At 36.9% G+C, this 72,089-nt stretch overlaps 2 protein-coding genes and 1 pseudogene across 2 annotated transcripts; 2 read left to right on the top strand and 1 right to left on the bottom strand.

Annotated features, from left to right (window-relative positions):
• The first annotated feature begins 12,904 nt into the window (after positions 1-12,904).
• Positions 12,905-28,902, top strand: LOC117017011 (olfactory receptor 2G2-like). Its single transcript, XM_033096908.1, is given in 5 exon segments — positions 12,905-12,949; positions 19,019-19,077; positions 27,923-28,631; positions 28,634-28,811; positions 28,814-28,902. Coding segments are annotated over 5 exon segments (1,080 nt in total).
• Positions 28,903-30,168: 1,266 nt separating this feature from the next.
• LOC117017153 (uncharacterized) lies at positions 30,169-30,269 on the bottom strand (annotated as a pseudogene).
• A 17,358-nt stretch (positions 30,270-47,627) lies between these two features.
• Positions 47,628-48,604, top strand: LOC117016503 (olfactory receptor 2G3). Its single transcript, XM_033095830.1, has one exon. It carries the CDS (start codon positions 47,655-47,657, stop codon positions 48,597-48,599), a length of 945 nt encoding a protein of 314 aa, XP_032951721.1. The 5' UTR covers positions 47,628-47,654; the 3' UTR covers positions 48,600-48,604.
• Positions 48,605-72,089: the final 23,485 nt, after the last annotated feature.

The raw sequence follows: 72,089 nt of genomic DNA, 5'->3' as shown, positions 1-72,089 counted from the left end.
TTTTTTTAAGGAAAAATAGAATCTTTCAGTTTTCTTTCTTTTATTTTTCTTTTTTAATTTATTTGGGTGACAATTGTTAGTAAAATTACAGAGGTTTCAGGTGTACAGTTCTGTATTACATCATCTATAAATCCCATTGTGTGTTCACCACCCAGAGTCAGTTCTCCTTCCATCACCATATATTTGATCCCCCTTACCCTCATCTCCCGCCCCCCTCCACAGTGTAGGAACCTCCACACTACACTGTCTTCCATAGCGGCTGCACCAGTCTGCATTCCCACCAACAGTGTATGAGGGTTCCTTTTTCTCCATAGCCTCTCCAACACTTGTTACTATTTGTCTTGTTGATGATAGCCATTCTGACTGGGGTGAGGTAGTATCTCATTCTGGTTTTTATTTGCATTTCTCTGATGATTTGTGATGTTGAACATTTTTTCATTTGTCTATTTGCCATTTGTATGTCCTCTTTGGAGAAATGTCTCTTCAGGTCCTCTGCCCATTTTTCAATAGGGTTGTTTGCTCTTTTGTTGTTGAGTTGCATGAGTTCCTTGTATAATTTGGATATTAGTCCATTATCGGAGGCACTGTTTGCAAAAATCTTCTCCCATTCAGTTGCTTGTCTCTTTATTTTGTCAATGGTTTCTTTTGCTGTGCAGAAGCTTTTAAGTTTCATATAGTCCCATTCGTTTATTTTAGCTTTTACTTCCATTGCTTTTGGAGTCAAATTCATAAAATGCTCTTTGAACCCAAGGTCCATATGTTTAATACCTATGTTTTCTTCTGTGCAGTTTATTGTGTCAGGTCTTATGCTTAAGTCTTTGATCCTTTTTGAATTAATTTTGGTACATGGTAGCAGATAGCAGTCCAATTTCATTCTTTTGCACGTGGCTATCCAATTCTCCCAGCACCATTTATTGAAGAGGCTGTCTTTCCTCCATTGTATGTTTTTAGCTTCTTTGTCAAAAATTGTATCTTTCAGTCTTAAAGTATCGACCATCAGCCTCCTCCTGAGCCGTACAGGTGTCCTCATCTTAACGAAATGTGAAGTCAAGAGACATTGACTCCGTCGAGAAATTGGCCTGCTGTTGTCTGGGATGTCAGCAAGGGAAGGGAGAAAGTCCTGAATGCATCATTATGGCAGGTCCAGGAGGGAAGCCAGAGAGCAGATCAAGCCGTTCTTGTCTTGCTTGTTATTAAAAATGAGAGGGGCTGGTGTTTCTCTCTTCCTTTGCTGCTTCAAGCAGAACGGGGGCGTCCAGAGGTGGGGGGCATTATGAGATGGGCTTGTAATGTTGTAGGTGAAGCATTTCATGGACAGCTCCATTTGTGAACACCAGTTCCATTTGTGAACACCGGGAGTCGTCTCTGGAGGAATTGGGAGAAAAGGCAGAGGAGGTGGGGACCAAATCCGCTAATTTTGGAACAATAATTCAGGCCAGTGATTTAGGAAATTCTTACAGGCAAACAATCAAATTTCCAGGAGGTATCCTTGACTTTCTTCTTCTGTCTTTCTCTTTTAAGTGTGTTGTCGGAGAGTGGGTAGACATTCCAGGATGTAGGAACAAAGCCTCGTGAACAAAGCCAAGCAGGCCAAGGATTTATTCAAAGAAAATATAGTCCCAAAATGCAGTACATAAGTCCAGGAAGAAAGTGACTGCCAGTTTAATAGTTTTTTGGTGGAAATTTTTGGGTTCTCTATATATAGTATCATGGTATCTGCAAATAATGACAGTTTTACTTGTTCTTTTTCAATTTGGGTGACTTTTGTTTCTTTTTCTTGTGTGATTGCAATGGCTAGGACTTCTAATATTACGCTGAATAAAAGTGGTAAAAGTGGACATCCTTGCCTTGTTCCTGATCTTAAGGAGAATGCTTTTAGCTTTTTCCTGTTGAGTGTGATGTTAGGTGTGGGTTTGTCATATATGACCTTTATTATGTTGAGGGATGTTCCCTCTACTCTTGGTATTTGTTTTTAATTCAACTTAAAAAATTTAAATCTGCTTCCAACAAATAAACAAATAAACTTTGCTGATCAAGTTGATTTATATGGATGTAGTGAGATGGGAAGAATTTTTCTTTTAAATGTCTTTTGCCCAAAGCCAACCTAATTTTCATATGGGGAGGTTATTTTCCGGTTAATTTCTGCAAGCATTTCTCTCCATGTAGAAAGGAAAATGGTCACGACCATATTGACGGGCAATAGGCTTCCACATCTACTGAGAATAGCAGTATGTATTATGAATTGCATTCCTGCTCCACTAGAGTGGTACCGTCAGGACTATTCATAGCTCAGAAGACTACCTATGCTACTGAGGGCCTTACATTGTTTTCTCACCCAGTATTGTCTCCTCACCATGGACATAATTATAACATGTCCTTATAAAGTGGGCAATAAAACAAGAAAAATATAAACAATATAGATGCTGGTGTTTCCTCTATCTGCTTGGTTGTGTCAACCAGAATGTATGAAGCAAACTTGAAACTTCTCCTCTCTCAAAATATCAAATTGGTTATTGCATCCTATGGACGTTCTTTCTTAATACTTTTCAAATTATTTTACCATCATTTCCAGTCTAACATAAAAGAGAGTGGTGCCATTTGCTTACAATAGGCTGTATAAATACTTGTTAAATAATTGAGTAAATCAAATTAATAATGAGTAGACATCAGTAAACTGTTTAGGTAGAAATGCCATATTAGATATTTGTATGACAATGACACATTAAACAGACTGCTTATATACATTAAGGCTATCACTTATTCAGTTAATTATTTCATGATTTAAAATTTTTCATAGCCATTTTTTTCTTTATCTTATAATATTGACTTGGGCCATTGAAAGAATCTTTAGCACAATTATGGCATGTAACTTTTTCTTTTTTTAGTGTTAAAATGAATGTGTTCAAGATTTTTTCCCACTAAATATGATATTAGAGGTAGGTATTGGTATAAAATTCTTTTTTTTTTTAGGTATTTTTTTCTCTTTGCTTTTAATTTACACATAAAATATGGAGCACTCCAAAAAGGAACAGTGAAGGAACCATGTTCACTCCAAAAAGGAACCAAAAAGGAACCATGTTGCTACTAAGTTTAATATTAAAGTATGAGAAATTGACATAGCTGAAATAGGAATCAGCATGGTTTAATTTTCGATTGCAAATAATTTTTTTTTTAATTTATTGGAGTGAAAATTGTTAGTAAAATTATAGAGATTTCAGGTGTACAATTCTGTATTACATCATCTATAAATCCCATTCTGTGCTCACCACCCAGAGTCAGTTCTCCTTCCATCACCATATATTTGATCCCCCTTTACCCTCATCTCCCATCCCCCCACCCCATTTACCCTCTGGTAACCACTAAACTATTGTCTCTGTCTATGAGTTTTTGTTTCTCATTTGTTTGTCTTGTTCTTTCGTTGTGTTGGTTTATATACCACATATCAGTGAAATCATATGGTTCTCTACTTTTTCTGTCTTATTTCGCTTACCATTATAATCTCAAGATCCATCCATGTTGTCACAAATGTTCCTATATCATCTTTTCTTACCGCCGAATAGTATTCCATTGTGTATATATATCACAACTTCTTTATCCATTCATCTATCGAAGGACATTTTGGTTGTTTCCATGTCTTGGCCACTGTAAACAAAGCTGCAATGAACATTGGAGCACACGTGTCTTTATGGACAAATGTTTTCAGATTTTTTTGGTAGATACCCAGGAGAGGGATTGCTGGGTCATATGGTAATTCTATTCGTAATTTTTTGAGGAATCTCCACACTGCCTTCCATAACGGCTGCATCAGTTTACATTCCCACCAACAGTGTGTGAGGGTTCCTTTTTTTCCCACAGCCTCTCCAACACTTGTTACTATTTGTCTTGTTGATGATAGCCATTCTGACTGGGGTGAGGTAATATCTCATTCTTGTTTTTATTTGCATTTCTCTGATGATTTGTGATGTGGAGCATTGTTTCATATGTCTATTTGCCATTTGTATGTCCAGGTCCTCTGCCCATTTTCCAATTGGGTTGTTTGTTTTTTTGTTGTTGAGTTTCATGTGTCCCTGGTATATTTTGGAGATTAGCCCCTTATCGGAGGCACTGTTTGCTAAAATCTTCTCCCATTCAGTTGCTTGTCTCTTTATTTTGTCAATGGTTTCTTTTGCTGTGCAGAAGCTTTTAAGTTTCATATAGTCTCATTCGTTTATTTTAGCTTTTACTTCCCTTGCCTTTGGAGTCAAATTCATAAAATGCTCTTTGAACCCAAGGTCCATAAGTTTAGTACCTATGTTTTCTTCTATGCAGTTTATTGTGTCAGGTCTTATGCTTAAGTCTTTGATCCATTTTGAATTAATTTTGCTACATGGTGACAGACAGCAGTCCAGTTTCATTCTTCTGCATGTGGCTATCCAGTTCTCCCAGCACCATTTATTGAAGAGACTGTCTTTCCTCCATTGTATGTTTTTAGCTTCTTTGTCAAAAATTATCTGTCCATATTTATGTGGTTTTATTTCTGGGTTCTCAATTCTATTCCATTGGTCTATGTGTCTGTTTTTCTGCCAATACCATGCTGTTTTGATTATTGTAACCCTGTAGTACAAGCTAAAGTCAGGGAGTGTGATACCTCCAGTATTGTTCTTTTTTCTTAAAATTGCTTTGGCTGTTCGGGGTCTTTTGTGGTTCCAAACAAATCTGATGATTTTTTGTTTTATTTCTTTAAAAAATGCCATTGGGATTTTGATGAGGATTGCATTAAATCTGCATATTGCTTTGGGTAATATGGCCATTTTAACTATGTTGATTCTTCCAATTCATGAGCACGGAATCTCTTTCCATTTCTTTGTGTCGTCTTCAATTTCTTTCAAAAATGTCTTATAATTTTCAGCATATAGGTCCTTCACGTCCTTGGTTAAGTTTATTGCTAGGTATTTTATTCTTTTTGCTGCAATTGCAAAAAGAATTGTGTTTTGTATTTCTTTTCTGAGATTTCATTGTTAGCATATAGGAATGCAATGGACTTTTGTACGTTGATTTTGTAGCCAGCAACTTTACTGTATTCATTGATTGTTTCTAATAGCTTTTTGGTGGAGTCTTTAGGGTTTTCTCTATATAGCATCATGTCATCTGCAAAGAGTGACAGTTTAACTTCTTCATTCCCAATGTGGATGCCTTTTATTTCTTTCTCTTGCCTGATTGCTCTGGCGAGGACTTCCAACACTATGTTGAAAAGCAGACGTGATAGGGGACAGCCCTGTCATGTTCCTGAACGAAGAGCAAAGGGCTTCAGTTTTTCACCATTATAGGAGATTAGCTGAGGGTTTGTCATATATGGCCTTTATTATGTTAAGGTATTTTCCTTCTATACGTATTTTATTAAGTGTTTTAATCATAAATGGATGTTGTATCTTGTCAAATGCTTTTTCTGCATTAAACGATATAATCATATGATTTTTGTCCTTTATTTTGTTTATGTGATGTATCACATTGATGGATTTGTGGATGTTGAACCATCCTTTTGCCCCTGGGATAAACCCCACTTGGTCCTGATGAATAATCTTTTTAATGCATTGTTGTATTCAATTTGCTAGAATTTTGTTTAGGATTTTTGCATCTGTATTCATCAGAGATATTGGTCTGTAGTTTTCTTTTTTTGTGTTGTCCTTACCAGGTTTTGGGATCAGGGTAATGTTGGCCTCATAAAATGAGTTAAGGAGTACTGTTTCTTCTTCAATTTTTTGGAAGAGATTGAGTAGGATTGGTATTAAATCATCTTTGAAGGTTTGGTAGAATTTACTAGTGAAGCCATCTGGTCCAGGACTTTTGCTTTTGGGAAGGTTTTGGATGACTGATTCAATTTCGTTACTGGTGATCGGTCTGTTTAGATTTTCCAGTTCTTCATGGTTCAGCGTAGGAAGACTATATGTTTCTAAGAACTTGTCCATTTCTTCTAGGTTTTGAATTTGGTGGCATATAGTCCTTCATAGTATTCTTGGATGATCCTTTGTATTTCTGTGGCATCCGTGATAACTTCCCCTTTTTCATTTCTGAGTTTGTTAATTAGTGTCTTCTCTCTTTTTATCTTAGTGAGTCTAGCCAAGGGTTTGTCAATTTTATTAGTCTTTTCAAAGAACTAGCTCTTTGTCAGATTAATTTTTTCTATTGTCTTTTTGTTCTCTGTTTCATTTAGTTCTGCTCTGATTTTTGTTATTTCCTTTCTTCTTCTGACCTTGGGTTTCACTTGTTCTTCTTTTTCTAGTTCTTTAAGGTGTTACATGAGGTTATTTATTTGGGATTTTTCTTGTTTCTTGAGATAGGCCTGTAATGATATAAATTTCTCTCTTAAAACTGCTTTCGCTGCATCCCAAAAATTTTAGTAGGATGTATTTTCATTGTCATTTGTTTGTATGTGTCTTTTGATCTCCCCTCTAATTTCTTCTTTGACCCAGTCGTTCTTTAAAGGTATGTTGTTTAATAACCATGTATTTGTGTTTTTTTCTGTTTTCTTTTTGCAGTTGATATCCAATTTCAAAGCCTTCTGATCAGAGAATATGCTTGGTATGATGTCAATCTTCTTAAATTTGCTGAGGCTGGTTTTATGTCCCAATATATGATCTATCCTTGAGAATGTTCTATGTACACTAGAAAAGAATGTATAGTCTGATGTTTTAGGATGAAGTGCTCTATATATGTCAATTATGTCCATTTCATCTAACGTGTCATTTATGGTTGCTATTTCGTTATTTATTTTCTGTTTGGAGGACCTATCCATAGCTGTCAGTTTAGGTCCCCTAGTTTAGGTCCCCGAGTATTTATGTCCCCTAGTATAATGGTGTTTTGGTCAATTTCTCCCTTTAGTTCTGTTAGTAGTTGCTTGGTATATTTCGGTGCTCCCTGATTGGGGGCATAAAATTGATGACTGTTATGTCTTCTTGTTGTATAGTCCCCTTTACCATTATGAAATGTCCATCTTTGTCTCTTGTTATCTTTTTCACCCTGAAGTCTGTTTCATCTGATATCATTATGGCTACACCTGATTTTCTCTGGGTACCATTTGCTTGGAGTGTCAATTTCCACCCTTTCACTTTGAGTCTATGCTTGTCCTCGTAGCTGAAATGTGTCTCCTGGAGACAGCATATGGTTGTGTTTAGTTTTTTGATCTTATCTGCTACTCTGTGCCTTTTTACTGGTGAGTTCAGTCCATTTACATTTAGGGTGATTATTGATATGTGAGGATTTCCTGTCATTCTATCTTTAGTTTTCTGGTAAGGCTGTGTCTCCATTGTTTCTTTGCCTTTTTGTTGTTTTCTATTATTTCTGTGTGGTGATATTCTATGATGTTTCCCTCTGTTTCTTGTTTTATTACAGTATATATTTCAGTTCTGGATTTTTTTTTTTTGAGTGGTTACCCTTAAGTTTATGTAAACGAAAGTTTGATATGTAGAATATTCCATTTTCTTCAGCATGCTTACTTTGTCCATTCCCATATTCTAGTTCAGGCTTTTACTCTCCCCCTTTTTATGTTTCGGTTGCCACAAATTGTCCCTGCTTATGGTGGTCGAATAGTCTCCTTTAGTATTTCTTGTAGTTCACGTCATGTATTAGAAAATCCCTGCAGCTTCTGTATGTCTGGAAAGGTCTTTATTCCTCCTTCATATCTAAAGGATATCTTTGCTGGATATATTATTCTTGGCTCATAAGTTCTCTCTTTCAATGGTTTGAATATTTGGTTCCACTCCCTCCTGGCTTGTAGAGTCTCTGCTGAAAAATCTGATGATAATTTAATGGGCTTTCCTTTGTAGGTTACCGTCTTCTTTTCCCTGGCTTCCTTGAGGATTCTTTCTTTGTCGTTGATTTTAGACAGCTTCAATACAATGTGCCTTGGAGAAGGCCTATTGGGATTGAGGTAATTAGGTGTTCTATTTGCTTCTTGGATTCGAGGATTCAGTTCTTTCCACAAGTTTGGGAAGTTTTCATCAACAATTTGTTTGAATATATTCTCTGTTCCCTTCTCTCTTTCTTCTCCTTTTGGTATGCCCGTTATTCTTATATTGCTCTTTCTGATGGAGTCAGAAAGTTCTTGTAGAGTTCTTTCATTTCTTTTAAGTCTCAAGTCTCTTTCTTTTTCCATCTGCATAATTTCCAGGTTTCTATCTTCGATGTCACTGATTCTGTCCTCCATCTGGTCAACCCTGCTACCTAAACTGGTTTTTTCATTCTCAATTTCTTCTATTGAGTTCTTAATCTCCAGAAATTCTATTTGGTTCTTTTTTAAAATTTCAATCTCTTTCGTAAAATGCTCATGTTGTTCTTTGATTGTGTTTCTGAGTTCATTAAACTTCCTTTCTGTGTTTTCTTGCATCTCGTTGAGTTTTTTCAGAACTACAATCTTGAATTCTCTGTCATTTAAGTCACATATTTCGTATCTTTAAGTTCCTTTTCTGGAGACTTTTCACTTTCTTTCTGAGCTATCTTGTTCCCTTGGTTATTCATGGCAATTACTGATTTATTATTTCTCTTCCTAGACATCTACAGGAGTGGCTTCTGCAACAGGTTGATAGGAAGAGGTGTTTCTTTTGTTTTCCATTATTTGTTGGTAGAAAGTTTTATTTTCTCTCCGACTGCAGCCTTTTTTTTCTCTCTCACACGGTAGTGCTATGTTTTCTCTGCACTATTCCAGCTTTTCACAGAATGGGGGGATTCCCTGGAAGGTGGGCTTCTCCTCTGTTAATAGTTCACCTGGGTCACATGGTGCAATATCCGTTTGGGTATGCGGAAAGTTTTTGAAGTTTCAAAGCTCTTCCTGTACCAGATTCAGAGCCCGTATGTTTCAGCAGTTCTGTTTACTCCTGCAGGGATCCACCCAGATAGGTGGGGTCAGGGGCAGGGTGAGTTGTGAGAGGTGGCCCAGAGCAATGGCGGTGACCACCACCACAGCAATCCTGCTTCCACAGCTCCCTCTCCTTTGCTGGAACTAGTTGGGCTGTGAATCTGTGTCTGCGGTCCACAGTTCTCAGAATAGCAAATATTCTGTTTTTTTGATCTCACCGTGCTACTGTTCCACTTCTAGCACTGGGCAGGTGGGGGCGGGGCCAGTTCTGGGAGGGTAGGGAGCGGGCTGCTAATCTCAGTACCTAAGTCTTCCATTCTCTGCTCAGCAGTGAGGGCTTAAACCACTGTTTTCAGCCTTCTTCCCTCAGTCTTTTCTCTGAGGTCTCTGCCGTGAGCGTTGGGTTCAGCCATGTTATATGCTGCCCCCTCAGCTCTGTGGGCCATAAGTGGAGCCCTAGCAGTACCAGTTTTTCCCTCTTCCGCAGCTGCGGTAATTCCTGGATGCAGCGAGCTCGGAGCACTAAGCTAGGTCTGCGTCCTGTGTCCCCATGGCTCCGTCTCTGCACTTCTCCCTTCCCATCTCCCCCGCTCACGCAATTCGCCCACCTTTAGGTGAATTCAGTAGTGGGCCTGTTCGTCTTGACTGTCTGCTGTGCACGGAGTCCTTTGTGAAGTTATTGTTGTTCGATTAGTTGTAAATTCCAGGGGAGCTTTACAGAGGCTCACCTCATGCCGCCATTTTGATGATTCCAAATAAAAAAAAATATATAATTCTTAATAGATATAATAATTTCCATTTAATTCCTGGTTTTATGAGATTAAAAAAGCAATGCCCCCCACAAATTGTTATTAAATTCCATTAATTTTTTTGTGCATTTACTTTGAAATACTTGTATATGTAAAATTTTTCTGTTAGGCCATTATTCTGATGAATTGTAGTCTTATATTTACTGCTGTTGACTCATATTTGCAAAGCTGTGATAAGCCTGATTGGATAATGGGTTTTTTTAGAATGTTCATTTGTATTTAATGAATGTTTCATTTATGAATTTTAAGTCCATGTTAATAAGTGCTCCTAATTTTTCTGAACTGGTACCTTTCTAGAAATACAATCCTGATGATCAATGAAGAACATCACATAAGAAAACTACAGTTCACTTTTGATGACAATTAAAAAACAATTATAAAACAGTAGAGAGAGAGAAAAAGAGAGAGAGAGAGAAAAAGAGAGAGAGAGAGATGGATATTATAATGGGGGTGTTACAGGCAATGTAAAAACTGACAGTTTTGTGAAGGGACTTATTCCCAGAGGAAGTTCATATAAAGGATGATGGGGTGATATTTGGTGCAAAGAAGAGAAAATCTTTGCAGCTGTGGTTATTATAGATTAGCTCTGATTCTTGGGCAACAAGCAGTCTGGCACTGTGGTGCTCAGTGATACCATTAGGCATCATTTGGGTATCAGAGAGGGTCCTGACAGGTAAGAGAAATCTTCCTGGATGGTTTAGATGAAGGTATACATGCCATTTTGAGTAGGAGCATGGGGAAACAGAAGGAATAGGGAGGCACCCAGAGACTAGCCACAGGGGAAGCATATTCCCTTTTGATCTGGAAGAACAAGGGAAGGAAAAGTGTCATCCAGAGATTGGGAACTGTGGACAGGAGTGACTTGTGTGTGCTGTAGGTATGCAGCTGCTCCCAGAGATGCACTGAAGCAAAGGGAAGAAAGGGAAAATATCCTGCAAGCTTTCACTTCATTTTCTCATCTTCTGGTGCCTTGATAGGTGTGGGGACCCCGATGGGAATTCAACAAGCAGATGCTGCTGGGAGATGGCAGTCCACAAGGATCAGCTTCCGAAGGCAAAGAGCAGATCAGAAGATAGATCTGAGGCCAAGCAGAATAAGAGTCCTCAGGCTCCTTCTCTCTTTCTGCTTCACCATCGTTAGCATGAGTCTTCATTCTCATACTTTTTGCCTTATGGTTGCATAAAGATATTTACACCTGTATGACTCATGTTCTGAGCAGAAAGAAAGAGTTGAGTAAAGAAGCTAAAAGATATATTCTCTGAATATTTTGTCTTTTTAACTGAGAAGGTACATTTTCCTATATTTCATTGACCAGAACTGTATCAGTTCTGGCATTGAGTTAGTTTGGGAAATTGACTATTTCATCTAGTCACATTGCTTTCTCTCCAAAATTGGGGCTCAACAAATTAAGGGAAAAAATGGGGGATGGATCTTGGGTAGGCAACTAGTAGGGTGAGCCAAACTGAGTATGATTAATTGGTAGAGTGGGGAGGTGTCAAGCAGAGGTAAAATGTGATTAAAGTTGGAAGTTTAGAAATAGTGTGTTCAGTTTCTGACTAGAATTAATTTAATACTAGTGGGGTCATTAAGGAGAGGCTCATGGGAACCAGATATTTAGTGACTGTTAATTTCTGGGAAAAAGAGGTGAAGAAATAAAGATGTTGAATAGGCATGTCATAGTCAAAGATGTCAATGGCTTAGGACATTGGACTCCCACTGTTTGTGGATGCAACATTTCTAGAGAAGATATTAAAAATATTTTTGAAAAGTGTCCAGCCATTTTGCAAAATGGTCTGTGTTAAGACTTCATGAAGTACTATATAATGAGAAAATGGAAACATTAGTGTCCAACAATAGGAGATTTCTTTGACAAATTATGGTGCATACCATGTTTTATAATTTATCACTATTCAAGTATTCATAAAACACATACATGTTGCAAGAGGAAAGCATTGATAGTATATTATTAAGTGAAGACACAGATGATAAAATATGATATATAGTAGGAGCCTAATTCATTATACATCTTATGTATGTATAAGTGCATGTAATTCTAGTGAAACCACTGCAGACATTTTAGTGCAAAATTTTCCTAAACTTTTTACGTGTTATTATTTTTATATTTATTAAATGTATTGGGGTGACATTTGTTGGTAAAATTATATAGGTTTTAAGTGTACATTTCTATAGTGCATCACCTATATATTGCATTGTGTGTAAAATGTGTGCGTGGGCAAGAAGATATGCAAATGTGGTGAAATTTTTGGTGTTTTCAATGTTTTATTTTCTTAATGTTTGTTAATCTGTCTTTTCCCTACAAAATTAGAATGACTAATAACATTTTTAATCCAGAAAAAAAATACAGACATAAAGAAATGGGAGGAGCACTGAGTCTGGGCGGTGAACACACAATGTGATGTATAAATGATGTAGTACAGAATTGTATACCTGAGACCTAAGTAACTTTAATAACCATTGTCACCCCAATAAGCTTTAATTAAAAAAAAAAAAAGTGTTTATTACTGGGCCTGGGAGGCCCATGGCATTCATGTTTCATGTCTATGGGTCTTAGCTTTCTTCTTTCCTTTAGTCCCCACAGGATGTCTTATCCTGGCCTCTGAGTGAGAATAAAATACGATTTTTACTGTAATATTATAACCATGGGCTATAAATTCCTGTGGTTTTATCATATCTAAAATACTCCAGACTTCAAACCAAGAAATTAACATAAAAATGTAGCCTGGAATTGGTGATGCTCTTGGTGTCCCTGTTTCTCCAGGTAGATTAAGAAGGAGCTCCTTTAGCTCAAGCCCTTCCTAAAACAAGCTCACAATGTGAACTTAGGGAAGGAATGAGCACAGCGTCCGTCACTAGTAAGATTCCACAGGCATAAAAGGTGGCAGGATTAGATCTCCAAGGACCTCAAATAAGTGAGCTAGCAGAGGCAATGAAGTACGATGCTTTTAAAATGATTAGGCCACAATGAGGTGTCACCTGACACCTGTCAGAATGGCTCACATCAATAAATTAACTAACAACAAATGTTGGCAAAAATGTGGAGAAAAGGGGTCTAGGTTGTGCAGGATACTGAGACCATTGCAAGGATCTGGGCTTTTCTTCTGAATGAGATGGAGGGCCATTGGATAATTCTGAAAACTTTTCTAACTTGTTTTTAAAAGATATCTTTGGTTATTTTGTTAGGAATAGATTCTAGGGCACAAAGTTGAAAGCAGAGAAACAAATTAGGAGTCTGACGTAAGAAGCAATGGGAAATGATGCTGCTCAGGAAAGGGATGGTAGCATGCAGGTGGTAAGACCATAAAATGTCATACGGGCTTTTGAAAACTTATAAGACTTTTCAGAAAACAAGTCCTTTTATGATATAGTGGCATTTCCCACACTGAAACACACTAAATAAATGTACCGTTTAAAATAAGTGGAAGTTTGGTAGTGTTTCAAGCAAAGGCATATTGCTGTTTGCATGACACCACAGTTTCTACTCAGATAATATGGTGTGTAATTTATAGGTATTGCTACCCATATTTGAATGAACTCATATAAATTTTTAATAGACTTTTTGGGGCAAGTTTTAGATTGACAACAAAATTGAGAGGCAGGTACAGAGATTTCGCAGAACTCCCTGCCTCCATACATGTGTAACCATTATCAATTTCCCCCACCAGAGTGGTACATTTGTTACAATTGATGAACCCTTATTGACATATCATTGTCACCCAAGGTTCACAGTTTACATTAGGGATCATTCCTGGTGTTGTACATTCTATGGTTTTGGGAAAATATATACTGGTATGTATCCACCATTATTATACTGTTACACTCCCTTAAAAATCCTTTGTGTCCCTCCCATTCATCCTCAGTTCTCCCAACCACTGGCAATCACAGACACTATAGTTTTAAATTTCCCAGAATGTCAGAAAATTGGAATTGTACAATATGGAGACTTTTCAAATTGTCTTCTTTCACTTAGTCATGTGCATTTAAATTTTCTCATGTCTTTTCGTGGCTTGATAGCTCATTTCTTTTTAGTGCTGAATAATATTCCATTGTCTCGAAGCTCCACAGTTTATACACTCACCTACCGAAGGACATCTTGGTTGCTTCCAAGTTTTGGCAATTAAGAATAAAGCTGCTATAAACATCCATGTATAGGTTTTTCTGTAGATATAAGTTTTCGACTCATTTGTGCAAATGCCAAGGAGTACAATTTCTAGATCTTATGGTAACAGTAGGTTTAGTTTTGTAAGTGTCTTCCAAAGTGGCTGCACCATTTTGCATTCCCACCAGCAATGGATGAGAGCTCCCACTGCCCCACATCCTCACCAGCATTTGATGTTGATGGTGTTCTGGATTTTGGCCATTCTATTACATGTGTAGTGGTTTATCATTGTTTTAATTTACATTTCCCTAATGGATATGTGATGTGGAACATCTTTGCATATGCGGTATATCTTTGTTGATGAGATGCCTGTTAAGGTCTTTAGACCACTTTTTAATCAGGTGTTCATTTTCTTATTAAGATTTTTTAAAATTCTCTTATTCAATTTTATTCAATTTCTATATTTCCCCCATTATTTCCTTCACTGAACATAACAATTTTTTTTGTCATTCAATATTATTTTATATTAATTTCAGGTGTATAGCATAGTGGTTAGACATTTATATAATTTAAGAAGTGATCCCCCTGACTAGTACCCACCTGGCACTATAGATAGTTATTACCATATTATTGATTATATTCCCTGTGCTTTACTTTACATCCCCAAGACTATTTTGTAACTATCAATCTGTACTTCTTAATCCCTTCAATTTTTTACCATGTCCCCAACACTCTCCCATCTATTACCCTGATAGATCTAGTACCCATCTGACACCATACATAGATATTACAATATTATTGCCTATAGTCCTTATGCTATAACCTACATCCCCATGACTACTGTGTAACAACCAATTTGTACTTCATAATCCTTTCACTTTTTTCACCCATTCCCAACCCCTCTCCAATCTGGCAACCATCAAATAGTTCTCTGTATCTTTGAGTTTGTTTCTGTTTTGTTTATCTGTTTTATTTTGTTCTTTAGATTTTACTTATAAGTGAAATCATATCCCATTTGTCTTTCACTGTCTGACTTATTACACTCAACACAATACCCTCTAGGTCCAGTGATGTTATCGCAGATGGCAAGATTTATTATTTTTTTTTCTGCTGAGTAATATTCTATTGTATATATGTGCCAGCTTTTCTTTATCCATTCATCCATTCAGGGACACCCAAGCTGCCTCCACATCTTGGTCATTGTAAATAATGCTGCAATGAACATATAGATGAGTACAGCCCCTCAAATTACCATTTTAGGTTTCTTTGGATAAATATCCAGAAGTGGGATTACTAGGTCTTATTTTGTTTCTTGTTATAGTCTTTGTTTTAAAGTCTGTTTTGTCTGGTGTAAGTATCGTTACCCCAGCTTTTTGTTTGTTTGCTTATTTCCACTTTTATGAAATATCTTTTTGTCCTCCCTTTACTTTCAGTCTCTGTGTGTCTTTTGATCTGAAGTGAGTCTCTTGTAAGCAGCATATGTAAGGGTTTTGTTTTCTTATCCATTCAGCAACACCCCAGTATCTTTTGATTGGAGCATTTAATCCATTTACATTGGAAGTGTTGACAGGTAAGTAATTATTGCCATTTTATTATTCATAGTTTTAATTTTTTTGTTTTAAAGAAGTCCCTCTAAGATTCTTTGTAATACTGGTTTCGTGGTGATGAACTCCTATGCTTCTTGTCTGGAAAATGCTTTATCTGTCCTTCAATTCTAAATGTTAGCTTTGCTGGGTAGAGTAATCTTGGTTGTAAGTCCTTTCTTTTCATCACTGTAAATGTTTCCTGCCAATCCCTTCTGGCCTGTGAAGTTTCTGTTGAGAAATCATCTGATAGTCTTATGGGGGCTCCCTTGTAGGTAACTAACTGCTTTTCTCTTGCTGTTTTTAAGATTCTCTCTTTGTCTTTAACCTTTGGCATTTTAATCATGATATGTCTTGGTGTTGGCCTCTTTGGGTTCAATTTGTTTGGGACTCTGTACTTTTTGGGCTTGTGTATATATTTTCTTTGTCAGGTTAAGGAAGATTTCTGTTTTTATTTCTTCAAATAGGTTTTCAATTCATTGCTCTCTCTCCTTCTTGTGCCCCTATGATGCAAATATTGGTATGCTTGATGTTGTCCCAGAGGACTCTTAAGTTCTCCTCAATTTTTTGAGTTCTTTTTTTTCTGTTTCCATTGGGTGTTTTCAGCTACCTTATCTTCTAAATCATTGATTTGATCCTCTGCTTCATTTAATCTACTGTTGATTCCCTGTAATGTATACTTCATTTCCATTATTGTATTCCTTATTTCTGACTGGCTCTTTTTAATGTTTTCTATCTCCATTTTTACATTTCCTATCTTATTTTTGAAGTTCTCCCTGAGATCATTGAGCATCCTTATGTTTAGAACTCTGCATCTGGAAGATTTCTTGTCTCCATTTTGTTTAGTTCTTTTTGTGGAGCTTTGTTCTGTTCTTTCATTTGGGATGTGTTTCTTTGTCTCCCTATTTTGGCTGCTTCCCTGTGTTTGTTTCTATGTAGGGCTGCTATGCCTCCCAGTGTTAGTAAAGTGGTCTTATGTAGTAGGTATCCTGTGGGACCCAGTGTTGCAGTCTCCCCGGTCCCCAGAGCCGGGTGCTCCAGGTGTGTCCCTTGTGTGAGTTGTGTGTACCATCTTGCTGTAATTGAGACTTGATTGATGTTTGCACATCAGTAGGGGCGATTGACCCTCAGGCAGATTGGTGGTGAGGACTGGCCTTGACTACAGTAGAGGAGCTGTTGTGCAGGGGCTGACCCTACAGAGCAGGATTCACTTTAGTGGGGCTCTGGTGCCTGCCCAGTCTGCCTTTTGAGTGTGTCATTTTTGGAGGTGGCAGGGTGATGCTCCCACCCAGTCTGAAGCTGGCCACTGGGCCTGCCAGCCCTAGGGCCTCCTGGAAGGGGTTCTTTTGCAGGTCAAGTTCAGCTACAGTCTGTGCTCTGCCCAGGGCCACCTGGCATGAGCCACAAAGCAATCCAGAGATAGCCATCACTTGTGCTGTACTTGGAGGTGCCTTGAGAGGCCAACTCACAAACCAAAGCTGGCTGTCAGTAGTGTTGGGCTTAGGGCTGCTCAGCAAGTTGTATAGGACATGAGAAGCCAGATGATGCTTGTCTGGGTTTTGTGAACCTTTGAAAGATTTTAGGCAAGTCCACAGCGTGAGCCAAGAGAGACCATTTATACAGAAAAGCCACTGGAAATGGCTTGGGTGTGCCCAAAAGTTGGGTGGTGTGTGGTCTCAGGGAATCACTAGGGTGGGGAAGATGAAAGGTGATAGCCAGTTTGCTGGAGACTCAGATATGGAGGAGAAAGGCTCAGCAAAGAAACAATGACTTCTGTCAGCTCCTCCATCCCAGAGAAAGCTGCCCTCCAGCCCTCACCCTGAAGCTAGATAATTCAGTTCCTCCCTGTATGTCCCTGGGGCCTATTGAGCTGCTTCCCTAGTGCTGGAGATCAGAGTGAGTGAGTCCATCAGTGAGCAAGTCCATGTATGACAGGAGTGCCTGGGACTCCAGCAGTCGCAATCTCACTCAGCCCCAATCTCTGCTGGTTTTCACAGCCAGAAATTGTGGGGACTTCTCTCCCAAGCACTGGAACCCTGGGCTGGTTTGGGGCTGGGACCCCTTGCTCCTCAGGGGGTACTTCCACAGCCAAGATGTCCCTCCTGATTTTTAATGGTCACACATGGGTGTGGTACCAGCCTATTCTGTATCTCTGCCCCTCCTACCAGTCTCGAGGTGTATGTCTTCTTCTGTATGTCCTCAGTTGTAGGGCTTCAGTTCAGCTAGACTTCAGGTAATTCTCAATAATGATTATTCTGTGGTTTAGTAGTAATTGATGTGGTCCTGAGAGGAGGTGAGCACTGCATTTACCTACTCTGTCATCTTAACTGAAAATCTTTCTTGGTAATCTTAATATCACAAAATGGAACATACATCATCGTAACTCCTGTCCTCTCTCTCACCTGCTGTATGTAAACTTTACACAATCCTGTAGATTTTACTCTTTAATTATCTCTCCAGTCTACTTTCTTATTTCCATTTTAAAAATTCTACCACTTGTCATGTGCAAATAACACCTCCTTACTAGACAGAAGATATTTATGTAATAAATCAATCACTTATTCCAGTATACCTGTTATCTTTTCATACATTAGGAGGTACATGTGAGTTTTATGTTTGTCTTATCTTTTTTAAGAATTGGATTTGTTTATTTGACAATTACTGAGGCTTTGAGGATGGAGATGTGAACAAAACAGCCTTTATAGTGTTTATATGCTAATGGTCTAGCTCTATGAATTGGTAGATTTTCATTATGTGATGTTATCTATTATTAAACAATAGAAGTCAATGTTAGGGGAAACAAACACTTTCAGCAAATTGTAAAACTGAATTTATCTCAATCAAGTGACAAGATTAATGGCTATCTGGTTTTATTTTAGTTAGATATCTGTATTAAATTAATAATGGTTCCTTTAAAATATTATATGAGCAGTGACATCTCACCTTGAAGAAGGTAGATTATAGTTATTTGCTAAATTGAACACAAATGTGTTTACAAATGTGTTCATATATGTATAAGGAAGAAAATAATCCGTGAATAGCTTGTGAAGGTGCTGACAGTGTATAACAGAAGCTAAATCATGTTCAAGTGGTAGAATCTAGTCTATGTGACATCTAGTCTAGTCTGATTCTTACTAAAAGAATCAGAGGATATATACACAAATATAGCAGGATGTGGTTGGAAATAAAATGTTCTCCCCTGTGCTGAAGAGGACACAAATGTCTCTGAACTCCAAGTAAAGTGGGGCATAATGACCTAGAAACTATATGGAAAAGAAAATAAACTTACTAGTTTTGGACATTGTTGGTAAGCATGACTGGAGACTTAGATAATTAAGGGAAAATGAGGACTCTCCTATTTTGAGTAACAATAAAGCAACTGTTAATTTTTACTTCTTTAGGACAATTAAAGTATGATTAGAGTAGAAAAGAGGAATAGAACAGAATTTTTTATTTGTCTGCTTAGGAACATAAAGGAGCATGTTAGTATAGTGAGAACAGTGCAGTGCAATAATGGCTGACATTTGCTGTCCAGCTGGAGCTCAATCCATAGCCACTGCGATGTCATAGACCAATTATTCAAGGGGTTGACTCATGAAGTTGTTTCTCTGAATTATTGTAATTCCTCTGAATTTTTTGTAATTACTGAGTGAGAGTACTTTTCTATTGCTTCATGCAGGTGCTATACTGGGGTAATCAGGATGAATTTATTCGGCAAATGCTTTGGAAAGAGTCAAGGTAAGTTTTTGATATGTTACTACACGTGTCCTTAAGTGATAAGAAGAAACTGTGACAGCAGGGCATTTTTTCATGGCTACACCCAGGACCCTCTGTTATGGGTGTTTTAACGAGCTACACATTTTCCATGGAGGAAAGACTATAATTCTATTATCCTTCTGAGGATGTGATGATGTCATATCAGCAAAGCAAGTTTTTTTCCTTCCCTAGCATAAACCATTTTCTATCCAGGAAGTAAGTCACTGGGGTTTCTCACCTGCAAGTTAATTAGAAATGTAGTCAGTGGAGATAGCTTGCTTTCTTCTGAGACATTTCCAAGCCAGCCCCAACACCTAGCTTCAGAAACAATTAATTTTTTCTATTATTTGGAATGTACATTTCCATGTTGTACCACAGATGGCATGGACCAGAAGCAACATCTTCTTGAGCCTTTGCAGAGAGATCCAGCCCCCTACAGAAGTAACTTCCTAGCCATTGTGATACTTCTCACTCATAGCTGAGGTTTAGACTTCACTTGTGCACCACACTCTTCCAGGTGGGGAGAAGTCTAGCTATCCTCCTTCCAGGCACATTGACTCCAGGTCAGGTGGCGGTCAGTGACAGTATCTGCTGGAACCTGATGCTTCCTTTTCTAGGAACCTCACATTTGGGTTCCAGATTGTCCTTCCTTGAAGAGCTCCCATGGCTCTGGGACCTTAGCCCAGGGACACCCAGCTATTTCCTCTTACAACACAGGCAGCAGGAGTTACCGTGGACGAGGACATAACCCCAAGGTCAGAATGCATGTTCTTGGCCTGAAATAGGTATGTTGGCAGAAGACCAGATGCAGTCATTATGGTCATGTTGTCTGTTTTATTGCACATAGAGCAAACTATGAAATTAAAGCACTCAGAATTGTGAAGTCTGTAGATTTCTAATTAGTGCTTTCATGTTGTCCTTGATATTTCTGAACATTTTAAAATCATGATTTCTGTTTTTTTTTTATGCCCAATATCATCTCTGCAGCAAAGAATGGGTTTAAATTGATCATTCCTGAACTTTACAGAAAGTAAAGTTCTTCAAAATGATTTAAAAAAAAAAACAACACACAACCTATCTTCCAACCCAGATATTTTTTGTATGTGATGCACATTTCTGAAACCTCTTGCCAGGGACTAGAGATAATATCATTGAGTTAAAAAGGGAACTAAGTCAGGATATACAATATCTGCTCAACCAATCGATCTTACTCATGACTATAAATAAATTCCCAGAATTTCAGTTCTAAAAGGACATTAACATAACCTATAGCCCATATCTCCACTTACCATCTTCTTTGCCCCTTTATTTAATTGTAGCCTCAGTCTTCTGACCTGCTCTGGGGCTATGTTTGACCCCACAGACAATTAAAATTCTTGTCTTTCACATCAGCATGCTTCCCCCTTGTGGGGGAAGCATAATCTCATTCTATTTCATATATAGTGATGGAAGGAGAATTGACTTTGGGTCGTGAACACACAATGCAATATATAGATGATGTATTATAGAATTATACACTTGAAACCTATGCAATTTTACTAACCAATGTCACCCCAATAAATTTAATAAAAAGAGAAAGAACATTTGAACTCAGTTTTAAAAACTGTTTTTGAGTGGAACTTTTGTTGTTTTTAAAAGGCACAACTAGTTAGCTGACAATATTTGTGGTTTTGGCCTGGAGTTATTTCCATTCTATTTGGATGAGGAAGTTGTTTTTAGCATGTTTAAAAATAAGCTATGTTTATGGGTTTTAGCAGTGAAAAAGAGCTACCAGAATAGAACAGAAGGTTGAATGGTTCATGGCAACATTTGTGTTCTGTGAAGTATTTTGAGGAGAATCCTAATTCATGGGTTAAGCATTATGACAGCATTTTCAACTCACAATCTGCAATCAAACAGTGAAATAACGGATACTAGAATATTTCCAAAGTAACAAAAAATTAGTGTTAGAGAAGTTGGCACAATATGGGAGTTCACAAAATGTGTTGATCCACGTAACACTTGTGATGGGGTCAACCGAGGGGAACACACTCAGGTAGTGACAATGCAGCTGGAGTCTCATGGACAGGTAGGATCTGAATCAGTTCTCAAGGGATGGACAGACTCCAGGTGGGTCATGAGGAGATGTGAAGTGCTTTCTCGATGTTTCTGTTGTAGTCAGGCCAGACACTGAGTTACATAAAAAAACCCAGAAGTTTTCTACACTTTGAAGTACGTGGGTTGGAGACGACCCCCAAAGCAACATTGATTATGAGCATCTTGTTTCCTGAGCGTGGCACAAATAATCAGTGGTCTTTAAAGGGGGTAGGTGGCAATAGGGACTCAGGGAATGTGGTCTTCAAGGGCTTAGAGAGCTCTATCCCATGGGATGTCCTAGGTCCTTGTGGTTCGGTACTGGACAAAGGAACCAAAAGTGCCCATGTTAGGAGGTCTTTTCAGCTTCCCAATCCAACAGTCAGCTTCACACGGTGCTTAAGGCCCATGCCCCTGTGTGTGTGTGGGGGGGGCGCCTGAGGAAGAGTAGGCTACATAGCAAGAAGAAACAGAAGTGCAGAGGGCATAGTCTGCATTTGGGGGACTTTAGAAGAGTCTTCTCAGTATTAGTGGAAGGGGAAATTATTAGTTTGATTCATTCGGTCCCAATTAGACAAACTGATTCTTTCCATGATGCCTCTGTATATTTAAGGAAATATCTTTATTTACAAATATTTTCTACCTTAATTAAAAATATGTGATATATAGATGATGTAATACAGAATCGTACACCTGAAACTTATGTAACTTTACTAACAATTGTCACCCCAATAAACTTTAATAATAATAATAAAAAGAATAGCTTGGGAAATTTTTTTTTTTTTTTCCTGTAAGGAAGCAAAAGCGAAGGGTTTTATGAGAAAGGGAAGGGGAACAATTACATCAATAGAAGGAAGGCATTTCTATTGGTGCGAATAACAACACAGTGAGGCTAATTCTAAATAATCAAACTTTTCAGTTCACCAGTCAGAATAACTGCTTTCCTGTTATCTTTGCAAACAGTTCTTTAAGACATAATGTTGCTTTAGGCCCAGTGTAAAGGTTATTTGCCCGGTTTTAATGTCTCAAAGCAGTTCCTCTGGGATGGCAGCTCCACTCCAGTTTAAAGTGTCTCTGTTTAATTTTTTTTTCACATGCTTGGGAAAATTTTTACACTGGCATTGATAAGAAGGCCAGATGTTCGAACCAGAATAATAATAATAATAATAATAATAATAATAATAAATGAAATTATAGTATAGATGTTTCACATTTTGTAATAAAGAATACAAATTATTTGCAATATAACTTCTTAATTAGATATTTTGTATGGAACTTTTTTTGGTGCAGTAACCTCTGAGATGTTTCTGAAATATTACCAAAAATTATCCTTTTGTTAATTTTGCATTAGTGTCTTTAATATACTATTATGTTTTTCTCTATGCTTTTAAAAGGATGTTTCATTAATATTCGTGATTACTTTGTTTATTTCGTTATTTAAAATGTTACTTTTGTGTTTACAAGTTTTATTTTCTGGTGTTTTTCTGACTTATTTACTTTAATTTTTTCTTATTTTATCTTGTTTATAAAGAGTGTTAAAACTGTGGATATCATTAAATTTTAATATTTATATTTTTTAAAATGATACATTTAATAATCTCCAATTCAAATTTTGGCATCCTCTTTCACCTAACTTTCTATTATTGACTTCAGTTTTACAGCAATGAGTTAGAGAACATAACAAGCAAAATTTTTATTCTATACATAATAAAAGTTTTTATTAAAGCTTAATACCTGATCAATGACCAAACATTATATCACTAACATGTTTGGTTTATATGTGTTTATTTTATGTTACTTGGTGCCTGAAAATTTAATAGTGGTATGTCTTCATTATGGATTTTGTAATATACAGTAATAAAGAAACTAAGAATTATTTCATTTGCTTGGATGTTAGTTTTCATAGTGTAAAACTGTGAGCTTTTGGTGTCAAGAAAACTTACTGACTGTGAGAACTTAAGAATATATTACGTTTTTTGACTTTTTCACGTCATCTTTCTTAATAACTCTTTCTTTTTTATTTCCATTGCATTCTGTGCAAGTTACTCAAACATATTTTTATTCAGCTTTTTTTTCACTTCCTAAATATAATTTAGGATGTAACCATTATATATTTCATTAATTATTTTTACATAGTTCAAACAGTCTCCTTTTAAAATCTACTGTTGTTTTAAATCATTTGTTTTTGTAGCTCCAGGTTGTCTTAAATATTTTGACTGTGTGAAGAAATACATTTACCTTTCCAAATATCTACACTGTTTCCTGGAGAAATTCTCCTTCCAGTGTATGTTCCTCACCTAATTTTTGTTTCTTAAAGACTTTTCCTTTCCCTCTTTAAAATTGTTCTTTGGTCTTCTTTTTTATTATGGATTTTTAAATGTGTGAAACCTAGAACCACTGTTGTTGTTTTTTAAAATTAAATTTATTGGAGTGACAATGGTTAGTAAAATTACATAGGTTTCAAGTGTACAATTCTGTTAAACATCATCTACATATCACATTGTGACCCACTGTTTTATATTTCTTACATATCTGTCATCTTTGGAGGCAGACAATGATCTAGGCTTGTCTGTCCCCAAATATACAGGATCACTTTTGCTTCTCTTTCCCTGGGTGCTGTTTTAGTTGGATTTTTAGAACATGAGCTGAAGACTTAAGTGTCAGTACTTCTCAGTTTGTGTTCTATCCTTTAATCACTTTGTAGAAAGGTACAGTGGACATCTGAAAGGTTCACTCAGATACAGTCTTTCCAATCACTTTACCCCTTATGAAAGACGTCTCTGCACTGGAACCATGCCCAGCTTGCTTTGTCATCCAGCCCTGCCACTTGCTTATAAGTCGAGCCCATCTCCCTTATGCAGCCGTCTTCTGTGTGGACTACATCCACAGGTGGTGTTTTATTCTGCATGGCCTGCTACATTTGACATTTAGTTTCTCCAAGATGAGTCAGTGTGTGTAGAATGGTGCTTAAAGAAGAGGGTGTCACTCTGTCTGTTCATGTGATTTTGTTAATTTTCAACATATCAGACACTTGATAAGTGGATATGTGATATATGCTCATAGACATTCTATAGTTTCAGGGCTATTTTTGTTTAGAATGGTATTGTATTCTCTGTTCTTTGTGTCCAAGAAATTAATTTTAAAGAGAGAAGTTGTGGAAATATTGCATTCACTGTCAATGTTTACATCTTAAAATGTTTATTTAGAACTTATTCCAAGACTTTTACACTTAGTAATGTATGATGTCCTAGTGAGCAACGAAGATGTTTTGCTTGCTCAGGAAATTATTGCTAAACGGGCCCCGCTCAGCGTTGTCTGTGAGTGGCACTAGCGGCTTTCTGCAGCTCCGCACTGCTCCTGCTCCCTGCTCCCCGCTCACAGATTCTCGGAGCCAGCGGCTTCAGGGTTCAGACTGAAAGGGAAGGTGAACGTTGGCAATTATTGTTCACCATCATTCGGCAAGTAAAAGGGCAGTGGTTCGAGGACTCACCAATGAAGGGACAGGGAAACATTTTGCAGGTCACTGACAAAGAGAGAGCTAATAATTGTTAATGCATAGTATTTACTGGAAAATATGAATTTGAAAGAGAAACACTTGCTTTTGTAATAAACATGTATTTGCTTTAGTAATAGACACAAAATATACGAAGCTTCCTAGTGGGCAGAAGGGGAAAAGGGGTGAAAATAATACCGAAAACATGGCAGGATATTTTCATTCTGTAATTACAAGATTGGGGTAGAGGTCATCAAAATCAAGGAGAGGGCCATATGTGATCATGACTCCTAGTTATCGAGCTGCAAGTCCCCCTTTTGACATTTATGCTTTTAATCAAGTCATGTTCAAATAGATGGCAGAATCACATGTGTTTGAGACAGCTTTAATTTAAAGAAAAATTGGTAAGCAGATTACTATCTACTAGTTGACTAGAGATGTGTTAGTCTTTCTAGGGAAAATAAGAGAGGTCTAAAATGATGGACATGATATGGGTGGACTGCTGAATCCTTTTGGATAAGCTGCAGTGTGCTGAACACTCTAAGGGCAGGGGCCTGCAAAATCATATCCTGCACAACCCATGGCCTCGTGAATCTCACAAACTATTGTGAATAGGTATGTATACAACTTGGTCAAACAAAAAAAATCAATCCCTTATCAAGGTTCCCGTATAATTAAGAACAAAGATTTGGAAGTGTCTAACAGTAAAGCACTATTTTTACTGAGGAAGTTCCCTGGGTAACTATGGGGATAAAGGAAGAACTGGCCTTTCATAAGAAGCCATAATTGGTAGCTTTCTGAGTAGAATAATTTCATAAATCAGACACAATGCCCTCATTGGAAATAAAATATCCTTTTAATTACTTGCTTCTAAAACAAGAAGCACATTTTGCATCTACGCTTTGAGCTGATGACTAAAATGCAAATAACTATAGGAAAAAAAATCTGAAATCATAAGGATAACATCTCATTTCCTAAAATCTGATTTTGGATCCTGGAGGATTCTGCGTCTCTGAATAAAGGAGTAAGCTAAAAACAAACAAACAAACAAACAAACAAAACAGTAAGCGAGAGAAAAAGAAAGCCAGGTAAGAATGTACAATTAACAAAAGCATGGAGTTGGTTGTAAGAAAGATTCAAGTATTGCCTTAAACACTTGCTGAGTATGTTTGTGCCTTTGACTGAGTCACATAAGCTCTCAGGAATTGATTTTTAGTTAACGACGATCACATCTAATATATTTAAAACTGTAAACTTGTAACTAATTTCCACCCTTTTTTGGAGGGTGATGAAAAATGGCTTTATTTCTCCTTTATTGAAAATTGCTTAAAACTTCAGTGTAATTTTTTCTGTAGTTGGAATTAACTGGGATTCCCTCTTTTTGTAACTAGAAAAACATTGCTATAAAGAGTTAAATTTGGTTGGATGTAAGTGATAGTTTAATTTATTTCCTACAACAAATGATAGTTACTTTTACAGCTTGATTGAGCTATAATTGATATATAAAACCTGCACAATTTATTTACTGTATACAATTTGATGAGTCTGGACAAATGCATGCACATGGATATATACCATTACCATGATGATGATACTATCACCACAATCAAAGAAATACACTTATCCATCACCTCCAAAAGATTCCTGTGTCCTTTTGCTGTGTGTGTGTGTGTGTGTGAGTGTGTGTGTTAAGAATACGTAACACGATTTACTCTTTCAATAAATTCTAAGTGTACAATACAGTATTGTAAAATATAGGCAATATGTTGGACAGCATCTCTCTAGAATGTATTCATCTTGATAGCTATAAATTTTAACCATTGAGCAACAACTTCCCATTTCCCCTCCTTCCAGTCCCTGGCTGCCATCATTCTATTTTCTGTTTCTATAAATTTGACTATTTTACATACCTCATATAAGAGGAGTATTTGTCCTTCTGTATCTGGCTTATTTTACTTAGCATGATGCCCTCAAGGTCCATCTATTTTTTTGGACATTGCAAAATGTATTTCCTTTTTTAAAGGCTGAATAATATCCCATTAATATTCTAATAATTTTCCATTAATTAAGGCTGTATAATATACCCTGTCTTCTTTATTCATTCATCCATAGGTGGACACTTAGGTTAATTATTGTGAATAATGCTGGAATGAACACAGGAATGAAGATATCTCTTTGATATTCTGATTTCAATTCTTTTGGATATATACCCAGAAGTGTTTTAGATGATACAATATTTATATTTTTAATTTTTTGAGCAATGCAGATTCTGTTTTGCATAATGTCTGCACCATTTTACATTCCTACCAATGCTGTACAAAACTTCTAATTTTCTCATGACTTACCAACACTTATATTTTGTTTTTTGATAACAGCCATTCTAACAGGTGTGAAGTGGTGTCTCATTGTGGTTTTTATTTGCATTTCCCTAATGAGTAGTGATGTTGAATACCTTTTCATATATCTATTGGAATTTGTATGTCTTATTTGGAGAAATACCTATTCAACTCCTTTGCCCACTTTCTATCAGATTATCAGGTATTTTAAATGTTGAGTTATTTTAATTCCTTATATATTTTACATTGTAACCCCTTGTTGGATATCTGGTTTGCAAATATTTTCTCCCATTCCTTATATTTTTGCTTTTGTTGCCTGTGGTTTTAGAATCCATAAAAATCACTGTCAACATTAATGTCATAGAGATTTTCCCCTATGTTTTCTTCTAGGAATTTTAGTTTCAGATTTTACATTTAAGTTTTTAATCCATTTGAGTTGATTTATGTGTATGGTGTAAACTGGGTATTCAATTTCATTCTTTTGCATGTGATATTCAGTTTTCCCAACTCCATTTATTGAAGAGAATGTCCTTTCCTCTTTGAGTGTTCTTGACACTTTTGTTGATGATCAGTTGACTGTATATGAATGGATTTATCTCTGGGCACTCTATTCTGCTCCATTGATTCCTATGTTGATTCCTACCTTTATACCAGTACCACACTATTTTAATTACTGTAGCTTGATGATGTTTTTAAAAAATATGTGTGCTCTTTTCTACTTTGGAAAGCATCAGTGAACAGCTATGATATTAATAAGGTGTATATTGCATTTATTGAGAATGCATACCATAGGAAAATAGGCAGATCTGAGTCACTGCATGTGAGGACATAGCTTCTAAACATTTAAAATAGAGTACTTTTTGGGGAGGTGACACTCACACGTTTGACCTTCTGTAATATGTCATCTTTCTCAGTGATGACTCAGCTTTCTGGGACATAATTTGCACACGGGGATTGTGAGGAGTATCAATGAGAGCAACCTAGCAGGTTTCATTCTGTTGGGGTTTTCTGATTATCCTCAGGTACAAAAGGTTCCCTTTGTGGTTATTATAATCTTGTACTTACTAACAGTTTTGGGGAATACCACCATCATTCTGGTATCTTGCCTGGAGCCCAAACTTCATACACCAATATATTTTTTTCTTTCTCATCTCTCCTTCCTGGATCTCTGCTTTACCAGTAGTGTTATTCCCCAGCTCCTACTAAACTTGTGGGATCCCATGAAACCCATTATCTATGGTGGCTGTGTGGTTCAGTTTTATGTCTCTCTTGCCCTGGGATCTACTGAATGTATCCTTTTGGCTGTGATGTGCTATGATCGCTACATCGCTGTCTGCTCTCCCCTCCACTATACTGCCTCAGTGCATCCCCGTCTTTGCATGTCCTTGGCATCTTTGGCGTGGCTCAGCGGAGTGACCACCATCCTGGTACAGTCCACTCTCACCCTGCAGCTACCCATTTGTGGGCATCGCCAAGTGGATCATTTTATCTGTGAGGTCCCTGTGCTTATCAAGTTGGCTTGTGTGGACACCACTTTCAATGAGGCGGAGCTCTTTTTGGCTAGTATCCTGTTTCTTATAGTGCCTTTCTCCTTCATCCTGGTTTCTTATGGCTACATTGCCAAAGCCATAAAGTTCAGAGGATCAAATCAGCTACTGGAAGAAAAAAAGGTTTTGGGACTTGCTCCTCTCACCTGATGGTAGTCATCATCTTCTACGGAACCATCATCTTCATGTACCTGCAGCCGGCCAAGGGTAGATCCAAGGACCAGGGGAAGTTTGTTTCCCTCTTCTACACTGTGGTGACTCCAATACTCAACCACTTATCTATACTCTGAGGAACAAAGACGTTACGGGGGCACTCAAGAAAGTTCTAGGAAAGATTCTGGGAATACATTTTACATGATTGTCAAAAAAGTTTTAATAAATACTGCAGTGATAAACACCTTTATTTTGTAAAAAAAAACAACATTTTTTAATAGAAGCCTATTTGGGTCATTTTCTCCCATTTTCTTTTGATTTTTTTTATAGAACATTCTGTAATATACTATGGAATACGAGTATATGTGTCTAGTCCAAACTTTGCCGTGAACCAGTAGTAACATAAGGTAAATCCTTTAATCAATCTGTGCTTCAATATCTTTTCTCCAAAACATTTATACATGTAGCATACATGACACTCCTTTTAAATAAATAAATGCTTTACCAGATTAAGACAAACATGAAATTATTCAAGGAATGTTTTAAACCAGTCATCTTCTTTTCTTTCATCTGTGAACACTGGGAAGTCTCTCAGCCTTCCTGCATCTCTATATAGACTTAAGGCTTACTTCTTTGCAAGGATGAGCCTTAGGCAAGCTGTCACACAAAAGATTATTTTATTTCACCATATACTCTATCCATTCAGAATATGGAAGATGTGTGTAGAGGTGCATAAACAACATGAGGAGAACGCCACACATTACAGGTCAAGGATAAAGCAGAAGGAAAGAGCCTGGTTGTATTATGTTGTGGTTGAACCAACGAACCAGTTTGAACTGCCTGACACTGGAGTCTGATTCCTAAGAAAAAGCACAGTTCCAGAATATTTTATGGCTTGTGAAGACATATAAATAATACCATTTATTATTGGTAGTACAATCTTATATTTGTTTTGTTTATGTTTAAAATATGCAATAGTTAATTTTTACTGTTTTTTCTTTTAACCTTTAGACCCTTACATTTCTATATGCAAAAACATATTTTCATAATTTGGAGATTTATTGTCCAGTTGAAAGCTTAATCAAACATGTATTATTATTTATGCTACAACACTTTTACTTCACCCCCTATTACTTCACTCTATATGGCTTTTGCCTATAGCACTCCTTTTCTAAAAATGAGAAACTTTTGCATCTGAATTTTGGGAAATTTTATGTAAACACATAATATACTACTCTCTTTTCACTGCATTATAGCAAATTAGGGTTGCATAGTTTACAGTTGGCAAAGTGCTCTGGGTTCAAAATTACATCAAAAGAAGTAAATAAATTCAGTGAGATGGAAAAGAATTTTGTGGTATAATTCCATAGGTCCAAATGTAATTGTTTCAAATAAAGAATAAGAAGTCGGAGAATGAACTGTCATGTATAACTGTTCAGAAGCAGAGGCTAACTAGATAGATAATACTCTGTCTGGCCTATCTCTTTTCAGTGTTGTTGTTTTTCTCCCCTCAGGGGCCATGCTAATCTTCTCTGTATCATTCCAAGTTTAATATTTGTGCTACTGAAGCAAGCATCCTTCAGTGTTTTGAGTATTAATTTCTCAATCACTTATTTACTCATTCAAATTTTTGAAGACAAATACTGAATGTTAGGTGCACTGCTAGTTGCTAAGTATAGGAAGCAAACTAGAAAGAAATGACACACCCATATTGATCTCATTACCATTAGAAAGATAGACTCTGAAAACTATAAGATTATCATGGAAATGAAATTTGGATGAGATCCATGAAAGAAAAACAAAGAGGGAGTTATACAATTGAATATTACAGAGCTAACTGAAGATTTCATGAGTAAGTGGCACTCAATCTGTGACCTCAGTAAAGTTCAGGAGTAGTCCTGGAAAACTACAAAGGAGGGGCTGGATAAGAAGAAGGAAGTTTCTAGGAGAAGTCTGTGCTTAAGGCAATGTAGCCAAGATATCAGCTGGAGTTCTACCCTAACATTCAAAATCTGGGTGATATGGGATGTACCCCTCGTATTATACACCCTGCTATTTTTCAAGCTTCCCTAAATCCCTACAAATCCTTGAAGACTTCCTTTCTTAAATTTACTATGGCCTCTTTGCTGGATCTTTATTAATTCCTCACGAGATTAGAACACAAAAAAATATTTTCCGAGTGGGGATAACTCATATATGACAGAGCATACACTTGATTCTTCCTGATCACTCTTTCTTCTTCAGGTTGATCCTTCCATATCTTCCCAAGAATACTATATTTCTTTTCATATTATGAGCAAGAATATGCCTTTCTGAGGTATTCTACACTGGCAAACATCCAGACCTAGAAAGATCCAGTTTACAAGCTAAGTTATTAGAATATGTTTACAAATATAGACTGTTTTCTCTTAAGAGGAATTGTAGTGTCATGATCAGTTGCCCAAGTTCCTGTGTATGTTATAAAAATAAAAATAATGCTGCACTAATTTGTGTTGTGGATTTTAAGTAATTATTTCAAGCCCTTCTAAAACCATACTGGATAAATTATTTGTAGAGTGTGTATGGCCTAAAATCATCAAAAGTTTATATTGGACCTTTATTTTCTAGTCAACTAGGCTTTTGCAAAAATAAGACAAATGTAAGTAAGAAATTCATGTTTCTTCTGTCACCATTCAGAGTCAAACATTTCATCCATTAATCAGTTCACTTATCAAACATGTATTAAGTCTGTTCGGAGCACTGGGGGCAAGTTTCTTGGAATCATATAAATTACATATTAGAAAGAGAAGCAATTAAATGATCAATAACAATAAAGTAACATAACTGTTAGAGTAGAAAAGTCATAAGGCTGATGGAGCACATACACAGCAGGATTACTCGTCTCCCCTTTTTAGAGATATGAGCATTATGAGTGCTATAAACGTTTTTGCTAAATGAATAAGAGTCAGGAAGATTTTATATGTATTATATACCAGGGATGCCAAAAAAATGTCTACAAGTGGAAACTTTGGTCAACGTTGCTCAAGCAGTAGTTCGCCATAATCAGAAGTGTCTGGACACTGATAGTAGCCACTTTGAGCACCTTTTACAATTGCAGAAGTCAAACGTGACTTGTATTTATCTTTTGTTATCGGTGTATATTATTACAAGTTTAATAGTTTTTTCCTTTCTTAAAATGTGTATACATTTCTTTAGCACCCTCTGTGTGTGTGTGTGTGTGTATATATGATATATAAATATATAATATATATAAATATCTATATATAATATATAATTATATGTGTGTGTATATATATATATAGATATATATATATACATGTGTGTATATATGTATATATATGGGGAGAGAGAGACAGAACAGCATTTTTTTAGTTAAATTTTTTTTTATTAAAGTTTATTGGGGTGACAATTGTTAGTAAAGTTACATAGATTTCAGGTGTACAATTCTGTATTGCATCATCTATAAATCCCATTGTGTGTTCACCACCCAGAGTCAGTTCTCCTTCCATCACCATATATTTGATCCCCTTTACCCTCATCTACCTCCCCCCTCCCCCCTTACCCGCTGGTAACCACTAGACTATTGTCTGTGTCTATGAGTTCTTGTTTCTTATTTGTTTGTCTTGTTCTTTGTTGTTTTTGGTTTATATATAAATTTATTTAAAAAAAATTTTCATTAAAAATATAGCTAACATACAATATTATATGAGTTTCAGGGGTACACCATAGTTTTCAAAATTTACATGTATATACTTAAAGAAGTGATCACCATGAGTCCAGCAACCATCTGACAACATACTACACTATCACAATGTTACTGACTATATTCCCCATGCTGTACATTACATTGCCATGACTTGTTTTTTTTATACCTGAAAATTTGGACTATTTATTACCCTTCTTCCCCCCCCCCTTTTAATTTTCAATTACAGTTGACATTCAGTATTATTTTGTATTAATTTCAGGGGTACAGCATAGTGGTTAGACATTTAAATAATTTAAGAAGTGATCCCCCTGACTAGTCTAGTACCCACCTGCACTATACATAGTTATTGCCATAATATTGACTATGAGAATGGCATTTTCTAACGACTGGAATAAATATGAACATGTTGAAGGAATTTAAAAAAAAGTGGCTTCTCTGGATTAAAGATTCTGAGGTGAGATGATAAGATTTAAAACCTGTAAAATAATCTTGTCAAGATGGCAGAGTATGTAAATGCTGTGCTTAACTTCTCACATGACCACATCAAAATTACAACTACAAAACAGCCAGAATTGCCTGAAATCTTACTGAACAAAAGCCCTACAACTAAGGACAACAGAAGAAACCACCTTGAGACTGCTAGGAGGGTCAGAGACATGGAATGGGCTGGTCTCACACCCGTATGTGACTATTAAAAATTGGGAGGGATATCTCCGCTGCAGACGTCCTCCCCATAGGAGCAAGGGGTCCCAGCCCCACACCAGACTTCCTAGCCCAGGGTTCCAGCACCGGGGAGAGAAGTCCCCATAACTTCTGGCTGTGAAAACTAGCAGAAATTGTGGCTGAGTGAGTTGGAGGGTGGCCAGAGTTCCTGGTGTGCCTCTTAAATGGAACGTGCTTACTCACTAATGGACTCACTCGCTCTGAGCTCCAGCTCTGGAACAGCAGCTTGAAAGGTGCCAGAAACATTCAGGGAGGAACTAAATTGTCTGTCTTCAGAGTGAGAGTTGGAGGGGAAACTTACTTTTAGACAGAAGTGCTGGTAGAAATCATTGTTTTCTTGTTTAGCCCTTATCTTGGCATACAGACGCAGGTGGCTGCCATATCTGTGTCTCAATCAACCTGGTTAAGACATTTGTTGGTGCCAATCTGGTGATTCCCTGAGACCCTGCCCCATCCAAATTCCAGTGGCTTTTGCATACAAATGACCTGTCTTGGCGCATACTGTGGACTTTCTAAAAAATCTCTCAAAGGTTCACAAAATCCAAACAAAGAGCATCTGGATTCAGAGTGTCCCATACCTCTGGCTGAGCAGCCCCAAAGCCCGGCAATGGTGGCAATTGCCCCAGTTTGCAGCTTGGTCTCTTGAGGCAACTTTAAGCCCAGCACAGGTAGGGGCCATCCGGGGATTGCGTTTTGGTTTATGCCCCAAGTACTGCACAGGCTGAGGCTTAACTTGGCCTGCAATGAGACTCCTCCCAGGAGGCCCTGACGCTGGCACAACTGGTGGCCAACTTCGGACAGAACTGGAGTATCACCTGGCCAACTCCAAGGTCAACACACCCAAAAGTCAGACTGGGAAGGCACCAGAGCGCTGCCAAAGTGAATCCGGCTTCATAAGGTCAGCCCCAGCACAACAGCTCTCCCACTGTAGTCACACCCAGTCCTCACAAGTCCAATCAGCCTGCGGCTGAATCTCTTCCAATGACATGCAAACAGCAACCAAGGCTTAACTACAACAGGAGGGAACACACTAACCACAGAAGGGACACTCCTGGAGCACGCGGCTCTAGTGACCAGGGAGACTGTGCCAGTGAGCTCCACAGGGCACCTACTACATAAGGCCACTCTACTAAGACCAGGAGGCATAGCAGCCCTACATAGAAACAAACACAGGGAGGCAGCCAAAATGGGGAGACTAACATGTCCCAAATAAAAGAACAGAACAAAGTTCCAGAAAATGAACTAAACTAAATGGAGACAAGCAATCTACCAGATGCAGAGTTCAAAACACTGGTTACAAAAACAGAATCTTGAAAAGAGCAAGAATAAAGCAGTTAGTTACCTTCAAGGAAGCTCCCACAAGACTGTCAGCCGATTTTGCAACAGAAACTTTGCAGGCCAGAAGGAATTGACCCTAAATATTCAGTGATGAAAAGTAAGGAAAACCGAGATTACTCTACCCAGCAAAGCTATCATTTAGAATCAAAGGACAGATAAGAACCTTCCCAGACAAGACAAAGCTAACGGAGTTTTTCAACATCAAATCAGTATTACAAGAATATTAGAGAAAGTTCTTTAAGAAGAAGAAGAAAGATAAAAAAAATATGAATAATAAAAGCACAATAACTATATATGTATCAACAATTACTTTTCCTTTTCTTTTTTTTAAATTAAAGTTTATTGGGGTGACACTTGTTAGTAAAGTTGCATAGATTTCAGGTATACAATTCTGTATTACATCATCTATAAGTCACATTCTGTGTTCACCACCCAGAGTCAGTTCTCCTTCCATCACCATATATTTGATCCCCTTTACCCTCATCTACCAACCCCTCTCCCCTTACCCTCTGGTAACCACTAAACTATTGTCTGTGTCTATGAGCTTTTGTTTCTCATTTGTTTGTCTTGTTTTTTTGTTGTTTTCGGTTTATATACCACATATCAGTGAAATCATATGGGTCTCTGCTTTTTCTGTCTGTCTTATTTCGCTTAGCATTATAATCTCAAGATCCATCCATGTTGTCACAAATGGTCCTATTTCATCTTTTCTTACCGCCGAATAGTATTCCATTGTGTATATATACCACACCTTCTTTATCCATTCATCTATCGAAGGACATTTTAGTTGTTTCCATGTCTTGGCCATGGTAAACAAAGCTGCAATGAACATTGGAGTACATTTGTCTTTATGGATAAATGTTTTCAGATTTTTTGGGTAGATACCCAGGGGAAGGATTGCTGGGTCATATGGTAATTCCCTCTTTCATTTCTGATTTTGTTTATTAGTGTCTTTTCTCTTTTTATCTTAGTGAGTCTAGCCAACGGTTTGTCAATTTTATTAATCTTTTCAAAGAACCAGCTCTTTCTCACATTAATTTTTTCTATTGTACTTTTGTTCTTTATTTCATTTAGTTCTGCCCTGATTTTTATTATTTCCTTTCTTCTGCTGACCTTGGATTTCACTTGTTCTTCTTTTTCTAGTTCTTTAAGGTGTAATGTGAGGTTATTTATGTGAGATTTTTCTTGTTTCTCGAGATAGGCCTGTAATGATATAAATTTCCCTCTTAACACTGATTTCGCTGCATCCCAAAATTTTGGTAGGATGTATTTTCATTCTCATTTGTTTTATGTATCTTTTGATCTCTCCTCTTGTTTCTTCTTTGACCCGGTTGTTCTTTAAAAGTATGTTGTTTAATCTCCACGTATTTGTGGTTTTTCCTGCTTTCTTTTTGCAGTTGATATCCAATTTCAAACCCTTATGATCAGAGAATATGCTTGGTATGATTTCAATCTTCTTAAATTTGCTGAGTCTAGTTTTATGTCCCAATATATGATCTATCTTTGAAAATGTTCCACGTACTCTAGAAAAAACTGTATAGTCTCATGTTTTAGGATGAAGTGTTTTGTAAATGTCAATTATGTCTATTTCACATAATGTGTCATTTAGGGCTGCTATTTCGTTATTCATTTTCTGTTTGGATGATCTATCCATAGCTGTCAATGATGAATTTAGGTACCCTAGTATAATTGTGTTTTGGTCAATTTCTCCCTTTAGTTCTATTAGTAGTTACTTGGTATATTTCAGTGCTCCCTGATTGGGGGCATAGATATTGATAACTGTTACGTCTTCGTGTTGTATAGTCCCCTTTATCTTTACGAAATGTCCATCTTTGTCTCTTATTACCTTTTTAATCCTGAAATCTGTTTATCTGATATCAGTTTGGCCACACCTGATTTTCTCTGGATACCATTTGCTTGGAGTGTCAATTTCCACCTTTTCACTTTGAGTCTTTGTTTGTCCTTATAGCTGAGATGTGTCTCATGAAGGCAGCATATATTTGGGTTTAGTTTTTTGATCCAATCTGCTACTCTGTGCCTTTTTATTGGTGAGTTCAGTCCATTTTCATTTAGGGTGATTATTGATATGTGAGGATTTCCTATCATTCTATCTTTAGTTTTCTGGTAAGATTGTGTCTCCATTGTTTCTTTGCCTTTTTGTTGTTGTCTATTATTTCTGTGTGGTGGTATTGTATGATTTTTCCCTCTGTTTCTTCTTTTATTACATTATATGTTTCAGTTCTTGACTTTTTTTGCGTAGTTACCTTTGAGTTTATGTAAAAGAAAGTTTGATATTTAGAATATTCCATTTTCTTCAGCATGCTTACTTTCTCCATTCCCATATTCCGGTTCAGGCCTTACTCTGCCCCCTTTTATGTTTTTGTTGCCACAAATTATCCCTATTTATTCTGGTCGAATAGCCTCCTTCAGTATTTCTTGTAGTGCAGGTCTTGTGTTAGAAAATTCCCTCAGCTTCTGTATGTCTGGAAAGGTTTTTATTCCTCCTTCATATCTAAAGGATATCTTTGCTGGATATATTATTCTTGACTCATAATTTCTCTCTTTCAATGGTTTGAATATTTGGTTCCTCTCCCTCCTGCCTTGTAGAGTTTCTGCTGAAAAATCTGATGGTATTCTGTTGTAGGTTACCGTCTTCTTTTCCCTGGCTGCCTTGAGTATTCTTTCTTTGTTATTGATTTTTGACAGCTTCAGTACAATGTGACTTGGAGAAGGCCTGTTGGCGTTGAGGTAATTAGGTGTTCTATTTACTTCTTGGACTCGAGGATCCAGTTCTTTCTACAAGTTTGGGAAGTTCTCTTCGACTGTTTGTTTGAATATACTCTCTTCCCTTCTCCCTTTCTTCTCCTCCTGGTTTGCCCATTATTCTTATATTGCTTTTTCTGATGGAGTCAGAAAGTTCTTGTAGAGTCCTTTCATTTCTTTTAAGTCTCAAGTCTCTTTCTTCTTCCATTTGTATCATTTCCAGATTTCTATCTTCCATGTCTCCGATTCTTTCCTTCATCTGGTCAACTCCACTACCTATGCTGGCTATTTCTGTCATTTCTTTTACTGAGTTTTTAATCTCCAGAAATTCTATTTGGTTCTGTTTTAAAATTTCAGTCTTTTTGGTAAAATGTTCATTTTGTTCTTTGATTGTGTTTCTGAGTTCATTAAACTGCCTATCTGTTTTCTTGCATCTTGTTAAGAATTGTAATCTTGAATTCTCTGTCATTTAAGTCACATATTTCCATATCTTTAAGTTCATTTTCTGGAGACTTTTCGTTTTCTTTCTGGGCTGTCTTGTTGCCTTGGTTATTCATTGCCATTAATGATTTATTATTTCTCTTCCTAGACATCTATAGGAGTGGGTTCTGCAACAGGTTGATAGAAATGGTCTTTCTTTTGTGTTCCAGTAGGTGTTCGTAGAATGTTTTATTTTCTCTCTGACTGCAGCCTTTTACTCTTTCTCACACAGTAGTGTTATTTTTTCTCTGCATTATTCCGGCTTCTCACACAATGGGGGGATTCCCTGGAAGGCGGGCTTTTCCTCCGAACTGTTTGCCTGGGTCATACTGCGCCACCTCTGTGTGGGGATGTGGAGAGAGCTTCTGATGTTCCAAAGCTCTTCCTGCACCAGATTCAGAGCCCATGTGTTTCAGCAGCTCTGTTTACTCTTACAGGGATCCACCCAGATAGGATGTGGACAGAGGCAGGATGGGTTGTGAGTTGTGGCCCAGAGCAATAGTGGCGACCAACACCACAGCCAGTCTTGCTTCCACAGCTCCCTCCCCTTTGCCAGAACTAGTTGAGCTGTGAGTCCGTGTCTGTGGACCACAGTTCTCAGAACTGCAAATATTCTGTTCTTTTGATCTTACACTGCTACTGTTCCACTTGTAGCAGTGGGCAGGTGGAGATGGGGCAAGCTCTGGGAGGGTAAGGAGGGGGCAGCTAGGCTCAGTGCTTATTCCATTCTCTGCTCAACAGTGAGGGCTTAAACCACCATTTTCAGCCTTCTTCCCTCAGTCTTTTCTCCGAGGTATCTGCCGTGAGCGTTGTGTTCAGCTGTGTTATATGCTGTCCCCTCAGCCCTGTGGGCCATAAGCGGAGCCTTAGCAGTCTGAGTTCTTCCCTCTCCCACAGCTGCAGTAGTTCCGGAAAGCAGCGAGCTCAGAGCACCGAGCTAGGTCTGCTTCCTGTGCCCACATGGCCCCATCTCTGCAATTCTCCTTCCCTCCTTCCCACTCGCTCAATTTGGCCACCTTTAGATGATTTCAGTATTGAGCCTCTTAGTCTTGTCTGTTTGCTGTGCCATGAGTCTTTTGTGGAGTGATAGTTGTTCAATTTGTTGTAAATTCCAGGGGAGATTTTAAGAGGCTCACCTGATGCTGCCATTTTTATGATCTTTGATCAACAATTACTTTCAATGTAAATGGATTAAGTGCTCCAATCAAAAGACAGGGTGGGTGAATGCTTAAGAAACAAGACCCTTATATATGGTGCCTATGAGAGATTCACTTCAGATTGAAAGTCACAGAAACTGACAGTAAAGGGATGGAAAAAGATATTTTATGAAAATAGAAATGAAAAAAAAAGAAGTGAGGTAATAATATTTATACCAGACAAAATAGACTTTAAAACAAAGGCTATAACAAGAGACAAAGAAGGACCCAGTAGTTTTACTTCTGGGTGTTTATCTAAAAAACCCCAAAACACTACTTTGAAGGGACATAAGAATCCATGTGTTCATTGCAACATTATTTACAATAACCAAGATATGGAGGCAACCTTGATGTCCATCAGTGGATGAATGGATAAAGAAGATGTGGTATATGTATACAATGGAATATTACTTAGCCATAAAAAAGAATGAAATCTTGCCATCTGCAGCAACATGAATAGAACTAGAGGTTATTGTGTTAGAGGTTATTTTGATGGTTGTCATATGGGAGGCACGTTGGGGGACAGAGTGAAAAGGGGGAAGACATTAAAGTTCAAATTGGTAGTTATAACATTGTTATAGGCATATAAACTATAGCATAAGGAATATCACCAATAATATTGTAATAATGATGTGTTGTGTTATATGAGTGCCAAATTTATTGGGGTGATCATTTCATAAGTTATATAAATGTCTAATTAGTTGGTTTACACCTGAAACTAATATAATATTTTGTCAACCATAATTGAAAAATAAAAAAAAAAATTAAAAAAAGAAAGGAGATATGAGTTAGACATACGGAAAACAAACAATTTCTCAATTTCAAATGGCCCATGTATTATTATAGTACAAAGAACACCAGAGTCAGAAGATAAGTTTTAGGTTTTAGTCCTAATTCTTTTTATACCTAGTAGAAATATTTTGGACTCTCTTTTTTTGCTTCATTTAATAAGATAATTACATTAGAACTGCAGACTTTTCTTTCATCTCAATCATTATACATTGATGGTTCATGAGCTAGTAAAATATGGGCAGAGTTGAGACATATTAAGATGTTAAATATATAAATTTAGTGGATTGGATATGGTGTATAAAGTTATAACAGTTACCTTAAAGATGTACCTACATCTCAATTTGGCATAATTGGATTGATGTTGACTCCATTTAGCGTCATAGGAATCACAGTCTTCAGAGAAAGGATTGAGATTTGAAAGTGTATTTGATATTTATTTTCACATAAAGATAATAGTTTGAAAGGTAGATGCATAGATCGGACCTTCAGGATAAGAATCTATATATAACTAACATAGTGATTAAAAAATGGGTTTCATTAGGGAGAGCTTATATGTGATAAGAGAAGAGGACACTGGAATGGGGTTCTATGAATTTAAAGGTTTGAGAGAGAAAGTTGACATTGTAAAAAAGACAGTAAATCTAGCATTTTCTGAAATAATTTTACTATAAAGTTTCTTTGTACTAACATGGAAAGATGCTTGTAGTTAGAACAAGTTATATGGTGCAGGAAATCTAATGTACAGGTTAAGGGAGAAAGAATCTAACAAGTATTGTTTCTATTATTATTATTGTTGCTATTATTTTGGACACGTCTCATGGTTTTTATTTCTTTTATGAAGTAGAAAATCCCAGAATAATACTAAAGAAAGAAAGGAATACTTCGCACTAAGGAAATACGTGTTGTAATTTTTCTTGGATGATCCCTAGAAGTTCATCAATTCCTCAACTAATTGTCTATTGGGAACACAAGTTTACCCCAGAAGACTTAGTACCATTAACAAAAAAATAACATTTTCATAAGCTTGCCAAATTCACCATTTCTGGTACTCTTTCTCCTTAAGTTTTCATTACCACTGAAATAGTTTTTTTCAGTATAGACTCATGAACAGTTCTACAGACTGTTCCAAAGCCAGTTGTCTTGTGGGTCAGCAGCTTGTTGGATATAGAATCACAAAGCTATAAAAACATTATATAACTTGCTTTCAGAAGATGTAAAATATTCCCTTGATTATAATAATTCAGTCTAATTTTGTCTAAATTGAGTATACTTGATCTTGAAGGGGTTTATAAAAGTTAGTGGGAGAATGTCAATTATAATTATATATTTATATACATATATATATGGTCACAGGATGTGGAGTAGAGCATAAGGAATAGAGTCAATGGAATTGTAATAGCTATATACAATGTCGGAGGGGTAGCAGATTGGGGAAGGGGGGTTATCACTTTCTGAGTGGGGTAAGTGTCTAATTATTGATTGCATTGCTTTGTACACCTGAAACTAATAAAAAATAGTTAGTGAGATAGCTATCTTTTAGTTCCTGTTACTTTTGTATTTGTTCTATCATTAAATGATGACGTTGGGCAAGACAGGAAAACAATCTAGACCTCAGCTTTTGTCTATCAAATATGGGAATGGGACAATTTTTTGTTATTCCTTGTACTTACAAGGTAATGTTATGCTATTAATTACTATAACTGATTAATATTTTTGAGATAAATTTTATTTCTAGAACAACATAATTGGTTGATCATACACAGATAGATAGTAATACATGTACTCAATTCTACATCTACACAGATCCTGAATTCCAGAGGAACACTCAAAGAAGGCTGTGTTAAGTAGTGCAAGCCTTTGAATTCTGGAGCTTTCTGACAGCTCAAACAAAGGTATAGCACACCCACACAGTTTAACAAAAATGACTGAGGGTTGAACTATTGGGCTAGACTTTATTGACAAAGAATGAAATGTTTCCTAGATTACACTCTCTATTAAGTTGATTGACATTGTGGTCTCATTTTTGTGTGAACATTTTGAGATGTAATTGTTGTTTACTGAAATTTTGAGGTTAGCAAGAATTGGAAACTGCATAGGAAGGGACTCTTAAGGATCAGTCTAGGCACTTCATGGGTCAGGTGTGCAACCTCAATCTGGATATAAATATCTGAAGGTAACTGGTTAACCTATAACCGTTAGTCTAGTATTTTTACCAATAGATATAGTAGCCACTGAGGAGCAGGACATCTGGAAAATGGACTAGGCCAGAAAAGCATCTCTCTTAAATTGGATTTATGCAAATATGTTTTAGATTATGTTTTTTCTTTTTTTCAGTCTACCCCAAAGATTTTTACAGGCAAATGGTGGAATGAACACAGGCTGGGTGGCACAAAAACAAAGGTAAGTTTGTTTTTTTTCCCCCTAATATCTGCTGTCCAGGAAAAAAACAAAGAAATAAAATATGTGATCATCGGAAATAGGAGTCCTTAAATGCATTTATTTCTTCAACAAATATTTATTGATTACCTATTATGCAACAGACACCTTACAAATTGCATAAAATATCAGTAAAAATGACTCCTTAGTTTAGCAATTAGTCTATGGTTTAGCAGAGATATACAGATATAAAACATTAGGTCAGTAGTTTCTTATAGTTCCTAGGTAGAAGTAGGCTTATGATATAAGATGAATACAAAATCAATCTTGCAAGTGTGGAAAGTGAGGGGTTAATAGTGGTTAATGTTCATCAGAGTGAAAAAGATGTTTGTACGTTAAAGACCAGAACTGAGAATAATACAGCACATCTTTAGCTCTTTATTAATAATATATATTTTTGAGTGTATTTTCCCTCATTTTCTTGAATATTAAGGACTTTAAGCCAGCTTGTCTAATACTGTAGCTTCAAAATATATTTTAATGGCATTTTTGATAATTCAATTATTGAATCAACTTGTATAAGCTGAATTTATGTTATATATCTTGGTGCCTGAAACACGTTTTTGTTTTTTTTTCATTTCTTTCTACTTATCATTAATGTTGTCCCTCATATCAAAAATTTCTTTCTATCACCGTCTATCTAAACCTATCCACTATTAAAGGTTTTAGTTAATTGCATCCATAAACACTTCCCTATCATCCACAGTTCAGAACAACACTTTTACTATCTATTATTTTGTTAAATTTGTTTGAAAATTATTTACTTTTGTTCTGCCTCACAACATCCTTTTAAAATTAAGCTTTAGACTTCCAGTCAAGATGGCAGAGTAGGTGAATGCTGTGCTAGCTTTCACCCATGACCACATCAAAATTACAACTAAATTATAGAACATCCCTTGAGAACCATCTGAAGACTAGCCAAACAGAACTCCTATAACTAAGGATATAAAGAAGAAGCTATGTGGAGACTGGTAGGAGGGGCAAAGATAGGGAGTCCTAGGAGTTCCTCTTAAATGACTCACACGTACACTTACATGTGGATGGATTTACTTGCTCTAAGTTCCAGCACTGGGGCAGTAGCTTGAAAAGCACCAGGGATACATGGCCAGGAACCGAATTATCTGGTTCAGGGAGAAGGCTGGAGGGGCAACTCTAGCTGGACAGAAGTGCTGGTAGGTGCCATTGTTCCTTGTTGAGCCCTCCCCCCACCTAGCCTGCAGGCATGGGGAGAGTGGTGGAGCCAAATCTGAGTCTCCATAAAACTGGCTAACACCACTTGCCTCACCCTGGTGATTGACTGAGAATCTGTCCCTCCTAACTTGTGCACAGGCTGGGACCTCTTTCAGCATCTGTTTCTCATAAGCAGCCAGTCTTGGCCAGTGCTGCAGCCTTTCATAGAATTTGTGAAAGGTCCACAAACCCCAAACAAGCCATGGCTGGCCTCAGTGTGCCCCTGTACCTCTAGCTAAGTGGCCTTCAGCACTAGTGGCAGCTGGCTTTGGTTCACAGCATAGCTTCTCCCAGGTGCCTCTAAGCCCAGCACAAGCAGCTACTAACACAGATCACATTGTAGCTCCTGTCGGGTGGCCCCAGACAATGAATAGGCAACAGCTGACCTGGGTCTTCACCAGAGCCACTCCCAAGAGGCCCCAGAACCAACACACCCAGGGGCTAGCTTGAGACCACACCATAGCATCACTTAATTAGCTCCACAAATTAGCTTCCAAGAGGACTCAGCAGGCACCAGAGCTCCACTCTGGTGAATTCCATTCCATGGTGTCAGCACTTACACAACAGCTTGTCCAGTCATGACCAGTATTCAGAGCCAGTCAGCCTGATGTTAATCTCACCCACTGATATGTCAACAGCAATCAAGACTCAACTGCAACAAAAGGACACATACAACCCATACTGGGGACACTCCCAGAGCACCCAGCTCAGGTGATGAAAAATATGAAGTTATTGACAGTTAAGTCAAAGCTGGGCCTGCATCTCTACTTGGCATTATTGGATTGATATTGTCTCCATTTACTTTCATGGGAATCAATTGTTGAAAGCAAGGGTTTAGATTTAAACAATGACTATTTCTGGTGGAGATGGTAGTTTGAAAGTTGAATATATGGATCTGATCCACAGGAGATAAATCCATAGATAACTAATGCAGTGATTAGCAGATGGGTTCAATTACTGAGAGAGTAAATGAGATAAGAGAACACAGGACCAGGATTTGATAAATGCAACATTTAAGGATTGAGAGAAAAAGTTGAAATTGCAAAAAAGACAGTAAATCTAGACATTTCTTTAGAGGAGCTTTAAAGAGGATGATAGCGATGTTTCCATTTGCAACTGTGGTGAAGGAGAAAGGATCCAACACAACTAGGCTGTTTTTATTTATTTTTATGTTGGGCAAGTCTGATAGTTTCTATTTCCTTTATGAAGTAAAAGCTCCCCAAAACAATACTCAAGGAAAAAAGAAATTCATTACACAAAGGAAATATGTGTATCCATTCTCCCTGGATGATCTCCAGAAGCTAGTCAGCCCCTCTGTTAATTGCCTCTGGGGACTTTTCCCCAGAAGACTTAGTAACCATAAACAAACCATGGCCTTTTTATGACGTTTTCAGTCCTCATTTCAGTATACTCCTCTGTTACAGTTCTCACTACTACTAAAATTGATTCCTCAGGATTGGCTCATGTTAGAAATGTGTATCTTTAACAGACATTTTTTAGAAGCCAGTCATCTTGTAGGTCAAGGAGTTGGTTAGACACAGAAACAGAAATCTAAGAAAGTGCCACATAATGTGCTTCATGAAGATGTGAAAAGCTCCAACATGTTTAAATAGTTCTGAGAATAAGTAAGAAGTCAGTCTGTGCAGACTTAATTGAGTGCACTTGAATTTTGAAGGGGCTTTTAACAATCAATGAGCTATCAACTTTATAATTTCTATCACAGTTGGGTTTGTGCTATTATCAAAATAATGGCGATGTTTGATGAGGCAGGTCAACTATCTGAACTTCAGGCTGTGCCTATGAAATAAAGGCTGTGCCTATGAAATAACAATTTATTGTTATTTTTTATAAGTGCAAATTAGTACCATGAAATTGTTTAGAATAACTAACATTTTTAATTACATTTTGTTTTATAAGAATATCATAGATGATGATAGATAGAGAGATGGATATGCACTCTCAGTTCCACATTAATACAATTTCACAACTGAAGTAAAGCACTTCAGTTCAAGGTGATTTTAAATTTCTGTAAAAATTACGAGAAACACTGCAAAGGAAACTTCATTAAGTAGTACACCATTGCAAACCTTTGAACTCTGGAGCTCTCTGCCGGTTCAAACAGAGGAACAGTGTAAGTACAATTTAACCAAAATGACTGAAATTTTGAATTATTGGGTAGAATTTCATTGAGAATGAATAAAATGTTTTCCAGAGAACAATTCTTTTTTGACTCTATTAACATTATGGTCTCATTTTTTTTTATTTCCTTATAGAATGTAATTGTACTTTACTGAAACTTGAGGGTCAGCAAGAATCAGAATATGTATGGGTAGAGGACACCTGCTCACTGTCACATCAGTCATTTTACTACTCAGTTGGGTAACTTCCAATCTGGTCTTCAAACAACTAAACAGACACTGGGGAATCTATAATCACTGTTCTTGTATTTTCACCAATAGACAGAGTGGTCATGTGGACCAGAGCATATAGAATATAGAGAGGGTGCCAAAAATGTATACACATTTTAAGAAAGGAAAAATACTGTATTGAAATTGTAATACTTGATATATACCAATAACAAAAGATGAACACAACTCATGTGTATATATATTTTTTTGGCACTCCTGATATATTGGATCAGGAAAGCATCTATCCTACATTTAATTTCTCCAAATTGAAAGAGGATACAGTAATGATTTTTCTGCCTGTTTCAAAAGTTTCTACAGGCAGGTGATTGTGGAAATAAACAAGGACTTGGTGGCACAAAAGCATAGTTAACTGGGGATATGGCTCCTGGTTAAAAACCTAGTCATATGTGTGTTTTTTCCAGGCCTGACTACAAGCAATTACACAAGCTTGACACAGGCAGTCTTCAGGGTGGAAAGCTGCCATCATCACAAGAGAATTGCTGCATAGCCATATTCGTTTGAATAGATTTTTTTCTGTTTGTTTTGAATGGTAAGGACAGTTAGCTAGTTTGTCTAAATAATTACGTTTAAAAATAATTTTAATTTTTTGGCAGTGCAATCATTGAATGAACTTGTATGAGTTGAATTTGTAGTATATATTTTGGTGACTCAAACACACCTTTTTGTTTTCTCCTAGTTATTACTAATGTTTTCCCAAATACCAAAAATGGTCTTCTATCCCCTCCCATTCCAAAATTACCCAACTTCAAAGGCTTTATTTTTATTAGTTTCATAAAGGCTTTCCTGGTCTTTGTTTTTCAAAACAGTATTTTTCTTATTTGTTATTTTGCAAAGCCTATTTGAAAATTATTTACTTTGTTCAGCATTAGAACATATTTTTAAAATTAAAGTTTGTTATTTATTTATTCACTTTTATTTTTTATTCAAGTATAGTTGACATACAATATTATATTAATTTCAGGTGTACAACATCTGATTTGACATTTACTTGTCTTATGAAGTGATTACCAGACTAAGTCTAATAATCTGTCACCATGGAAACTTATCTATTATTGATTATATTCCCCTTCACTTTTTTCACCCATCCCTCAACCCACCTCCCCTCTGGAAATTATTAATTTCTTCTTTGTTTCTATGAGCTGTTTTTGTTTAGTGTTGTTTGTTCATTTGTTTTGATTTTTAAAAAAAATTCCACATATAGTAAAACCATGGAGTATTTGTTTTTCTCTGCCTTATTTCACCTAGCATAGGTCCATCCATGTTCTTGCAAGTGGCAAGATTTCATTGTTTTATTGTTGAGTAATTTAAAAATTGAGATTATTCATTATCTAATGATTCAATTTTGTTTTATCTATCCGGAGAGACTATTGCATCCATGACTATCTTATCTTTCTCTTTTGAGGCAATGTATAGAGATGAGAGCTATGAATGTGTGAATGTAGGGGGAAAACAGGGAGAAAATTCCCATCCTCATTTGCACCTATGTTAAGACCTGGATATTGTATTTTACATGCAGATTTTTGTCCACAGTTAGAACTGTAAAGATGTTTGCTTTTTTGTTTTGAGAAACACTTACTTTTAGTCATAGATAGTTGCACATTTCTTGATACGTGTGGAAAGATCCACTTTGATTGGTTTTAATAATCAGTCCCCAGACAACCCCAAGGTGAAAGCATTCGTGACTTTTAAAGTCATTGGACTGGAATGGTGTTCAGAGTGAGTAACACATTAGGGGTAAAAAATGAATAGGTTGAACCAGTCAGCCTCCATGATCCTTTCAGCTTGTACATTGTGATTCTAGGACCAACTGTTCCAAATGTACCTGTTCTCATTCCTTTCTTAGCAGGCACCATTCCCCTGAGTGATGGAAAGGGCCAATGAGAGTTCCCTGATGGGTTTTGTCCTTCTAGGCTTCTCAGACCGCCCTCACCTGGAGGCTGTGCTCTTTGTGTTTGTCCTTTTCTTCTACCTCTTGACACTTGTGGGAAACTTTACCATCATCATTGTTTCACACCTGGATGCCTCCCTGCACACCCCTATGTACTTCTTCCTCACCAATCTCTCCCTATTGGACCTCTGCTTCACTACTAGCCTTGCTCCTCAGACCCTGGTTAACCTGCGTGGTCCAGAGAAGACCATCACTTATGGGGGTTGTGCAGCACAACTTTACATTTCTCTAGCGCTGGGCTCCACTGAATGCATTCTCCTGGCTGTGATGGCCTTGGATCGCTATGTTGCTGTCTGCAAACCCCTCCACTATGTGGTCATCATGAACCCACGACTATGCCAGCAGCTAGCATCCATCTCCTGGCTCAGTGGTTTGGCCAATTCCTTGATCCATGCTACCTTTACCTTGCAACTGTCTCTCTGTGGCAACCACAGGCTGGATCATTTTATTTGCGAAGTACCAGCTCTTCTCAAGTTGGCTTGTGTAGACACTACTGTCAATGAGTTGGTGCTTTTTGTTGTGAGTGTCCTGTTCCTGCTACTCCCCCCAGCATTCATCCTCATCTCCTATGGTTTCATAACTCAAGCTGTGCTGAGGATCAAGTCAGAGGAAGCGAGGCACAAAGCCTGCAGCACCTGCTCCTCGCACCTCACGGTGGTGGTCATCTTCTATGGCACCATAATCTACATGTACCTGCAGCCAAGTAACAGTTATACCCAGGACCAAGGCAAGTTCATCTCCCTCTTCTACACCATGGTGACCCCCACCTTAAATCCTATCATCTACACTTTAAGGAACAAAGATGTGAAAGAGGCTTTGAAGAAACTTCTCTCAGGAAAACTGTGCTCCCTACAAATGTGATGTACAAGGAAGTGATTACAAGTCATGTAGCTACTAAGCTTCTATTTATCCAAAGCCACACTTCTCAATTTCATTAGTTAAATTACCAGTTAAATTACTGTGCACTTATTTTATCTCCATAAGAGAGTTTACCCCTGTAACTGAACAAAAACATATATGTGTTTACTTAGGTTGAGAGCTTGAGCCATGGGGAAGAGAGTTGTGCATTAGTACAAAATGTAATTCTCACTGCAAAGTCCATATTTTATTTATAACAATAACATTTATTACCAGGACTTCAAAGGAAATGAAGTCATTCAATTATTACCAAATATCTAGGTTGTGGGGCCTTTTTTTTTTTTTTTCAATTTTAGTGAATTCTTCAGTTTTATCCCAAATGCCTTAAATTTACTTTATAATGCCCCCCTTTAAAACTTTATGATGGAAAATAAGATGTATGTGTATATATATATATATATATATATATATATATATATATATACATATATATATATATATATATACACACCAAGGTAGAACAATACCTTCCTATACTTCTGACTTATTGACCAGTAGGATATGATATTAAATATCCCATTTTTCTTGTTTTAATTAAAGTTTATTGGAGTGACAATTGTTACTAAAGTTATACAGGTTTCAAGTGTACAATTCTGTAATATGTCATCTATATATCATGTTGTGTGTTCACCACTCAGAGTCAGGTCTGTTTCCATCACCATATATTTGATCCCTTCTACCCTCAATTACCACTGCCCTCCCCCCTTACCCTAAACTATTGTCTGTGTCTATGAGTTTTTGTTTCTTCATTTGTTTGTCTTGTTCCTTTGTTGTTTTCAGTTTTGTATACCACATATCAGTGAAGTCACATGGTTCTTGACTTTTTCTGTCTGACTCATTTGGCTGAGCACATGTGGGAACAAAGTCCCAGAGAGCAGTTTCCAGGCTCTTGGCTCACATGGAAAGGTGCTGGCTCGGGTAGTAGACGGACATCAGCTGTGACTGGTTGACCATCAGCTGTAACCAGTTAGCCAATTAGCCACTGATATAACTGCCGTGACTACATTGGTTTGTTGGTTGGTTGGCAGGCAGAGAAGTGGACTGCGGATTGTGGATCATGTGGATCCTACTTCCTGTGTGTGTCTCGCCGGGTCACGATTGAGACTGGGGTGCAGGAAGACCCCTTGTTGGGGTACTGGTGGATGTTTGCTCCCTGTGTCTCCAACCCAGCCGTCATCGAGAATATAGTGGCATGACTCCCCTAGCTATGGCTCTGTTGGTGTTCCGTTTTGGCCTCACCATATCTTGTGTTCTTATTTGGGGAGCGGGACCAGAAACCCCGCATGACACCTCGCGTGATAGCATAATAATCTCAAGATCCATCCATGTTATCGCAAATGGTACTATTTCATCTTTTCTTATGGCAGAGTAGTATTCCATTGTGCATGCATACCACATCTTTATCCATTCATCTATCAAAGGACACTTTGGTCGTTTCCATGTCTTGGCCACTGTAAATAAAGCTTCAATGAACATCGTAGCACATATATCTTTAGGGATAAATATTTTCAGATTTTTTTTTGGTAAATACCCAGGAGAGGGGTTGCTGGGTCATAATGACAATTCTATTCTTAATTTTAAGAAAAACAACATTTTTTTATTGGGGAACAGTGTGTTTTCCAGGGCCCATCAGCTCCAAGTCTTTGTCTTTCAATCTAGTTGTGGAGGGTGCAGCTCAGCTCCAAGTCCAGTTGCCATTTTCAATCTTAGTTGCAGGGTATGCAGCCCACAATCCCATGTGGGAATTGAACTGGCAACCTTGTTGTTCAGAGCTTGCGCTCTAACCAACTGAGCCATCTCTGGCCTCCTTATTCTTAATTTTTTGAGGAACCTCCACGTTGCTTTCCGTAGCGGCTGCACAAATCTGCATTCCCACCAACAGTGTATGAGGGTTCCTTTTTCTCCACAGCCTCTCTAACTCTTATTATTTTCTTGTTGATGATGGCCATTCTAACTGGTGTGAGGCGATATCTCATTGTGGTTTTGATTTGCGTTTCTCTGATGATTAGAATGTTGAGCATTTTTTCATATGTCTATTGGCCATTTGTATGTCCTCTTTGGAGAAATGTCTATTGAGGTCCTCTGCCCATTTTTCAATTAGATTGTTTATTTTTTTTTATAGTTTCATACATAAAGTCTTTCCTGGTCTTTGTTTTTCAAAACAATATTTTTCTTATTTGTTATTTTGAAAAACTTATTTGAAAATTATTTACTTTGTTCAGCTTTAGAACATATTTTTAAAATTAAAATTTTTATTTATTTATTCATTTTTATTTTTTATTAAAGTATAATTGACATACAATATTATATTAATTTCAGGTGTACAACATAGTGATTTGACATTTAGTTATCTTATGAAGTGATTACTAGATTAAGTCTAATAATCTGTCACATGGAAACTTTCCTAACTATTATTGATTATATTCCTCTTCACTTTTTCACCCATCCCTCCACCCCCTCCCCTCTGGAATTCTTAGTTTGTTCTTTGTTTCTATGTGTCTATTTTTGTTTAGTTTTGTTTGTTTATTTGTTTTGATTTTTTAAAAAAAAATTCCACATACAGTAAAACCATGGTGTGTCTGTTTTTCTCTGTCTGACTTATTTTACCTAGCATAATACCCTCTAGGTCCATTCATGTTCTTGCAAGTGGCAGGATTTCATTGTTTTGTTGTTGAGTAATTTAAAAATTGAGATTATTCACTATCTAAAGAATATATATGTATACGTAAATTTCATTGTTAGTCCATAGGAATTCAATGGATTTTTGTACATTGACTTTGGAGCCAGCAACTTTACTGTGTTTTTTTACTGTTTCTAATCGTTTTTGGTGGAGTCTTTAAGGGTTTTCTGTATCAATAATTATGTCACCTGCAAAAAGTGACAATTTAACTTCTTCATTCCCATTTTGGATGCCTTTTATTTCTTTCTCTTGCCTGATTGCTCTGGCGAGGACTTCCAACACTATGTTGAATAACAGTAGTGATGGGGCATCCCTGTCTTTTTCCTGATCATAGAGGGAAAGCATTCAGTTTTCCACCATTGAGTATGATATTAACTGAGGGTTTCTTATATATGGCCTTTATTATGTTGAAGTACTTTCCTTCTATACCCATTTTATTAAGTGTTTTAATAATAAATGGATGTCAAATGCTTTTTCTGCATCTATTGATATAATCATATGATTTTTATCCTTGATTTTATTTATGTGACGTGTCACATTAATCTATTTGCATATATTGAAATATCCTTGTGGCCTTGGAATGAACCTCACTTGATTGTGATGTATAATCTTTTTAATGTACAGCTGTATTCTAATTTCTAGTGTTTTGTTTAGGATTTCTGCATCATTTTCATCAGAGATATTGGTTTGTAGTTTTCTTTTTTTCTGTTATTCTTGTTAGGTTTTGGTATCAGGGTAATGTTGACCTTATAAAATGAGTTAGGAAGTACTGCCTCTTCTTCAATTTTTTGGAAGTGTTTGAGGATGACAGGCATTAAATCATGTTTGAGTATTTGGTAGAATTCACTAGTAAAGTCATGTGGTCCTGGACGTTAGCTTTTGGGGAGGTTTTGGATGATTATTTCAATTTTCTTACTGTCCATCGGTTTATTTAGATTTTACAGTTCATCGTAATTCAGTCTAGGAAGGTATGTATTTCTAAACCTGTCATTTCTTTTAGGTTACTGAATTTGGTGGCCTGTAGTACTTCATAGTATTCTTATATGATCCTTTGTGTTTCTGTGGTATCTGTCATAACTTTTCTTGTTTGATTTCTGATTTTGTCTATTTCTGTCTTTTCTCTTTTTTCCTTAGTGAGTCTAGCCAGACGTTTGTCAATTTTATTAATCTTTTCAAAAACCAGCTCTTTGTTGCATCAACTTTTTCTATTGTCTTTTTGTTCTCTATTTCATTTAATTCTGCTCTAATTTTTATTTTTTCCTTCCTTTTGCTCAGTGTGAATTTCATTGTTCTTTTTCTAGTTCTTTAAGTTGTAATGTTAGGTTGTTTATTTGGAATTTTTCTTCTTTTTTGAGATAGACCTGTAATTATATAAATTTCCCTCTTAATACTGCTTTTGCTATGTCCCAATAATTTTGATATGATGTACCTTCATTCTCATTTGTTTCTATGTACTTCTTGATCTCTCCTTTTCTTCTTTGACCAGGCATGTTGTTTAATTTCCATATATTTGTGGGTTTTTCCACTATGTGTTTGCAGTTGATCTGCAATTTCTAAGCATTGTGGTCAGAGAATATGCTTGGTGTGATTTCAATCTTCTTAAATTTGCTGAGGCTAGTTTTGTGTCCCAACATATGGTCTATCCTTGAGAATATTCCATGTGCACTAGAAAAGAATGTATAGTCTGGTGTTCTAGGGTGAAAAGCTCTGTAAATGTCAATTTATGTCCATTTGGTCTAATGTGTCATTTAAGGCTGATATTTTCTTATTGATTTTCTGTTTGGATGATCTATCCATGGCTGTTTATGATGTTTAGGTCCTCTACTATAATTGTGTTTTTGTCAGTTTCTCCCTTTAGTTCTGTTAGTAGTTAGTAGTTAGTAGTTTATCTTTTGGTGCTCCCTGATTGGGAGCATACATATTAATAAGGGTTATGTCTTCTTGTTGTATTGTTCCCTTTATAATGATAAAACGTCCATCTTTGTGTCTTGTTACCCTTTTTATCCTGAAGTCTGTTTCATCAGGTATATAAGTTGTGATCAAAAGATACAGTGAATGATTAAATAAAAAAAATTACAGTAAAAGATACATTGTCATTAATCCCCCTCAAAATACTCCCCCTCTCTTCCAACACACTTATCCCATTATTCTTATCACTTTCTGAAGCAGTTCTTGAAGTCCTCTTTTATGATGTCTTTAGTTGTGCTGTCGTGTCTGCTGTGAAGTCCTGAATCGATTTAAAACTTTTACATTTCATGGTCACTTTGAGTTTGGGGAAGAGCCAGAAGTTGCACGGTGCCAGATCCAGTGAATAAGGTGGATGAGGACACAGCATAATGTTTTTATTTGACAGAAACTGCCATATACCAGAAGCAATGTATGACACAGAGTGTTGTCATGATGGAGGATGAAAACGTTTGCCGGTTTCTCAATCTATTTTCTAAGCACATCATTTCTTAAATGCTCTAATAAGTCCTTATAATATTCAGAGTTCACCATAATGTTCCTGGGTACAAACTCAGCTTGCACAATTCTATTAAAGTAAAAAAACACAATATCACCTTGATGTTACCACCAGCAGCATTCACCGTAGTTTTTTATCATACCTCGTCAGTACAGCTACACGCACTTTTCTCTAAATGCCATTTGTTTGGAGTATTGTTTTCCACCCTTTTCCTTTGAGTCTATATTTGTCCTTGTAGCTGAGATGTGTCTCTTGAAGGCAGCATTGAAGGTTTTGTTTTGGTTTTTGATCCAATCTTCTACTCTGTGCCTTTTTATTGGTGAGTTCATTCCATCTACATTTAGGGTGATTATTTATATATGAGGATTTTATATTACCGTTTTATCTTTTGTTTTCTGGTAGATCAGTGTCTCCATTGTTTCTTTGCTATTGTGTTTCTGTCTGTTATTTTAGTTTGGTGGTATTCTATCATTTTTCCCCTCTTTTTTGTCTTGTGTGTCTCAGTTCTGTTTTTTTTCTTTCTTCTTTCTTCTTTTTTTTTAACAGTTACTATTAAGTTTATGTAAAAGAAAGTTTTATAGGTACAGTAGTCCTTTTTCCTAAGCATGCGTCGTATTTCTATTTCCTTTTGCAAATTTACCCCCTCCTCTTTTTTTTTATCACAAGTTATCCTTATTTATTCAGTGAGTTCATTCTGAGTTGCAGTAGCAAATTGTCTTCTCTTTTCCTTTTTTTTATGTTTTTATCTCCTTTTCCTTTTATGCTATGTTTAAGTATATAGTGCCCTATTGTGTGTAGAAGTGGTCATTTCCTGCTTCTGTCTGTTAGTAATCTTACGCATAGTTTTGTATCATTTTGTCTTTTTGTTTCAGTTCAAATAGCCTCCTTTACTATTTCCTATAATGCATGCCTTATTGAGGAAAATTCCCTCAGCTTCTGTATATCTGGAAAGGTTTATTCCTCCTTTATATCTAAAGAATAACTGAATGATATATTATTTATGGCTGGTAATTTCTCTCTTGCAATAATTTGGCTTGTAGAGGTTCTGCTGATAATCAAATGGGATTTCCTTTGAGTGTTACCGTTTTCTTTTCCCTGGTTGCCTTGAGAATTATTTGTTTGTCATTAATTTTTGACAGTTTCAATATAATATATCTTGGAGAAGGCCTGTTAGGATTGAGATAAGTAGATGTTCTGTTTCCTTCTTGGATTCAAATATCCAGTTCTTTTCACAGGTTTTGGAAGTTCTCATTGATTATTTGTTTGAAAAGTTTCTCCGTGCCCTTCTCCCTCTCTTCTCCTTCTGGTATACTCATTATTCTTCTATTATTCTTTCTGATGGAGTCAGATAGTTCATGTAGAGTTTTCTTCATTTCTTTTAACTGTCAAGTCTCTCTCTTCTTCCATCTTCATCATTTCCAGATTTTTATCTTTGACATGACTAATTCTTTTTTTTTAACTAAAATTTATTGGGGTGACAATGGTTAGTAAAATTACATAGGTCTCAAGATATCACTAATTCTTTCCTCCATCTGGTCTGCTTTATTTCCTAACCTCACCATTTCATTTTTCATCTCTTTTATTGAATTCTTCATCTCCAGAATTTCTATCTGGTTCTTTTTTTTTTTTTTTATTTCAGTATCTTTGGTAAAACATTCCTTTTGTTCATTGATTTTATTTCTGAGTTTATTCAACTGCCTATCTGGGTTTTCTTGCATTTTGTTGAGTTTTTTTCAGAACTGCAATCTTGAATTCTGTCACTTATCACATATTTCCATATCTTTATGTTTACTTTCTGGAGATCTTTTATTTTCTTTCTGAGCTACCTTTTTACCTTGGTTATTCATGATAATTGATGGATTATTTTTCTTCCTGGGTATCTACCGGTATGAATTCTGCAGCAGGTTGATATGAAGAGGTCTTTCTTTGGTTTTACAATAGGTAGCACTGGAACATTTTATTTTCTCTTGCCCCGTTCCAGCTTATCATGGTGGATGACTCCCTGGGGAGGTGGGCATCTCCTCTGTGACCAGGTCACCTCAGTCTGAAGCTGCCACCACTTTGGGAGAATGTGGTGTGTGATGGAATTCTGAGCCCCTGAAATCTCAGTGCTGCCCCTGTAGCCAGATGTGAAGCTGTGCTGCTTCAGCAGCCTTGGCTACCCCCACTTGGATCAACCACATAATGTGGGGGCAAGGTGGGCTGGGAGAGGAGGCTGGCATGTTTCTGGCTTTGTTCTCCTCTGGGTAGTGGCCTCTGCCAGACCACAGTTGCCTCACCCCTATATCTCCACTCTTGTTCCTGGAATTAGCTGCAGTGTGTGTCTGACGCTCAGGAACTGTCTCTCCAGTTCTCAGGGCTATAGATATTTTGCTTTTTAACACAACACAGCTATAGTTTCATCTAAGGCCAATTGTTAGCACTAGAAGGGTAAAAGGGAGGTGAGCTCTGGGAGGGTGGAGAGAGGTGGCCAGGCTCCGTGACCTTTGTTTTCTGCCTGGCAGTGAGGGCTGCTGGACCACAGCTGTTGTATTTCTATATTCAGTCTTTGCACCAAGATTTCTTCCCCAGTCACTGGGTTCAGCCTTATATGCTGATCATTCAAACAGATATGTTTAGGGCCTCATAAATTGTACCTGCAACTTGAATCATCCCCTTTCCCAGGACCCCCATTGAACTTAGTGCTACTTCCATAACAGTGAGCTCCAGGCTACATTCGTGCCCCCTGCCTCTGCTCTTTTCCTTTCCCTCTTCCCCTGTTTGCCCCAATTTGCCCACCTTCAGATGTTTTGATGCATGGATCTCTCAGACATGTTTGTGTGCCGTGTATGGAATCCTTTGCTGAATTATAGTTGTTTAACTTGTTGGAACTTCAAGGAGAGAGATCTAAGAGGACCCCTCTTGCCACCATATTTCTGATGTCACTCTCTATACCACTAAATTTGTAAATTTACATGATATGGAATGAATACTCTAAAAAATATAACTTGACAAAACTATCCAAGAAAAATAAAACAAAAATCTGAATAGTTCTGTTTTATATCCCACATATCAGTGAAGTCATATGGTTCTTGATTTATAAAACTGAAAACAGCAAAGGAACTAGATAAATAAACAAAGAATCAAAAACTTATAGACCTAAACAATAGTTTAGTTGTTGCCAGAGGGTAAAGGGGAAAAGAAGTGGTAGATGAAGGTAAACAGGGCCAAATATATGGCGATGGAAGAAGAACTGACTCTGGATGTTGAACCCACAATGTGATATATAGATGATGTATTACAGAATTGTACACTTGAAACCTATGTAACTTTGCTTACCATTGTCACCCCAATAAACTTTAATTTAAAAACATCTGAGTAGTTCTATAAACTATTAAATAAATTAAATTAGTTGTTAATTTTTTTCTCACAAACTTTATGTCTTTTCAGCTTACCCAGTGATTTATACTAAAAGTGAAGACAGAAATAATTCCAATTTTATAAAAATTTTTGAGTATGCAATAAAAAGAAAATCCACAAATTATTTACCATGCTAATATAATTTCTATCAAAACACAAGAAAGAGAATATGAAACCATTTAGAATTTCCAGTGAAGATGGTGGAATATATAAGCACTGTGCTCACCTCCTCCCATGACCACATCAAAATTACAACTAAACTACAGAACAATCATTGAGAACCACTTGAACTCTAGCTGAACAGAAGTCCTACAACTAAGAATATACAGAAGAAGCCACATGGAGACTGGTAGGAGGGGTGGAGATGCTGAACAGGCTGGTTTCACACCTGCATGTAGTGGTTAAAAATTCAGAGATGTATCTTGGCTGTGGAGGTATGCCAAGGGTTCTCAGTCCCACATCAGGCTCCCCAGCCCAGGGTACCAGTACTGGGAAGAGAAGTTCCCATAACTTCTGACTGTGGATAACCACAGGAGACTGTGGCTTAATGAGACAGAGGGCTTTCCTGTTAAAGGGCCTGCAGATGGACTCACTCACTCTGAGCTCCAGTGCTGGGACAGGAGCTTGAAAGGCACCAGGGACATATGAGGAAGGTCTGATTTGTCTGGCTTCAGGGTGTGGGCTGGAAGGGAAGCTTTCTTCCAGACAGGAGTGCTGGCAGAAGCCATTTTCTTTCATTGAGACCTCCTCCCTCCCCACTGGAACACGCAAGTGATCTCCATATCTGAATCTCCATCAACCTGGCTAACATTGTTCACTCCACCCTGGTGATTCCCTGAGACCCTGCCCCACCCAAATGTGGGCCTACCCAAGCTGCTTCCAGTAGCTTTTCCATACAAATGGGCTGTCTTGGCTCGTGCTGTGGACTTTCTTAAAATCTCCTAAAAGTTCACAATCCCCAAACATGAAGCATCTTGCTTCAGTGTGCCTAGTACCTTTTGCTAAGCAGCCCTAAGCTGGGCACTAGAAGCAGCCAGTCTTAATTCACAGCCTAGTTTCTCCCAGGCACCTCCAAGCCCAACACAAGTGGAAACAATCTGAAAGTCACTTTATAGTTCATACCTCGTGGCCCCAGTCAGGACACAGCCAGTGGCTGACCATGGTCTGCACTAGAGTCCCTCCTAAGAGGCCCCAGAATCAATACTCACAGTGACCAGCTTCAGAATACACCCGAGTATCACCTAACGAACTCCACAAATGACATACCTGAGAGCAGACTGGGAAGACACCAGAGCCCTGCTAAAGCAAATCTTGTTCCATAGGGTCAACCCACACACAACAGCTCTTCCACTGTAGTCATGGCCAATCTTAAACAACCAATAAGCCTGAAGGTCAATCCCTCCCATTAATGTGCAAATAGCAACCACGGCTCAATTACACAGGAGGGCACCTACAACACACACAAGGGACACACCTGCAGCACCTGGCTCAGGTGACCATGAAGACTGCATCACTGGGTTCCACAAGACACCACTACATAAGGCCACTCTACTAAGACAGGAAAACATAGCAGCTCTACCTAATACATAGAAACAAAAACAGGGAGACAGCAAAAATGGATAGACAAAAGAATATGTCCCAAATGAAAGAACAGAACCAAGCTCCAGAAAAAGTATTAAACAAAATGGAGATAAGCCATCTGCCAAATGCAGAGTTCGAAACACTGGTTATAAGGATGCTCAATGATCTCAGTGAGAACTTCAACAAAGAGATAAGAAACATAAAAATGGAAATAGAAAACATTAAAAATAATCAGTCAGAACTGAAGATTACAATAACTGAAATGAAAAACACTTTAGAGGAAATCAACAGTAGATTAGATAAAGTAGACGATCGAATCAGCAATTTGGAACTAAGGTAGCAGAAAACACCCAATCAGAACAGCAAAAAGAAAAAAAACAATCCAAAAGCAAGGAATTGAAAATGTATTTGAAGACTTCCCTAACTTGATGAAGGAAATAGACATACAAGCCAAGGAAGCACAGAGCGTCCCAAACAAGATGACCCCAAACACATCATAATTAAAATACCAAACATTAAACACCAAGAGAGAATCTTAGAAGCAACAGGAAAAAACCACAGTTGACTAAAAGGGAGAGCCTATAAAACTGTCAGCTGATTTATCAACAGAAACTATGCAGGCCAGTAGGAACTCACATGAAATGGTCAAAGTGAGGAAAAGCGTGGACCTAAAACCATGGTTACGCTATCCAGCAAAGCTATCATTTAGAATCAAAGGCCAGATAAAGAGCTTCTCATAGAAAAAATAGCTAAAGGAGTTCATCACTACCAAACCAGTATTACAAGAAATGTTAAGGAGACTTCTTTAGGAAAAAGAAAGATAAAAAGTATGAACAATAAAATGGCAATAACTATATATTTATCAACAATTACTTTAGATGTAAGTGGGTTAAATGCTCCAATCAAAAGACATAGATAGTTGAATGGATCAGACAACAAGACCGTTGCATGTGCGGCCTACAAGAGAGACTTCAGACTGAAAGACACACACAGACTGAAAGTAAAGGGATGGAAAAAAATTCATGAAAATGGATATGAAAACATCAGCTGGGGTAGCGATACTTTTACCAGACAAAATAGACTTAAAAAAAAAGATATAACAAGAGATAAAGAAAAACCCAGTAATCCTACTCCTGGGTATTTATTAAAAGAAACCCAAAACATTACTTTGAAGGGACATGTGCACCCAAATTTTAATTGCAATATTGTTTACAATAGCCAAGATATGGAGGCTAACTGTGTATCCATCAATAGATGAAAGCATAAAGAAGAAGTGGTACATATATATACAATGGAATATTTTTCAGCCATAAAAAAGAATGAAATCTTGCCATCTGCAACAACATGGATGAACCTATGGTGTACTGTGCTGAATAGAGTAAGTCAGGCAGAGAAAGACAAATGTCATATAATTTCAATTGTACATGGAATCTAAAGAAGAAAACAAACAAACAAAATAGAAACAAAAACAGTGGTATCTCGGTTTTCGAAAGTCTCCGTTGATGAACATTTCGGTTTACGAATGCTGTAAATTTTATGGATCTATGGTATCATTAGATAGTAAAATTCGTGCTAAATTTGAAGTTTTAAAGGCCTGGAATGGATTAATCCTTTTCTATGGGGAAACCGTGCCTCGGTTTTCGAACGTTTCAGAACTCGAATGGTCTTCCAGAATGGATTGCGTTAGAAAACCAAGGTACCACTGTACAGAAAACATTTTAATGGTGGCCAGATGGGAGGGGTGTTGGTAGAATGGGTGAAAAAGGGGAAGGAATTTAGAATTACAACTTGGCAGTTACAAAATAGTCATGGGTTTAAAAAGTACAACATAGGGAATATAGTTAGTAATATTGTAATATCTATGTGTGGTGTCAGATGGATATTATATTTATTGGGGTGATCACCTCATAAATTATATAAATGTTTACACTATGTTGTATATCTGAGACTAATATAATATTGTATGTCAACTGTAATTAAAAATTTAAAAAATACTTTAAAAAAGCAAAGCATAGATCAGACAAACCATGAGAATTTAAAATGTGCCCTGGGAACTTAAAATGTGCTCTCTTGTAACATTGCCTCACAGAACACATTCAATAGATCAAATAAATCCAAATAATTCAATCAATTTACAGGCAGCCTGATTTCAGCTTTTCTATTAAAAAGATTGTCTCTTTTGCTAAAAGTAAATGGAAACTTAAAATGGATTCTTATGCTTAAAGGCTGGTTAATTACTGCATAGTCTGAATTGCCTAATTTGATAAGTTGTTGAAAAATTTGTCAGCAATTTAGCCCCAGGGAGAGCTAACCTAGCTGTGTTGGCTGTCCAATGTCTAAGGAATACTCTGTAGCCCACCTCCTGGGATTACAGAGTGTTTGGTCCTTAACTGACTTTAGGAGCAGAGTTTAAACAATAAAATCTGCTGATATGAAAAAAGTGGTGAGTAGTTTAATCACTTACATTATTATTAGATGGGAAAGAATAACTCAGAACATTTCCTAAGTCATTCAACAGCTTGCTGGAAGAATCCTTGCACATTCATTCATCCAAGGCAATGGTCTATCAGTTTTAGAGGAGTCTGAGTGAGTTGCTCTCAGAGATGATTTCTTCCTTCTTCCATATATGAACCTTTGCTCTCTGCTCTGGCTCATGCCTCCAACTTTTATTCATAATAACTTTTATACCTGAAATAGTATTTTATCTGACCCATATCACCATCTCTATCTCAGGACAGATTTCTGTTTTTATTTTGTTTTATTTTTGTCTCATCTTTTTTTTTTTTTTCCTGTCCCATCTCTTACTATTTTATTCTCATTATTCACTCTCTGGTTATATATACTTGATAAATCAATGCAATGATTAACAAACCATTTAAGTAGCACACCTTTATTTATTTTAAATTATAAATATTTATCTTTAAGACTTCTTGAATTATCTCTGGAGAGGTTTTTGACATTCTGTGAGGAAGATATTTTAAACATACTCATCTATAAATTCAAGTTAATAGTATGTTTACATTTTCAGGTTCTTGTGATGAAGTAAAACATTGTAAAATACCTAGAATTCATTTATGTACTCCTTGTATGGTAAAATTTCTTAGTCAAACTTGATTTTTATTCATGTTTTTATTAAATGGTTTTATAAATTGTTTAACCAAATTGATTTTACTGGTCTTGGTATACTTTGTATATGTATGTGTGTGTTTGGGGGTGGGGGAAGGAACAGAAGGGAGAGCTGATTACTGAAACACAAATATTAGACAAAATAGATGCTTAAGATTTTTGAGCATGAGGTAAAAATATGAACAAAAATAATTTATTTATTTTCATTTTCATAAATGCAGGTAGGAATTGTACTTTTCCAAGGTATATAAAAATACAACAAAATAGGCTAAATTAATGTGAAAAATATATGAAACATAAGTGGGTAACAAAGTAGAGTCTGAAATGAGACTAACGCTACAGATCATTGGAGTTTACAATGGAAGGACCCAATGTCAGAAGTTAAGTTAGCAATTAATAAAAACAGAAAAATATTTACTTCATGCAATGAATCTTAACATAAATTTGTTAGACATGGCTTTAAATATCTCAAAATATACATATACTTTGTTCAGGAACTGGCATAAATATTCTATTAAACCTGGAAACAAACACATTGAGAGAATATATTGTGAGAATTATGTTAGGACAATCCTGGAAGGGGAAGGGGAGATGATTGTTAATTTTGTTTTAGGAGTAGAAAAGTCTGATTTTAAAAAAATGTCATGTGAACCTGATGTATTCCCTAAATAAGGACCACGTTTACATCTACATGACAAAAACTCACAGATTCAGCGCAATCTTTTTTCCAAACACTGTTCAAAGATCTTGAGGATGTAATTTCTTCCAAATCTCCCACAGAACTTATGAAGCATGTACTCGTGTGTGGTTCTCATTGCAGAGAGCTTGTGTAGCACAATGTTTTGGCAGAGGATGTTTGTCTTCAGGAAAAAACCTGAATTGATGGTTTGAATGTATGAATTCAAGTTTTATTTTGATAAAGTTAAATTGGTTAATTACCAATAGTAGATTCAACTCAAGAAGAACTGATTGAAAAGCTTTTTACTCTCCTTTAAATAAGTACAGATATTTTGCACATTATTACTAAATACAGGAATATATCGCAGTACAAAGTATTTCTTCTCTTGGATGTATTATTATTTTGTAAGTATAAGAAGAAATCTGAAATAAAAATAGTTTGTTTTGAATATAATTTCTTTAGTTAAAACATTGAAGTTATTTTTATATCTTCTTATATGGCAGAAGACCTGGGATTACTTAACTATAAGGTTATTTATGCAATTTTAACAAATCGTCACAACTTGGATTATTCCTTTATTCTTTTATCCATCCACAAATAATACAACTGCTAATTTCTTATATGTTATTTATAATCCTATCTCCATAATGTTGCATCTTTCTTCCCCTGTAATATGTAAACTTTTAAATTCAAAATCCTTCCCATCTTTCATATGGCAACTTAAATATTTATTTCATCAACAACTCAGCTTAAGATGTATTCACTATTGTCTGAATTTCTGTAGGACCTCTACCCCACAATTACATCAGCTATATAGATATAGGGAGATAAAAAGTTAGAGATATAGATGTATGCGTGGGTTATTCCTGACTTTCAAGTCTGTACTATGTATTAAAAAAATAAATATATATATGTTATATATTAGAGAGAGAGAAATATATATATATATATATATATATATATATATATATATATATTAGATATATATGTATATCTAGTATATGTGTTGATATTCATAATGGGATATATTTTATTTATTTATTAAGATTTTTAGAGAGACGTCATCAAAATGGCGGACTGAGGTGAGCCTCTGTAAAGCTCCCCTGGAATTTACAACTAATCGAACAACTATAACTACACAAAGGACTCCTTGCACAGCATACAGGCAGGACAAAGAGGCCCACTACTGAATTCACCTAAAGGTGGGTGAATCACGTGAGCGGGCAGGAGGGGAAGGGAGAAGTGCAGAGAAGGAGACCCGCGGGCGCAGGACGCAGACCTAGCTCAGTGCTCCGAGCTCGCTGCATCCCGGAACTACCGCAGTTGTGGGAGAGGGAAGAACTTGGACTGCTAGGGCTCCGCTTATGGCCCACAGGGCTGAGGGGGCAGCATATAACACGGCCGAACCCAACGCTCACGGCAGAAACCTCGGAGCAAAGACTGAGGGAAGAAGGCTGAAAACGGTGGTTTAAGCCCTCACTGCCATGCAGAGAACGGAAGCCTTAGACACTGAAACTAGCCGCCACCTCCCTACCCTCCCAGAGCTCTCCCGGCCCCCACCTGCCCAGGGCTAGAAGCGGAACAGTAGAAGTGTCAGATCAAAAGAACAGAATATTTGCAGTTCTGAGAACTGTGGACCACAGACACAGATTCACAGCCCAACTAGTTCCGGCAAAGGGGAGGGAGCTGTGGAAATAGGACTGACTGTGGTGGTGATCCTGCCATTGCTCTGGGCCACCTCTCACAACCCACCCCGCCTCTGTCCCCACCTATCTGGGTGGATGCCTGCAGGAGTAAACAGAACTGCTGAAATACATGGGCTCTGAATCTGGTGCAGGAAGAGCTTTGGAACTTCAAAAGCTCTCCACATACCCACACGGACACGATGCCCTGTGACCCAAGCGAACTATTAACAGAGGAGAAGCCTGTCTCCAGGGAATCCCCGCATTGTGTGAGAAGCTGGAATAGTGCAGAGAACACATAGCACTACCGTGTGACAGAAATAAAAGGCTGCAGTCGAGAGAAAATAAAACATTCTACCAACAAGTACTGGAAAACAAAAGAAAGACCTCTTCCTATCAACCTGTTGCAAAGGACTCTGCTATCCTGTTGCAAAGGACTTCCTATCAACCTGTTGCAGAAGCCACTCCAGTAGATGTCTAGGAAGAGAAATAATAAATCAGTTATTGTCATGAATAACCAAGGCAACAAGACAGCTCAGAAAGAAAGTGAAAAGTCTCCAGAAAAGGAATTTAAAGGTATGGAAATATGTAACTTAAATGACAGAAAATTCAAGATTGCAGTTGTGAAAAAACACAATGAGATACAAGAAAACACAGAAAGGCAGTTTAATTAACTTAGAAACACAATCAAAGAACAGCATGAGCATTTTATGAAAGAGATTGAAATTTTAAAAAAGAACCAAACAGAATTTCTGGAGATTAAAAACTCAGTAGAAGAAATTAAGAATGAAATAACCAGCTTAAGTAGTAGAGTTGACAAGATGGAGGAAACAATCAGTGACATCGAAGATAGAAACCTGGAAATTACACGGATGGAACAAGAAAGAGACTTGAGACTTAAAAGAAATGAAAGAACTCTACAAGATCTTTCTGACTCCATCAGAAAGAGCAATATAAGAATAATGGGCATACCAGAAGGAGAAGAAAGAGAGAAGGGAACAGAGAATATATTCAAACAAATTGTGGATGAGAACTTCCCAAACTTGTAGACAGAACTGGATCCTCGAGTCCAAGAAGCGAATAGAACACCTAATTACCTCAATCCCAACAGGCCTTCCCCAAGGCACATTGTATTGAAGCTGTCTAAAATCAACGACAAAGAAAGAATCCTCAAGGAAGCCAGGGAAAAGAAGACGGTAACATACAAAGGAAAGCCCATTAGATTATCATCAGATTTTTCAGCAGAAACTCTACAAGCCAGGAGGGAGTGGAACCAAACATTCAAACTATTGAAAGAGAGAAATTATGAACCAACAATAATATATCCAGCAAAGATATTGTTTAGCTATGAAGGAGGAATAAAGACCTTTCCAGACATACAGAAGCTGAGGGAATTTTCTAATACACGACCTTCACTACAAGAAATACTAAAGGAGGCTATTCAACCACTATCAACAGGGAGAATTTGTGGAAACCAAAACATAAAAAGGGGGAGAGTAAAGGCATGAACCAGAATGTGGGAATGGAGAAAGTAAACGTGCTGAAGAAAATGGAATACTTGAAATATCAAACTTTCTTTTACATAAACTTAAGGGTAACCACTCAAAAAAATGCAGAACTGAAATATATACTGTAATAAAAGAAGAAACAGAGGGAAACATCATAGAATACCACCACACAGAAACAATAGACAACAACAAAAAGGCAAAGAAACAATGGAGACACAGCCTTACCAGAAAACTAAAGATAGAATGACAGGAAATCCTCACATATCAATAATCACCTTAAATGTAAATGGACTGAACTCACCAATAAAAAGGCACAGAGTAGCAGATTGGAACTAAGCCCAACTATATGCTGTCTCCAAGAGACACATCTCAGCTACAAGGACAAGCATAGACTCAAAGTGAAAGGGTGGAAATTGACACTCCAAGCAAATGGTACCCAGAGAAAATCAGGTGTAGCCATACTGATATCAGATGAAACAGACTTCAAAGTGAAAAAGGTAACAAGAGACAAAAATGGACATTTCATAATGGTAAAGGGGACTATACAACAAGAAGACATAACAGTCATCAATATTTATGGCCCCATTCAGGGAGCACCAAAATATACCAAGCAACTACTAACAGAACTAAAGGGAGAGATTGACCAAAACACAATTACGCTAGGGGACTTAAATACATCATTGACAGCCATGGATAGATCATCCAAACAGAAAATAAGTAATGAAATAACAGCCCTAAATGACACATTCGATGAAATGGACATAATTGACATTTATAGAGCACTTCACTCTAAAACATCAGACTATACATTTTTTTCTAGTGTGCATGGAACATTCTCAAGGATAGACCATACATTGGGACGTAAAATCAGCCTCAGCAAATTTAAGAAGAATGAAATCATACCAAGTATATTCTCTGATCACAAGGCTTGGAAATTGGATATCAACTGCAAAAAGAAAGCAGGAGACACCACAAATACACGGAGATTAAACAACACACTTTTAAAGAACGACCGGGTCAAAGAAGAAATTAGAGGAGAGCTCAAAAGATACATAGAAATAAATGACAATGAAAATACATCCTACCAAAATTTTTGGGATGCAGCGAAAGCAGTTTTAAGAGGGAAATTTATATCATTACAGGCCTATATCAAGAAACAAGAAAAATCCCAAATAAATAACCTCATGTTCCACTTAAAGAACTAGAAAAAGAAGAACAAATGAAACCCAAGGTCAGCAGAACAAAGGAAACAATAAAAATCAGAGCAGAACTAAATAAAATAGAGAAGAAAAAGACAATATAAAAAATTAATGTGACAAAGAGCTGGTTCTTTGAAAAGATTAACAAAATTGACAAACCCTTGGCTAGCTTCACTAAGATAGAAAGAGAGAAGAGACTAATTAACAAAATCAGAAATGAAAAAAGGGAAGTTATCACGGACACCATAGAAATACAAAGGATCATCCAAGAATACTACGAAGGTCTATATGCCACAAAATTCCATAACCTAGAAGAAATGGACAAGTTCTTAGAAACATATAGTCTTCCTACGCTGAACCATGAAGAACTGGAAAATCTAAACAGAACGATCACCAGTAACGAAATTGAATCAGTCATCCAAAACCTTCCCAAAAGCAAAAGTCCGGGACCAGATGGCTTCACTAGTGAATTCTACCAAACCTTCAAAGAGGATCTAATACCAATCCTGCTCAAACTCTTCCAAAAAATTGAAGAAGAGACAGTACTGCCTAACTCATTTTATGAGACTAACATTACACTGATACCAAAACCTGGCAACGACAACACAAAAAAAGAAAACGACAGACCAATATCTCTGATGAATACAGATGCAAAAATCCTAAACAAAATTCTAGCAAATCGAATACAACAATGCATTAAAAACATCATTCATCACGTCCAAGTGGGGTTCATCCCCGGGGCACAAGGATGGTTCAAAATCCACATATCCATCAATGTGATACATCACATAAACAAAATAAAGGACAAAAATCATATGATTATATCGATTGATGCAGAAAAAGCATTTGACAGGATACAACATCCATTTCTGATTAAAACACTTAATAAAATAGGTATAGAAGGAAAATACCTTAACATAATAAAGGCCATATATGACAAGCCCTCAGCTAATCTCATAATTAATGGTGGAAAACTGAAGCCCTTTGCTCTACGTTCAGGAACACGACAGGGCTGTCCCCTATCACCTCTGCTTTTCAACATAGTGTTGGAAGTCCTTGCCAGAGCAATCAGGAAAGAGAAAGAAATAAAAGGCATCCACATTGGAAATGAAGAAGTTAAATTGTCACTCTTTGCAGATGACATGATGCTATAAAGAGAAAACCCTAAAGACTCCACCAAAAAGCTATTAGAAACAATCAACGAATACAGTGAAGTTGCCAGCTACAAAATCAACGTACAAAAGTCCATTGCATTCCTATATACTAACAATAAAATCTCAGAAAAAGAAAAAAAAAATTCCTTTTGGAATTTCAGCAAAAAGAATAAAATATGTAGGAATAAACTTAACCAAGGATGTGAAAGACCTATATGCTGAAAACTTTAAGACATTTTTAAAAGAAATTGAAGAAGACACAAAGAAATGGAAAGACATTCCGTGCTCATGGATTGGAAGAATCAACATAGTTAAAATGGCCATATTACCCAAAGCAATATACAGATTTAATGCAATCCCCATCAAAATCCCAATGGCATTTTTTAAAGAAATAGAACAAAAAATCATCAGATTTGTTTGGAACCACAAAAGACCCCGAATATCCAAAGCAATCTTAAGAAAAAAGAACAATAGTGGAGGTATCACACTCCCTGACTTTAGCTTGTACTACAGGGCTACAATTATCAAAACAGCATGGTATTGGCAGAAAAACAGACACATAGACCAATGGAATAGAATTGAGAGCCCAGAAATAAAACCACATAAATATGGACAGATAATTTTTGACAAAGAAGCAAAAAGCATACAATGGAGAAAAGACAGCCTCTTCCATAACCAGTTCTGGGAGAATTGGATAGTCACGTGCAAAAGAATGAAACTGGACTGCTATCTGTCACCATGTACCAAAATTAATTCAAAATGGATCAAAGACTTAAGCATAAGATCTGACACAATAAACTGCATAGAAGAAAACATAGGTACTAAACTTATGGACCTTCGGTTCAAAGAGCATTTTATGAATTTGACTCCAAGGGCAACTGAAGTAAAAGCTAAAATAAACGAATGGGACTATATGAAACTTAAAAGCTTTTGCACAGCAAAAGAAACCATCGACAAAATAAAGAGGCAACCAACTGAATGGGAGAAGATTTTTGCAAACAGTGCCTCCGATAAGGGGCTAATATCCAAAATATACAAGGAACTCATACAACTCAACAACAAAAAAACAAACAACCCAATTGAAAAATGGGCCGAGGACCTGAAGAGACATTTCTCCAAAGAGGACATACAAATGGCAAATAGACATATGAAAAAACGCTCAACATCACTGATCATCAGAGAAATGCAAATAGAAACCACAATGAGAAATCACCTCACCACCGTCAGAATGACTATCATCAACAAGACAAATAGTAACAAGTGTTGGAGAGGCTGTGGAGAAAAAGGAACCCTCATACACTGTTGGTGGGAATGCAGACTGATGCAGCCGCTATGGAAGGCAGTGTGGAGGTTTCTCAAAAAATTACGAATAGAATTACCATATGACCCAGCAATCCCTCTCCTGGTTATCTACCCAAAAAATCTGAAAACATTTATACATAAAGACACATGTGCTCTAATGTTCATTGCAGCTTTGTTTATGGTGGCCAAGACATGGAGACAACCAAAATGTCCTTCGATAGATGAATGGATAAAGAAGTTTTGGTATATATACACAATGGAATATTATTCGGCAATAAGAAAAGATGATATAGGAACATTTGTGACGACGTGGATGGATCTTGAGATTATAATGCTAAGTGAAATAAGTCAGACAGAAAAAGCAGAGACCCATTTGATTTCACTGATATGTGGTATATAAAACAAAAACAACAAAAGAACAAGACAAACAAATGAGAAACAAAAACTCATAGACACAGACAATATTTTAGTGGTTACCAGAGGGTAAGGGAGGTGGGGGGTGGGAGATGAGGGTAAGTGGGATCAAATATGTGGTGATGGAAGGAGAACTGACTCTGGGTGGTGAACACACAATGGGATTTATAGATGATGTAATACAGAATTGTACACCTGAAATCTATGTGATTTTACTAACAATTGTCACTCCAACAAATAAATAAATAAATTAAAAAAAAAAGAAAAAAGATTTTTATTAAAATATAGCTAACATAAAATATTATGTTAGTTTCAGGTGTACATCATAGTTATTCATCAGTACCTATTGGGCACTATAAGGAGTTATTACTACATTATTGATTGTACTCTCTATGCTAAAGAAGTAATCACCATGATAAGTTTAGCAACCATCTGACACTGTACCACGCTATCACAATATTATTGACACTATTTCCTATGCTCCACATTACATCCCCAAGACTCATTTGTTTCATATCTGGAACTTTGATATATCACCGCACACCGGTTAGAATGTCTATCATCAACAAGACAAATAATTTTCAATTAGAGTTGACATTCAATATTATTTTCTATTAGTTTCCAGTGTACACGATAGTGGTTAGACATTTAAATAATTTAGGAAGTGATCCCCCTGACTAATACCCATCTGGCACTATACATAGTTATTACTGTATTATTGATTATATTCCCTAAACTTTATATCCCCATGACTGTTTTGCATCTACCAATTTGTATTTCTTAATCCCTTCACCTTTTTCACTCTGCACCCAAACCCCCTCTCATCTCATCTCATCAAAAGATCTAGTACCCATCTGACACCATAGTTATTACAATATTATTGACTATATTCCATATGCTATGCCCTACATCCCAATGACTACTTTGTAACAACAAATTTGTATTTGTTAATTCCTTCGCCTTTTCACCCAATCCCAAACCCCTCCCATCTGGCAGCCTTCAAAATGTTCTCTGTATCTGTGTGTTTGTTCCTGTTTCATTTTATTTTTATTTTGTTCTTTAGATTCTACTTATAAATGAAATCATATGATATTCGTCTTTCACTGTCCGACTTATTATACTCAGCACAATACCCTTAGGTGCATCCATGTTGTTGCAAATGGCAAGATTAATTCTTTTTTATGGCTGAGTAATATTCCATTGTATATATGTACCACCTCTTCCTTATGCTTTCATCCTTACAGGGACACCCAGGTTGCCTTCGTATCTTGGCTTATGCAAATAATGCTGCAATGAACACATGGATGAGCACATCCCCTCAAAGTAGCATTTTGGGTTTGTTCAGATAAATACCCAGAAGTGGAATTACTAGGTCATTCTTTGTTTCTTTATATAGTCTTTGCTTTAAAGTATTTTGTCTGGTATAAGTATTGTTACCCCAGTTTTTTTTTTTTGTTTCTGTTTTCAAGAAAACAGAAGGTCTGGAGGTCTGGGTGCTCCCTGGAGTAGCTCCAGCAGCGGCGCAGTGCGGTCGACCAGAAGTACCACAGGTGAACTTCCTGCCTCCTGGGTGCTGCTCTTGGACATTCTGTGTGATTCTGACTCACTTAGAATCTGAATCTATTCTATCATGACAGGATCCCAATGTCATTGTATCTAACTCCTTCATTAGGCAAATGAGAGGAAGCACTGAGCTTGATCTATACAGATTCATGTACTCTCAAGACAAGCTTAAAACATAAGTATAATTAATTTTCTTAATTTAAGTGACGAAATAACTATGTTTAAAGTTTAAGTAACACGTGAAAACTTCTTAGCTGTTTGAAACCAGGACTTCTTCAAGCCACAGTCGTTTGACACCCAAAGTATAGTGTTTCTTTCTTTCTTTTTTTTTTCATTTATTGGGGTGACAATTGTTAGTAAAATCACATAGATTTCAGGTGTACAATTCTGTATCACATCATCTATAAATCCCATTGTGTGTTCACCACCCAGAGTCAGTTCTCCTTCCATCACCACATATTTGATCCCACTTACCCTCATCTCCCACCCCCCACCTCCCTTACCCTCTGGTAACCACTAAAATATTGTCTGTGTCTATGAGTTTTTGTTTCTCATTTGTTTGTCTTGTTCTTTTGTTGTTTTTGTTTTATATACCACATATCAGTGAAATCAAATGGGTCTCTGCTTTTTCTGTCTGACTTATTTCACTTAGCATCATACTCTCAAGATCCATCCATGTTGT

This window comes from Rhinolophus ferrumequinum, chromosome 24 (genome assembly GCF_004115265.2).
Source record: "Rhinolophus ferrumequinum isolate MPI-CBG mRhiFer1 chromosome 24, mRhiFer1_v1.p, whole genome shotgun sequence".
Taxonomy (NCBI): Eukaryota; Metazoa; Chordata; class Mammalia; order Chiroptera; family Rhinolophidae; genus Rhinolophus; species Rhinolophus ferrumequinum.
The sequence above is the reverse complement of the archived record's forward strand: the minus strand, read 5'-3'. Positions and strand labels throughout refer to the sequence as shown.

Excerpts from the sequence above, each read along its gene's own strand:
- LOC117016503 (XM_033095830.1), top strand. The coding sequence starts at position 47,655 with ATGGAAAGGGCCAATGAGAGTTCCCTGATGGGTTTTGTCCTTCTAGGC.